The following is a 72089-nucleotide window of genomic DNA, read 5'->3' as shown; positions in this document are numbered from 1 at the left end:
ACAATGACACTTGCTTAAACGCGCCCGGCATTACAGATCCCCTGTGCGTGTTTTTCTGTAATGCCGGGCGCATTTAAGCAAGCCACGAGGATCCGAAAATCAGCACTGGAAGAAGGCTACCAAGCCGAAACGCGTTTGCTGTTACTTCATCATTTGATTGTATTTTATATTTGTTCTTATATTTACTCCTACGGTTTACTTTGTTTGGGTAAGTGAATACCTTCTTTCTATACCACTTGTTATTTGGGTTCCACCCCCTTGTAACCGGGAGTTTGATTTTTTATTCTTATTTATAAAATAAATCCTTTTTTACTACGGAATTCTTCATATTTCTGCCTTGGAGTCTCGTTAGCCTGAATTGGCACCTTTGAGCCTGCTATACAGAGCCTGGTACGGCTCTGGTAAATGTGAGTGGTAGTCCATCTTCATATTATTTACATATTTGTATTATACAGTATACACTATGTTATGTTTCTTATTTATATTTTATAGATAAGACTCTGCCACTCGCCTATGTTCAGGTCGTATCTTATGGTTATTGTTTACCACTACACCTGTTTTGGGGATTTCCCCTCCCTATGTGGTTTTGATACACTTTTTTACTTAAACTCACTCTGATTTAGTGTCTGGGAAACAATGCTGTATCAAACCCTGTTTTACATTTATCTCTGCTGCATTTTAAGAAGCGCCTACTCACTATCTTTTATTTTTGTACCTGACCATGCAGCTCCTACACCTGATCTGTCTTAGATTTGGGGGCTAGATTGCTATCTCTATATATATATATATATATATAATTTATCTGTCCGTCTGTCTGTCCGTCTGTCTCTGCCTTTCTGGCTGTCTGTCTATTTACCTGTCTGTCTCTACCTTTCTGTTTTTCTGTCTATCTTTCTACTTGTCTGTCTGACAGCGATCATGATTGATGATTCATCAATACAATTTATTTGTTGCATAGTTGCTAACATTCCCTTAAATACAGTAAGCATAAATATGTGCATGAATACAAAATTTCACTTAATGTCCACACATTATGAATATCTTTTTTCTTTTGTTCTGTAGGTCATATCAAGTTCACAAGTTGACTGAAAATCAGATTTACAACCTCAGCAGTTTCTTGTAGCACAGGTGTATGGGAGAAATAACTGCTGCAAAATCCTTTAAAATCAGTGTAAAAACTATTATTGGAAGCAAATCTACCAATGTTTCATCATTTTTGCCACGTGAATTACTTGACTTTGGCTGAGCTAAGCTAAACGATGACGTTATATATGTATTACCATTCTTGTAAAAACCTCTTACTCCTTGATTTTTACTGGTTAATTTAGCAATAAGCAATCTGCAATACTCAATTTGCAGTCAAGACAAAATGCTGTGCCATGGTTACAACTGTCAGGAATATGGTATCCAACCTATGCAAAAACATTTCCATTAAGCATTATATAATTTAATACATGCATAACTACTTAGGTCAGCACATCTATCTAGTTGTAATATATGGATGCATGGATATGTGTGGATGTGCTTAGGTGAGAAAGTAATTCACATTCTGTGATTAGTATCATTTCTACTTTATTCAATTCATTTATAAAGTGCTTTACTAAGAAAAATATATTGAGATTTCTTTTGTTTTTAAGTATGTCCTAGGGAGCATAAGTTTAATATTATACAAATACACATTTAAAATGAGGAAAAAGCAGTAATTCCACACTAGACAGTACACTACACATTAACAAAAATTGAAGACACGCGGAGGCAGATAATTATAGGAATGTTCGTTTGGGGGCAGAATTAGGTTCTCTAGACGACGATTTCACATTTAAAGATCCATATACTAAATGGCTGTTTAGCCTGCATCTTTTATTGCAGAGAAGAATAGATAGAAGGTAAAGTGATCTGGATTGAGGGTTTAACAGGAGCTGGTTTGTGCAATGCTCAGAGAGTTTTCCAGAATCGCATAAAGGTACATTACTACTACAGCCAGCCTGCAGTGGTTATGGTGTCTGGTGTGCCCTGACACCATCACAGAGTATGGAATTTTATGAAAAGTTTAAAAACGTCCCTGTAGTTGTCTGGGCGCCTGGAGGACCCCGGTTAATTTGTCAATGTGCTTGCATGATCAAGTAGTAAATTGAACTAGAAATTAAGTAGTTTAGAGTCATCCCTCGATCCCTGTGTATTCAAATGCAGAGAGTAGATAATAGGAGTTACCTACTCAGCCAAAATCAGCACACTACTGAAATGCTAGAATATGTTAATATGCAAAATACAAAAGAACTAAAAACATCAATGCTTCACCATGTGTGGCCAGCAGCAACAGGCAAGTACAAGCTGGGTTGGATTAAGACTGTTTGTGTAGGATTTATAGAGTTTTAGCTGTCATTAACTTTTTTCCATTAGGCCAAACGCTGGTGTTAATGTTCTGGGTTAGTGGTAGCCAGGAATAAGTAGCAACAAGGTTATAAACCAATTGCAAAATAGAGTGTAGAGACTCCCATAGAAAATAATGGTAGCAATTGGCCAATACTTGGCAACTGGCTTTCAGTAGAAGCAGCTGACAATTACCTGTGAAATTTGGCAGTTGCTAAGCAGACGATATTCTCTAAAAGTAGCGACAGGCATGGTAATGAGTAGCAGGTGGATGCTAAAAAGCAGTATCTCTAGCGGTTTGCAGCTGCTGCAGTGAGCGCTATTCAGACCTCTTGCTCTGAAATATAGTTTCTCTAAAGTTCCACCACTAGAGTGGGAAAAATAGGTGGGGTTTATTGAAATATACTTCAATTAGAAAAGCAATATAAGAAAAATGTAACAAACTATGGGCTTGTTAATGTTGTCAGTAACTTTACAGTTATAATCAAAGTGATTCAACCCCCATTGGAAATCAGGTTTATTGTCAATATTTACAGTTTTTCAGCTGTTTTCAATTAACAAATCAAACAAAAGCAATTGAGATAGCTCAATACGAGTGCTTCAAGTAGTTTCCCCAAATTCAAATAAAAATGCAACGTATAATAACTCCTCCAGTCTCAAAATTACTAAACCCCTTGAATAGAATCCCTTAAAACAGCACAAATATACAACACAGGTGTTGTCTCAAGCACACTTGATGCAACTAATCAAGGGTTTCATTAGTTGCCCCAGGTGTGCTTGAGCTGGAACACTTGAAATACCTGAACTGGCTAAGGATTTGTTGAGTGTCACGTTTCACTGCATATTAGAAATATGGCTAAATAAGTCTAAAGAATAGTCCTCTTTCTTAAGAAAGTGGACCTCAAGTTAAGAAAAGTCATCTCCCTTCACAAACAAAGAACAGGATACAAAACGTTAGCGAAGGCACTGAATGTTCCTAGAGATACCAATGGAAGCATAGTTCGCAAGATCAAAGTTGAAGGAACAGTTGTTACACAACCTGGATGTGGCAGAAAAAAAGAAAGCTATTATTGTTATTATTATTATTATTATTATTATTATTATTATATTTATCAATTGTTATTTTTAGTATTATTATTAGTAGTAGTAGTAGTAGTAGTAGTATATCTATCAATAGCTGCAACCAATATTCTGAGAAAGTCTGTTGTGAAAAAACCCTGAGTGACTGCAAAAGACATCCAGCAAGACTTGGTGGCAACTGGAACTGGGATTTCAGTGAGCACAGTAAGGAGTATACTAAATGTAAAAGGTTTCCATGCCAGAACTCCAAGACATACACCACTACTGACCGAAAAGTTGGTTCCAGTATGCTCAAAATCATATAGATAAGCCACATAGGTTTTGGGATTCTGTTCTGTGGAGTGTTGAAACAAAACTAGAACTTTTCCTCCCAATGGATCAGTGGTATGCCTGGAGGAAGAAGATATAGTTACAAGCTGAAAAGAACACTGCATATAGTTAATCATGGTGGTGGCTCAGTGATGCTCTAGGGCTGCTTTGCATCCTCTGGCACTGGAAACCTGCAGCATGTGAAAGGCAAGATAAATTCATTGAAGTATCAGGAAATCCTAGAAGAAAATGTCATGCAGTCTGTGTGGAAACTAAAACCTTGGCGTCATTGGACCTTCCAACAAGACAATGTTCCCAAACATGCCTCAAATTCTACCAAGGTTTGGTGCAAAAGAAGTCCTGAATAATTCTACAGTGGCCATCACAGTCACCTGACTTAAACCCATAGAAAATCTCTGGTGGGGTTTGAAGAAGGTAGTTGCAGCAACTAATGAGCAACGGGCTCAGATTCCTCAGAAACACTGCCAGAAGCTGGTGTCTGGCTAAGCATCTCAGTTGCAACAGGTCATAAAAGAGTGGTCTACTAAGTACTAAATGTGGCGAAACCAACCTCGCCACTGTGAACTGGAGAAGCCTGGTTGCTCGCCAGCTGCCTTTAGATTATGGACCGGCAGCTAAAGGGTTAATTGCACTGTGCAGAAGGATTTATTTCTCCCTTTCTGCACAGCCGTTTACCAACCTCCCCAGAGCCGTGGGAAGCCGGCCGGCGTTGTTAATGGGCCACCCAGCAGCTGGAGTGTGCCTCCTATTGACCTCCCTGAAGCCGCGGTTAACCGCAGCTTAACAAGCGTGTGCCGGCAATTGACCACCCAGTAGCTGCGGTTAACCGCAGCCTAATTGATTGTGACTCGGTGGTCGCGGTTACATTCAGCCGCCACACAATGGCGGTGTTTTGGAGCTCCCTGGCAGCCAGCGCTTGTCTGCCCGGCTTTCATGCACCAAACCCGGACACTTTTGCATGCAGGCACCACTGAACTTCCAACCCCTGGTTCTATTCGTATGGATTGGGCGAATGCATGGAAATTCGGTAGTTTGTTTCATGTGAATGCTTTAACCCAGATAGCACAGTCATGGAGCCTGTTCGTATAATTAAAGACTTTAGCTCCATGGCAATTAAACTGTATTCGTGTGGTCTGAGTGCCATTCACCTAATAATGTGCACTGAGACCTGAGCTATCTGGGGATATGTTAAATGTGTATATTTTCTGTACCATTTGTCCTACTGTATATTTTAAAGTAATATACTGTATTTGTATCACCACGTGCATAATGGAGTCTTGCCTTTGTCCTGGGAGATAATTGAATCACTTCTCTAATTATCTCCAGGACAGAGGGGAGGAAGCCAGGATGCATTGTGGGAAAGTATTGTGGCTGTATGTACTAAAGTGATGCATGTCTGTCTGCTGTTTCAGTCTCCCATTTGGTCCCTTAGGGGAGTGTCCACCAGGTGGGAGACCTGCATAAATACTGGGCAGGTAGCCCTCAGTAAATCAGTTCCTGCTTAACCCTCAAAGCGATGTGTCATCTCGTTCTTTGGGGGGATTGGATTGTATGCTGACTGCCAGGAGTGTAAGCGGATTGTATGCTTTTCCTGTTTGGCTGATTCCAGGGTTCGTGTGTTTCTAGTTTGGGAGTTGGTGAATTCGTACAGTTTGCAGTTCGGGAGATTAGTGCTTGCAGTAGCTGCTGGTCTATGGAAAAGGGGATTATCGCCTAAACGTTTTTTATCCCCTTGTGAGTGAAACGGTCCGCAACACTAAAGATGCTTGCCATGAAGGGGTTAAATAATGTTGAAACTGGAGAAGTCATTACAAGTTGCATTTTCAGATAGTTGGGAAAACCACTTGAAGCATTTGTTGTGTTAAGCTCTTTCAATACACAAACAATTGCTTTTGTTTGATTTGTTCATTGCAAACAGCTGAAAGTCTGTATGTTTTGACAAAAAAATAACTGTTTTTCACTGGGATGGGGGGAATAATTTTGATTACAACCATAGCCGACATGTTGCTAATAACTAAAATGACTTTTGCTAACATTAGTGACTACCAGCACTTTGTATGCTACAAAATTTAACATTTAGCAACAGGTAATTATCAGCTGCCAAGAATTTTAATCTCTCATGTAGAGATTAATAGGAGCTTCTTAGCAGTATTTACTACCTAGTTTCCATGCTGGAAGTTAAAAATGATCACTTGTCAATATCTGAATTGAAATTACGCTTGCATTATCTATGTGCAAAATGACCAGTTTATGACTGCAAACTACGGTATGTTACACACCTCAGTTGTTTGGCAAAATATGTAACACTTTATTTGTGTATTCTAAAATGCATTAGAGGTAGTCCTCACTATACGACTACCTGTATAACAATGGCTTGGACTTACGACTAGCTCTAGCACAGGGATTCGAGGGATATCCCATGTTAGAGAGCTGATCTATGTTCGGGGAATATTCCCCAAACATAGATTAGATGGATTCCTTGCACTAGTGAGCTGGTCTCTGTTAGGTGGAATTTCCCCGAACATAGACCTGCTCTCTAGTGCACGCAAGACTCTGCATACTTAGCGACCAATTAGTTTTACGGCTGAGGAACGGAACTCGGTCGGTAAAGGGGATCACCTGTACTTTTTTGGGTAACACCAAAAAGATTACATAAAGATACTCTGTAGGTTCTATAGCTATTAAATTGGTTTAGTGTGTGGAGTCAACTGGCAATGTCCCATCATTCAGTGTTAAACCCTTTTCATGTAGTTCAACACTGATTGAGGGCCCCTGGCTAAATGGAAGGACAAGGGAGCCAAAGGACTCCAGACACTATAGCCACTTCAATTAGATAAACAAGTTACAGTGCCTATAGTTTATTTTTTTAACAAATGCACAAAATACATATATAAAAGGACACTCTAAGCATCATAACCATTACTGTATTGAAGGGGTTATGGTGCAGGTGAATTGTCCTTACAGCTTTTTCACTAATTTGTAAAACTCTGTTTCAAAACCCTGTCAGCCAAACAGAGCAGAGGTGGGAGTTAGTCCACATAGTGAGCTGGCATGGAATGGCTTGCATATAGTGCTCCTCTGGAGCAAGTAGTCAAAAATCCAAAGAATGCCACGGTCTATCTGATTTATGCCATGTTTAACATCAATCATCAGAGAGACAGGGGAAGTTTTGGGACTTGCAAGTACTCACTTCCATGGAGCTGTGCTCAGTAATTCCTTCCATGTCAGCAGTCGCATTCCTACTCATTGGTACAGTTAATATACACTGTGGGGAGTATAATTCTCAATTAATTTACTTACAAGCTAGAAGCTCTACATTCAAGTCTTATGTTGTCAGTTTGGAAAATTTGTCAAAGTCAAATATTATGGTGCAGGGATGGTACTCTGGCACCATGACCATGGCAATTAACTTAAGTTTTTTTGGATGCCTATACAGCTGGATGTTTTGTCCTGTTTGGTACTGTGGCATTTAGACCAAGTTCCAACAACCATGGAAACAAGCCCAATGTTTATACACATGGTTGGTTGGGGATGGTTAAAATGCTTCCTTGCTGCAGCTGTCAAACACTCTTGCCTAATCCTTGTATTTAACTCCCATACATTTAGTTAATTAACTAAAAATTCTAATAAAAACTTATAAGCAAAGTGTATGTGAACAACATAAAGATAGAGCACTCAAAGTGATTTAATGTTAAACGTTAATGGTTGATGTTTCAGTCTGTACAGAGACCTTCAGTTGTGGCCCCAGTGTCAATAGACATGTCAATCAATGAATTCTATTATCTCAAAAAGACATGAGACAGAAGCCTATTTATTTTTGTTCCAGTTAAAGCAGCAGTAAAGCCATTTTTATTATCATTTATGGGAACAATTAATTAAATAATAATTTACCTTCCTACCCAGTCACCCAGAAACACTGCCAGAAAACTTACCTTGTCCTATCCTCTTATTAGTACAACGTCAGAAAAAATAAAAATTAAATTGTATGAATGCTAATGGGACATGAACATGTTCTCAGCGTATCTGAATGCGGGACATAAGAGAACAAAATTAGGATGGCGGAACAGGACCCCAAAATTAGGACTGTCCAACCAAAATCAGAACTGTTGTGAGACCTGCTCATGTATTGTGACAATCAAACAGAACTGGCAGCTGTCAACTGCAAATTCAAATCAAAGTACCAAAGTAAACACCCATCCCACAATTGAGGGAAGGGGAATAGAATTCTTAACCTCTTACTTGCCGTTAATGTATTAATAATGTGTAAGAACCTCCAGTGTAGCTCTGGACTGATTCTCATGATCATTGAAACTCCACGGGGTGAAATCTTGCATGGAGCACCAGACCGAGGGAGACTGACAGTTATTTTGTGTTTCTTCTACTTGCGAATAATTGCACCAACTGTTGTCACCTTCTCACCAAGCTGACTGGCGATGGTCTTGTAGCCCATTCAAGCCTTGTGTAGGTCTACAATCTTGTCCCTGACCTCCTTGGACAGCTCTTTGGTCTTGGCAATGGTGGAGAGTTTAGAGAGAGTGTTCCTAATCTCAGCATGTTAAGTGTATAAAAGACACCTGGAAGTCAGAAATTTTGCTGATTGATAGGGGATCAAATACTGTTTTCACTCATTGACATGCAAATCTATTTAAAACTTTTTCTACATGTGTTTTTCTGGATTTTTTTTTTTTTTATTCTGTCTTTTACTGTTAAAATACAGCTAACACTAAAATTATAAACTGATAATTTCTTTGTCAGTGGACAAATGTTCAAAATCAGCAGGGGATCAAATACTTTTTCCCCTCACTGTGTGTCTTATCTATGTCTTGTTTTCCATTCTCAGTATATTTAACATAGAAGAGACCGACAGAGGAGGAAGACAGTATGAAACATGTTCAAAGACTAGTATATCAAATAAACGGATACATATCTATACATATAAAAATGGACTCTCACATTTTAGTACAATAATGGAATCATATCACTAGTTGTACTAGTAAAACCCTTACTGCAGCTCCCTCAGATGAGCTACTGGGTTAGATGCTGAGTCTCCAAGCAGGAATGTCTTCCTCTTGTGGGTTCCGTGTAGTATACAATTTCAACATTCTTTATTCATTCAAATAAAGTCCTCAAAGTAGAACCCCATCCTTCCATTCTTACACTAATTTTACAGCATGTTATCATGAACCAATATTGCACTCCGTGGTCTAAACCAGGGGAAATACCCCATCAGATGATCTAGACAGCAGCAGTATCGCCTTATTTGGAATTATTTATTTAACTTTAATAAAAGATCTGCCACTTATCATGTTAACTAGTTATTAATATACAAAATATTAGATAAGTTGACTTTTCATCAAATTTGGCACACTTGCTGTCAAGTACAAATGTTGGGGTGTCCTAATAGATACCCCGTCTTCGATCTATTGTTAAAACCTACAGCTGTTCTCCTGTCACATTTTGTCACATTGATTGTTTTAATTAGGATAATGATTCACACCTGGGCGATCTGGATTGAGCTCACTACAATAACAATTTTAATTAGTTTCCAGTACAAGTTTGAAGAGCCTTCATTAATGTTTAAATCAGCTACAAAGCAGTGGTTTCATGAGTAAACCCACAACAGGCCACATGTCCTTTTCCTTAATAAAGCAAAATACATTATTGACCCCCATTCCACAAATAAAGGGAGATATGAGTACAGTTGGATGATAATCTTAATTGCCAGTACAGTGTATGGAGCATATCTTGCTCTTATGCTCAAAGAGACAAATATGTAGTCTTCATCACTGATGTTACGCACATTCTTACAGGACTAAAAGCTTGTTGATTGACATATTAATGTTATGTCTTTATCAATTGTAGGATTTCTGCCAAAGGTACACAAAAATTGAATATTTGACATTTCTGGCAAAGTTGTATATTCCAAAATAAAGGAAATTACCTAGTATGGCTTTCTCCAAAGTTTAAATTAGACTTGGACTTGTCAATACTGGCCTTAACTTAACATAGGAATGGACCTTGACAGCTTATGGCCATATACATAGTAGGAACAAATTACAATATTTTTTTTATTTTAGGTAGGTGATTTGAAGAAGCCTTGGAATATATGAAATTTAAAACTGTGTGTTACCCTTTTGTGTATATAAAATATGTAATATACCTAAGTATTTATTGTTTGCAATACTTGTTATAATTCGGTTATCCTGTAGTTTTCTTACTTTAAAAATTGCCACAGTATTTTGAACAAGAATATACTTTTTTATATCTGTCCATAACTTATTTGACAACTTATTGCTCCTCCCTTCTCACCTGATAGGATAGGCGATGGAAATATAAAAATGGGAATTCCTATAAGTATCATTTCTCAACCAAATTATTAGCCGGAGGGGGGTGGTCAGTGCTGCTATGGACTTGAGCCATTACAGGAGGTCTGGATTAAGGGCCTATTGGGCCTGGAACTGGCAATCATGATAGTCCTTTTTACAGAATGTTATAGACATAAAACACTTCTCCCGTGTGTCATGTATCTGGTGGAGGTGGTTCTTGAGGTAAACTCACGAGATGCATTTATAAGAATACACTACCCGTGTGTTAATCTCTCCCTTTCATCTCAGAATTAAAGGTAAACTATAGTGAGAGGAAAACAAATGGCAATTTGGCTCCCTATAGTTCCCTCTTCTGCATAGCGTGAGGATGTCCAGCGTCAGATAGGCAACCAAGAGTCGTCTAACGACCCATAGTCCCTGTAGTGGCTGTCTGGTAGACTTTGCTTTGCCTTAACTAATTTATAGGAAGCCAGTTCACACACGTTTTATTTCCCTGCATCTCCCCTAAATTCCTATACTTAATTCTCTCTGCTTAGCATTATATAGTGCTAGTTCAGGTGAAGAGTGTTATACATATATATCTTCCAAATAGAGAGCATTCTGGAGTCTTTTAAGGTAAATTTACTGTTGCTTTATTCAGCGATCAAATACAGTGTAGATGTTTCAGTCTACTCAGACTTTTATCAAGACAATTTACTAGGTGCTATGACAACCGTTAAATATGTGACCACGAAGTTCTGATTGGTGATATCAATGATGCCGAATTGTAGATTATGATAGCTTTACTGTACCTATAATCTTAATTTTCTCAATGACAGGAGGCAAATATAAGTCTCTCTTTACTAGAACTCCACAGCAGCACATTAACAAAGAGACAAAACAAGCAATCAGAAAAAAGGTAATGCACAATAAAAAAACATCTGATCCATCGAGCCAAGGTTGTAGAAGAGACCGGTTTGTTAGGTCGTACGTAGGAGACCAGTAATTTTCCCGAGCGAGAAGGGCGAAGAAGAGTCGTAATCACCACATAACGAGCAGAGCTTAGGTGAGTCCTGGAAATATGGGTTGAAAATAGCCGTCAAGTCCGACTTGGCACGTCTAGATACTGACAAGGTCACTCCCTCTGGTGAAAAGGAGAACACATCGACATCGAACGCCTGAACATCGGAGACCCTGTGAAAGGAGATGAGGCATAGCAGGAGAGCAAACTTAGCCGAAAGCTGTCGGAGGGACAGTTCTTAATTGTCAGGCCAATCTTGTAGAAACTATAAGACCATGCGTACGTCCCAGAGTGAGGAGTACTTAGGTGACGGAGGACATGTAAGTCTGATGCCTCTGAGAAGTCTGCAAACCAATAGGTCTTGGTCAATGGGAGAACCTTTGAGAGGCACATGAGCCACAAAGATCGCCGACCTGCCAACTTTAACCGAATGATATGACCATCCCTGGTCAAAAAGGTGAGAGAGGAAGTTCAAAACACTGGATACAGGGGCTGTAAAGGGATCGGTATTCCATTCCAGACACCAACGACACCAAGAGTTCCATGTGGATAAGTAACATCTCCTAGTCCCAGGAGCCCAGGAGTCCCAGAGGAGGGTCTTAGCCGACTGCGATAGGTTGTCGACATTCCAGGATCCCCTGAAAGAGTCCAGGCCACTAAGGAGAGGTGGCCATCCACCACGAAGGGATGAGGGTTGCCTTGCGGGTCTGAGAGGAGTGTCTGCAGGGATGGTAAGAGTAGTGGGTCCTGATGCGAGAGATCCAGAAGCTCCGGGAACCAGGCTTTCCGGTGGTGACTGGTCTGCCCACCATTCGTCTAGCACGGAAAGGGGTGGGGGAGGTAAAAAAATCTTACTCCCCAATCGGAGAACGTTCTGAGCTGGGTGGGCGAGTCTGAGCCCGTCTGACTCAGGCGTTTCGCAGTAGCCTTGCCTTTCAGGGTGCATGGCTCAGGGCCTTCACCCTACCAATAGCACTTGGGCGCTCTTGCCTGTTCCCTCCTTGGGGAGTCCGAATCAGCGGAGTCTTCTGCCGTGTGGGGGGAACCTCTAGAGCCCCTGCCCTGTGGCACTTGTGGGAGGGCCCTAGCCAGGGCTTTCTCCACAGAGGCAGCCACTGCCACATTAATAATGGCCTGTAAAGCTTGGCCTTGGGCTGAGGAATCCATAGCAGGAGAGATCCTGTTTGCAGCGTGACACCTACGGGCAGAATAAAACAAGTGTCACCAGGTGAATAGCTGTGGCAGCACCCCAAATATCACGGCAGTGGCAAGCTAGGCAGTGTATATAAATATATGTATATTATAGCCAAACTGGAGTTGCTCAGTGGTAATGGAACAGACAAAGCAGGCCAATCTTGGGGCACAGACAAAATAGGCCAGTCATGGGGTACAGACAGAGCAAGCCAATCATGGGGCAGAGGCAAAGCAGGCCAATCCTGGGTGCTGTAGCAGGGATGGAAACTGAGCACCAACATACAGGGCGGAGGGGGGGGGGGGCTATGCTCCTAGATAGGTGACCCCCCCAGTGTATAAACTCGTCACCCCAAAGGGAGATATTCCAGAATTGGGGTGGGTGGGGGAGAGGGTATCCTGATGATCCCCCTAGAATGCAGGTAGTAATGGGCACCAGTCTGTCAAGATAGGGGGACTGTGCCAAAGAAATTTAGTCCCAAACAGTGCCTGCCAGCATCAAGTCCCACCAAGGGACAGTACACACGAGCACCCGGTCTGGAGGCAGATCCTTTGTGGGGAGGGGGGAAGTAGTCACGAGGTGACCGTGCGCCGAAAGAGAAATCCAGGAGCTGCAATTCCCACGTGGCGTCTCCGCTCTTTCCCCCCTCGCACCCTCCTCGGTGACGGGTTGTGGGTGCAGGAAGGAGCAGAGAGGCTCCTTGTTGGATTCCTGCGCTTAGAGAGTGTGAGGTAAACAAGGAGAGAGCCAACACTTGACGTACTCCGCGCCCCCGACGCTCAGGGAATCGAGGGAGGCGGCTAACAGGCAGTCTCCCGCGATTCCCGAGTGGGCATGAACACACAGAGTCAGTAATAACAGTGAGGCAAGGAGAGAGGAGAAAGTAGCTAAAGGGAAGGAAATCCCTAATAATGACAGGCTCAAAAGAACAGAGATATAAATAAAGCTCTGTAAGAGACAAGAAAGAAACAGTAAATATATATATATATATATATATATATATATATACACACATACACACACACACTACACTGAACAAAATTATAAACGCAACACTTGTTTTTGTCCCAATTTTTCATTAACTGAACTCAAAGATCTAAGACTTTTTCGATGTACACGAAAGGCCTGGAGACCATTGGATGTATCCCTACTTTTAAAGATTCTTTCCTGTCCTGTCAGCTGTAGGGGCAGAGCTAACCCATTTGTATATGCTGCCATGATTAGCCAGGAAATATATTTATTTATTTTTATTGCGGGGCCTATACCACGGGCTTGGAGCTTCAGTTCCATTAGCCCTTATGTTTATCCAGCCCTGACTACAAGAGCTCTTACTTGACAAGCAAGATCAAAATAAGATGGAATAAAAAATTGCTGATTAAACTTTTAAATATAGGAGCAGTGAGAAACAGTGAGCCCAGTGTTACAATGAGATGGCAACCAACTATCATAATTTAGTCCAAAATAGTTGAGCTCTAATAGGACTTCAATTTAGAAGTGTCTTTTTTTTTTTTCTCACAAGGCTATATTTGCATATATTTTGCATACTGGCTGTCATATTAACACAACACAATATTCAATAGTACATGATTAGAAACCATTAGTGTTTGTTGAACAATGTATAAGATTGAAGGAAAAATATTCTAAAACTTAGTTTACAGGCTGTTAACTGTTATACAAGATTTACCAAAATAAATAGTTTGCATAACATGTTTGAGGACAAGGACTTTTTGTAACAGTCCTGAAAGTGAAAATGCATTTCTATTAAATATTTGGTTCATGTAGCAAAAATAGTTAATAAGAATCAAGCACAGGTTTAGCTTTAGTTATGCTTTACAAATTGCATTTGCTCACACAAAAGAACGATGTATCTACATGAAGCTAAGAGAGATAATAACAATATATTCAAGGTCAATATGCTGGGCTTTAAATGAAGCACAAAGTCATTTCTTATGATAAGCAGAAAGAATAATTCACCTTCAATGAATGTAAGAATTTCTTACAATAAGGTCAGGAATTGCAAGGATTTTTTTGTAATAAAGTGAGGGGATTTTGATGAATATATAAGATACGTTCAAAAATGAGTGGAAAATCCAAGATTGTTTTTCTTTTTTTAAACAGAAGAAATAAGATAGAATCGCATGACTTTGCCACTTTGGTGTCGAGCATGATTATATATTTATTTTAAGGTATTTCTCATTATAATATTTATTTATGTTTTAATTAGTAGATGACCAAGATAAAAACACAAAACCAGCTAAATATGGTTGCAGTGGACATCCATCTTGCATACCTCCAATTCTGGCATCCTGCGAATCGGGACTCCTGTTGGAGGGAGGTAAAGGGGGTGGACAAGTGATGTGTTTGTGTCACTAGCTTTGCCCCTAAAGGGGCACACCCACCCAGAAAGGGTAAGGGTCTGCACAAGTTAACGGCAGGTCAGCTTGGCGTGAATGCATGCATGACTGCCTGTCCAGGATGAAGGTCGGCCCTCTGAGGTCAGTCCCTGCAGGGAGCACAATTTCAGTGCTCCCTTCAGGATCCTAGTGCCCTGGTCATAGTGCAAGAGCATCTATTGTTGCACTAGTGCTATGAATGTTGGGAACAGTTCCCTGGTGCCCCCAAAAGCGGAACACCTGGGAACTAAGGGAGAAAAGACATGAAAATTAGGACTTTACAGCTGAATTTGGAATGGTTAGGAGGCATGATCTTGCATTCCAGACATATTACCTTATGTAATTTTGTCATATAAAAAAAAATGGCATGGACTTTGAAATATAGCTTAAAAATAAAAACATAAGATATTAAAATAACTGCAATGAGCACCAGAATGCACTCCAAAGTCACACTTTTTGTGACAACACAAACACATTGCATCCACCCATATATCTCACATGTCATTTTATCCAGTAATAACCCCTCACAACAAAGTTTCAACATTTTTCCATTATATACGGATATCTTATGTACTCATCACAGATCGACTTGCTCTAACATTAGCAACACAATTCACAGTTTAGGTGATAAACACCCATCACCTCCCCTACCAGTTTTAGACCATTATCCAACTTTAAACACTCAGCAGGAAATCTATAACCAATCACTATCGAGAGGGATAGTTCAGGTATGACTTATTATATTATCACGTCCTATGAGACTTTACAGAGAAGCTTTTTAAGACTGGAAAGTAATACAGTTGGGAGTGGAGCACAATAAACATAAATAATAAAGATATTATACATCCGATTCTTCCTTGTATAATAGGTAGAAATAAGATATAAAATGCAAACATATAAAAGAAACCAATCGTGTAAGTCTGTATGACAATGAAATTGTAAAACAAGATTATTGGAATCACTCACAAAGGTGGAGCCAAAAGTGCACACTTGGCTCTGGTGGTATGAGCCTGTGGATCCAGCACCCTCTGTGTATAGCTGGGGTTCCAAAGTGATGGTACAGCACTCCGTTGATAAAATAGAGACTATTTATTGTTAAATAATAAAGGTAAAAACCTAATTGGGTAAACAGTAAACAAAAAATATACTTAAAATCTTCCTCGGTTGGATAGGTGTGATCAACTGAGGAAGCCGGATTTGCCGAAACATGTATTGGAAATGTTAAGTATATTTTTTTTCACGGTTTACCCAATTGGGTTTTTACCTGGTAGGGGTGTCTTGAGGACTGGTATGGGAACCACTGGACTAGACCGACTTAATTAAACACTCAAATACTTCACTTTCACATTTTTTTTGGTTTTTATATGTATTAAAAGTTGTTTTATATTCATTCCACTTTGGAAAATCAAATGGTTTTTTTTGTTTTTTGTTTTTTGCGTAATGTGAAGAATCAAAGACAGCTATGCTTCCAGTTTGGCTACTTTGGCCTCAAATTTGAAATTCACTTTCAATTCCCTTTAAATTTATGACAACACACGCTTTAGTGAATTGCCCAAATTATCAATAGATCTTGTCTTTTCTCACTCAATATTTCTGATTACAAAGCATTAGAGCATCATTTTTTTATCTTAAATTAAATTATTACATAATGTTTCTCTATAACATAGTCAACATCCACTCTGCTCAAGACATATTAACTAAATATTGCCTTTTTAGCCCATCTAAACATGGCACATGTAATTTACAGTCAGAGCTACTGAGTCATTTTTTTCACATTCTGTATTCCTATGCACTACGCTACTGTTGTAAAGTTATTAAAGACTAAAAAATCAGCACAAAGGCAGAGCATGGTCATTATTATACTATTGACCTGGAGTAATTTGGCAGGAGTGCATTAGCAATGTGTTAGGCCTGCAATGTACCAAAGACAAATATATTTCAGCAGTGTTGAAATTATATCTTATATAAGTCTTTCTGATTGCTCTGCCAAAAAGGCTGCTAGCGGAGTCCAAAAATGAGTTCTCTTTCTGTACAAATCACCTTTGTCTTGCTTTTAATATCCTGGTCACATACCTTACTGTTCAACTCTCCAGTAGTTCTCTATCATGGGGAAAATTTGAAGGAAAATTATATTTCTAGGGCTCATTAAAGATGGCCTCCATTGTGAGTTTTACCAGCCTGCTTTATGGCTATAATTTATTGCAGCAACACAACAAAACTGCAGAGTTCTCTTTATCTCGGCCTCAAAAGGAACAGTTTAAAATGGATGTACCTTTATCTCTGCTATTGCTCCTTGTGGAAAAAAGAAACTCTTAAACCAAACTCTAAAAAAGCAATCAGTGTAATGTTAAATAATGAATCAAATGCTGGCATGGATTTATTTTCACTTATACTTCCATAATGACTGGAGTTGCTGGTTCAAAACTTCAGAAGGCCCCAAGAGATAGTAATACTTGTCTTTAAATATATTAAAAGTACAGAATTCCTAACCACCATTTCTAATTTATTGCTGGTGTTTTCCTCTAGAAAATGACACAAACACATTAAAATAATAGATCACATTTTTACAAAATAACTCTTAATAAAATAATATTAATTTGATGTGTTAAGTAACCACAGACGAGTTTATTCATTAAATGTGAAATTGTGGTGAACTGAAAACTGAATTAGTAAACTAGCTACAGTTATAAAATTGATTTATAGACCCAACTTGACAACTTCAACCTACATTTTGAGACTAATTGAACTGCTCTGAGACAGTGATAATGGCGGCTGCTTAGAGAAGGAAACAAAATCAGTTCCCGTTGTGATCCTTGTAAACTAGGGTAGCCCTGAGCAGCCACGATAATTGAGGTCTCAAAGCAGACGAGGAAGCAAATAATGATCGGCTGATAACTGCATGATTGGTAACGGCCCCCCCCCCCCTTCTGTTTACTAAATGCCCTTGATGAGACACAAATTGGCTTATATTTGGCTCCTGGTTGGCTTTAATATTATGCTTTATATACTTTGTACACCTTCTAGCTGTCTTCTACAATGACAGGTTTGGATCCAGAATCTTCCCTGCTTAAGATTTTTTTTTTTATTTTACTTAAAAAAATGCACACAGGGTTTAAAAAAAAAAGTCAAAACTTTTATTAGATGACAAAAAAGTTTATGACAGTTTCATTTAATGGAACACTGTATCTACTGTAATTGCTTCACTTGATTAAAGTGGTCAAAGTAGTGTTGTCCCCTGGTGTTGTCCATCTATTCTGGGTTAAGCCATTTTGAATGTTTTATTGCTGGACAAGAGTCACCAGCAGCCCATCCACCCCGTACTGCTCAAGCTAATTAAGAATCAGCTGACACTTTCACCCAATCTGCTGTTCAGGCTAACCACCCAATCGCAACCACTCATTGAACAGCAATGGGTGGTTGCGAGTGGGTGAAAGTGTCAGCTGATTGCTTTCACCCAATCCCAACACCCATTGCTGTCATTAATTGGTATTGTTGTGGGTGGCGAGGCACCCTGAATTAGTGTTAAACTGGATGGAGGGACAACACCAGGTACTATAACCAATTCATTTAGATGAAATGGTTATAGCACCTTACAGCAAACATGTCAAACTTGCGGCCCACAGCCACATGCGGGCCACAATTAATATCTTTGCGGCACAGCGAGCTGCAAGTTTGACATGTTAAGGCAGAGTTGGCACCTGCTCTCCACATTGCAGATGCCTACTCTGCTAAAATGTATCCGACCGTGAGAAGAGGTCGCTGGCAGCAGCGAGGGAGCTCAGTGTATTCTTCCTGCTCCTCACTGCTCCCTTGCGAGCCCACTGTAGTTATGCCAGGTGCCAGAATATGACGTCATTCCAGCCCGGTATCATTAAACTGACCCCAGGCATAGGCCCCATACCAGCTCCAAAAGGTAGAGAGCAATAAATAAAATGATTTGTGAGTGTGTGCAAGATTGTGTAAATGTGTGTATGTGTGTGTGTGTCTGTCTGTCTGTCAGTATGTGTGTCTGTCTGTCAGTGTGTGTGTATGTCAGTGAGTGTGTGTCTGTCTGTCTGTCTGTCAGTGAGTGTGTGTGTGTGTGTCTGTCAGTGAGTGTGTCTGTCAGTGTGTGTGTCTGACAGTGAGTGAGTGTGTGTGTGTGTGTGTGTCAGTGATTGAGTATGTGTGTCTGTCTGTGAGTGAGTGTGTGTGTCTGTCAGTGAGTGTGTGTGTGTGTGTGTCTTTCAGTGTGTCAATGTGTGTCTGTCAGTAACTGTGTTAGTGCCTGTCAGTGTGTGTGTGTGTGTTTGTCAGTGAGTGCATGTTGGTCAGTGTTACGATGGCCGCGGCTGGAAAATGGAGGACCTGGAGGCACACAGAGGTATATGATGTAATTTCGGCCTGGCATCACTAAACTGACCGCAGGGAGAGGCCCCACACCAACTCCCAAAGGCAAGGAGCAATAAATAAAATGATTTGTAAGTGTGTGCAAGATTGTGTAAATGTGTGTGCCTGTCAGTGTGTGTGTCTTTCTGTCAGTGTATGTGTCTGTCTGTCTGTCTGTCAGTCGGTGTGTGTGTGTGTGTGCATGTCTGTCAGTATATGTGTGTGTGCGTGTCAGTAAGTGTGTGTCTGTCAGTGAGTGTGTGTCTGTCAGTGACTGTGTGTGTGTGTGTGTGTCAGTAAGTGTGTGAGTGTCTGTCAGTGTGTGTGTTTGTCTGTCAGTGAGTGTGTTTTGGCCAGTGTTGCGATGGCCGCGGCTGGACAATGGAGGATCTGGAGGTGCACAGAGCAACGCAACGCCACGTCACATTCAGACATGACGTCAACATGCTCCACCTTCACAGGGTTTCAAGGAGTAGTGGGATGATTTGAGTCTGCTTGTTGGCTAATATTGTTTTGTTTTGTTTTTTTAAACAGGGGCCATGGTTTAGTTGATGTAGGTGCTAGGATTTAGAATAGAGAGGGGTGCTGGGATTTAGTATAGAGGTGGGGGGGGGGTGGGATTTAGTGATGTGGGGCTGGGCTTCAGTAGAGGAGTGTGCTGGGGTATACAACAGGGGGATGCTGTTTTTTTTATATACTGTACTTTTCAAAATAAACCTACGTTTCTATGAAAATGTAAGTTTGGGGGTTTTTTTGCGGCCCATATAAACTTAAACCTTGTTTTTTGGCCTGTGCTAGCCTTTGAGTTTGACATGCTTGCCTTACAGAGTATCTTTAAGTAAACTACTTGGTGTTACCAAAAAAGAATGCATTTTAGAATACACAAATTAAGTGTAAATATTTTGCATTACAAAAAAACAAAGACATCAAATGCAGCAACAGAAACATGGGTATGTGAAGATTTTAAACATGGGGAGATGAGCCTTTTTAAGTGTATGTTATAAAATAACTTGTGCAGGTTTCCACCACCTATTGTTCATATTTAATCATATTAGGGCATGTTGGTAATTTAGGAATTTACCCATCTCAGTAGGTCACTCATATGGAATCTCATGCACAGGTTTCCATTGGGATATTTTTTAAATTCTCTAGTTTGTCAGAATCTGCATTATACAGACTGTAAAAAGCTGAGGTTTGCAACAATACTACTACATCTTGGATACATTCAGGGTAATAGCATTAACAAGTTTGTATGAGTTTTAAAATGCATTTGTCACAGATCAGCATTTATATTTTCTTAATAATCCGCCAATGAGAAATCAGGAGCAAAGTGAGTGTAAGTTTACCTAGGGAAGCTGTTGGTGTAAATGTCATATTGGTCAGCTTGATATTAAGTAATAAGGAATATTGTAAGTCTAGCCCTTGAGTTACTCCAAAGGATTTGTAAGAGACATTGAAAAAACATATGTGTCACACACTTCTGTTGTTGTACTTCTTGGTCTGAGCTAGCAGAGGCATTGGCTCCTCTCTTGGTTATACCTCCCTAATCCCATCACTACCAAGCAGTTTGCAGAAAAAACACCCCATGAATCCGAATAGTTTGGGTGTCATCGATGTGTAATGTGTAAATGTATTTTTCATTAGGAAAACAGAATTGTAAATAAATAACGTTTCTCAATATGTAACATAGACTTTTTTTCTCACATAGGCTATAATCCTCTCAACTATACATTGTCAAATATGCACCCACTTCTCACACACAGACACACACATACATACAATGACAGATATAGTCACACAATCAAGTGTGTGTCTGGCAGTACCTGAGTGTGCATGTCTGGCGTTGTGTAGCATGTATGGGCCTCAGAGTGTGTGTCTGGCCGTGAGTATCCTTGCACATCTGTGAGTGTATACCTGTGTGTATGTGTTTCCAAGCCTACAAAGTACATCTGTGTCTGTGTGTCTTTGTGTATCTCTGTGTGTGGGAGCACATGTTGTGAAGGTATGCACGGTGATGTGATGGTGATGTGACAGGGTGACTGAATGTGGAGAATGGGGAGATGTGACAGGGGTACATTGTGTATGTGGGGGAGAGAGTGATGTGACAGGGTGACTGTGTGTGTGTGTGTGTGTGTGTGTGTGTAGGTGTTGATGTTGATGTGACAGACTGAGTATGTGTGTGGGGAAGGGGTCAATGTGAAAGGGTGAGTTTGTGTACGGAAGGGTGTGATGTGATAGGGTGAGTGTGTGTGATGTCACATGGTGGGTGTGTGGGGCGTTGATGTGAGAGAGTGACTGTTTGAGAAGTAGATTGCATGTGGGGAGGCTGTTCCCCACACATTGTTTGTTTTTGTTTTGTTTTTATTTTTAGCTGGGTGCCCCTCCTGCATATATTTAAGTAGTGAGGGGGCTCTCATAATCTTTCCCTGGTGCTCCAGCAGTTTTCCTAGTGTCCTAGTGTATCCAGTTTCCCTGGTGGTCTGGTAGGCTGCCTGTGGAATCTGTCCTCTAGCTGATAGTAGAAGCCTTGGAATGCCCCCTTCTGTTCTCTGTTCTCTGTTCTCTGACTGAGAAGGAGTATTTCCAGATAGCTGCTTTCAGTCCTCCCTCACAGTCAGCAGCACAGTGCCATTCAGGTAAATCTGTAGATCAGCAGAGATGGTGCTTGAAAGGCAGTAATAGTGATTTTCTATTGCAATTTATTTGCAATAATTGAATTTCATTTGCAATGATTATACTCGCGTATACACTATTGCTAGGTATTGGTGAAGACCATGGCAATCATAGTGGCAATCGAAGTGGCTAAGAGTGTCCATGCATAATTACCTTACTGCACCGACCATGTGTCAGTTTAAATGTTGGATGCTCTCCCCTTCTGTTTTGTAGAGTCATCTCAAAAGGCATCACCATATATGGTGACTCATATATGTCATCTCTGCACATATCAAGCTGTGTGTTTCAAAATAGTCCCCATAAGATCAATTAATCCTAAACCAAACTGAACTCTTTACTTTTTTTTTTTTTGGATACTATAACTTTTTAGCATATTTGATTATAGTTACTTTTTCAGTTTTTTTTAGGGGGACTTTACTTGTTTTACCTACTGACTTCTGGAATCTAATCTATGGCTGTCCATCTTTGAATCCAGGGCCGGCCCAAGACATTGTGCTGCCTGGGTCCAAGATGAAATGCTGCCCCCGCTCCACACCATAAGCACGCCAACATCCATTATGTTATGCAGTGTGTGTGTAGTGTATGCATTGTTTGTAGTGGAAGCATTATGTGTATATATGTGTCTGTGTAGTGCATGTAGTGTGCGTAGTGTTCAATAAATGCTAGGGTAGTGAGCAGTTTAAATTAAATTGGGCTTCCCCATTACCCCCCCTTACCTGTGGGTTGGAAGGGGGGGATGGTGTAGGAAGGAGACAGCATTGGGGAACAGTGGGTAGGAAGGTAACAGTGTGGGGGAGCAGTGTGCAGGAAGGTGATAGTGTGGAGGGGCAGCGTGTAGGAAGGTGACCGTGAGGCCGTAGGCGGCCGCCTAAATTGCCCAATTAGATAGCCGCTTTGCTGCATATATATGCAGCAGAGGCAGCCCGGGGCAGCAAAATGATGCCCCTGTTAAAGTGCCGCCTGAGGCCATTGTCCTATATACGGCCGGCAGTGTTTGTATCATTCTGTTTTCCTGATCTGACTTTACGTTTTCCACCACTTCTATTAAACATGACCATTTTAAGGATCATCTGGCTATGCAATAACAACTTCTTCCTATCTCCTTAGCATTGTCCTGCTCTTTTATTTTTATTTTCTGGTGTATGCCTTGCATTTTGAGTGGTACAACATTTTAAAAGTGTGCTTGTGTTATTCTAATATTCAGATGTTACTAGGTTTGTTCTCCTTTAAAAAAAAAATGGGGGGGGGGGGGGGTTGGGGGCATACCTGAAAAATGCATTTCTAGGTAGTGATACTGCCATAAAGGCCAACATATGTACAAAATACAGATTAGGGAACAATACAAACACACTCAAAAATCTACAAAATCTACAATTTATACTAAATACTTAAAATCACCTATCACAGCAAGAAAATATGGAGATTCAGTTACTCCACATGGTCATATTGTGTCAATATTGGTGGGTCCTACACTAATGGAAGATTAGCATGCTAACTGCAATGCTTACTGCTTAAACTGCACACCACCTATCTACTACAGCTGTCACTTTGAAAGTGACTACAGGAAAGTCTAAATTGAAGAGTCAAAGAAGCAGTTTGAGCAGTAAATATTGCAGTTAGCGTGTTAATCTGCCACGTTAAAAATAGTGTAGGACCCACCGATATTGGGGTACTGTGACATAGTGGTGGGCTTAACACGATATGGCCATATGCTGCAAATGAATTCCCATATAAGTTTGCTAAGATAGAGGATTTTAAGTAGCCTTGTAAAATTTAAACTGACCCCAGCTAGTTCTCTTTCTTCTGCCTTTAACCAACCATTTGTATAATATGTTCCTGTTTATGAGATTACCATTTGCCTGGTATTTAGTTACTGCCTCTTAAAAGAACACCTCTATGCATTATAATCAATACAGCCCACTGAAGGGCCCAGGTGCCCTTCAAAAGTAAGTAGTCAAACATCACCTTACCTGGGGTATGCTGGGTGCCTGTCTCCTCTTTCCCTGGACACAGAAGCTCCTGCAAAGAGTTTCCGTTGGCTGCATTGAGTTAAGCCCTGCCATGCAGGGCCAGCTCGTTGACTAGGAATGTCAGCTGATTACACACAACCAAGGAGAGCAGCACTGCACCACTAGGCATTGCTCATTGGCTGAGCTTCCAGCAACAAAGGGGGCGACAGACCACATCAAACCCCAGGTAACCTGTCAAACCAAACACTTTGACTACTAACTGAGGGAGGACACCAGGGCACTCTTGGCACTATAACCACATCCGCCTCTATAGTGGTTAAGGTGCTTGGAGTGTCCCTTAGGTGCCTTTTATAACATGAAGTCTGGAAAAGAGACGAAAACGATGCTAATGGGTAATTGTCAAAGGACTCTGTGTCCTTTTCTCTTTAAAAGATAATGAAATATTCAAAACTGGCCTGGTCAGAAGAATTCACTAAACAGACTGGGACTGAAATGGTCAGCATGTGGCTGTTTCTGCTTATGTAATTAGCTTGTAATTTAGGGTCCTCTTAGAGAGTCGTAGAACATATGCTAGTTATGTTAGGTTTATGGTTTACAATGCATAAAAAAATAACATTTATCAGTATGATGTTGGTTTATTTTATCTTTATCTAAGGGCTAGTTCTAGTTGGCCTTCTCACTCACATCCCTATTGCTGACATGTATAATGGTTTGGTAATGGTATCTCAAGAAGATTTAGAATGGCCACCTTGATCTCTAAATGAGATATGAACCATTTTAATGTTGCCTCCTGATTATCACAGTGAAGTGAGTTGTTTTATCTCAGTGAATTCTTTGATCACTGATTAAAGCCACAGTCTTTCTCAAACCATTAAGGAGATTTTTTTCTTTTAAAATGCCTTGTTTCCATACAGTATTAAATTAAATTTTAATGGGATTTCTTACTTTCTTGTTATTATCAATAAACAATAAAAGTGATGTTTCAAGCTAATACTGGATCTTTTCTAATTGCAGCTCATGTATAAGATTGGACACAATGATAGAAACACCATATGAAAAGAGAGTTTAACAACAGAGTGCAATAAAGTAATAAGGGCAGCTACAGAAATTTCAAATTACAAAAGTAACTGTGGGAGAAACAGGCTTTAGGAACCAGGAGAATCACTGTTTTTATCATGCTGCTTGAAAATAGGTTTGGTGTTTTTTTAGTACCACTCCAATGGTCATTCAAGTGTAAGCTCACCTGCCACGTTAACAGTGGTGGCTCTAAACTTGGCGAGGCCTTAGGCGAAACTCAAACATGAGGCCCCCACTAGCACCATTAGTGAAAACAAAATAGTGGTTGACTTGTGTGTGTATAAGAAGTTATAGGCATATTGAAGGGGGGGTTGCAGCATTGGATATAGAGAGCTTGTCTCTGTATACATCGTACAGAGGCGTGTATTGTTGCGGCTCACTGAGCCGCTGTGTTGTGAGCTCTCTGACTGTAGTTATGGCATAAATTGCAATAAACTAATTTAAATTTGCTATATATATATATACAAAGGTCTGTGTGATAGAGGTGCTTAAAAGACAAAGAATATCACTATTAATAGCGCTACAACACTCTAGTGGGAATCCCTCTTACCCACCAAAAACATGCATAAAAGAGAATGGAAAAGAGCCCAAAAAGCTTTCAATCTCAAGAGTGGAGCGTTAAATGGTGGAAATGTGATCAACTACCCTAAATGATGGCATATCACAGTATTCAGAACTTGGATGGTATTTCAGACCAGTGAGTATCAAGGCATACAAAAAAGAGAAAATGGGGGGAAACACATAGTATAAATCTATGATAAAAAGGAAGCGTGTAGAAACTACAGAGTGCAAACTCTCATGGAGAAGAGCCTCTAATGGGACAGGCTCAAATCTCTTCAACAGTAGATTGGTCTGGTGGCACTCTCTACTTTTGGAGATTGCCACCAGACCAATCTACTGTTGTGTTGCTTTTATCTCATTCTCTGAGGAATACTATTTGGAACAAAATGGAGAGTGCCACCTGACGGCACTACTGTCAGGGCCGGCGCGTCCATAAGGCGGCCCAGGCGGCCGCCTTAGGGCGCCCGAGCAGGGGGGGCGCAAAAATCCGAATCCCCAGCCATCGGCTAGGGATTCGGATTTTTATAATACCGCAGCCTACCTTGCCCTGCTGAGGCTGCCTGCTTCCCTTACTTCCGGACCGGAGGTGAAGTTCCTGCTGCGCCGCCCACTCCTGATGATGTCGGGTGGAGGGCGCGACTTACACCTCCCCCAGAGTCCCCTGCGGTCCACCGTCGGATGAATCAGGGCCGGGCTCCCTCTGCTGGCTCCGGCTCCGATATGGCGGCGCCCATGACAGAGTGGAGCCCACCCGCGTTTGGAGCCAGGCCAGCCAGAGAAAATTGTAAGAGGAAGGTAAGGGAAGGGGAGGGGGGGGGGAGATAGGCAGATAAGCCCAGGCGGACTTTAGTTTAATATGGTGAGCCGAGTAGGTGGCCTGACTTCCGCCCCCTCCCCCTTCCCCCTTCTCCTGACTCCATATTGTCAAAGTCCTGCAGGCAGGCGGCAGCAGACTTACTTTGGAAGAGCTGCCTCTTCTGCAAGACTGCTCCCCATAGTGTTGGAGTGCCTGCAGTCTCCTCAGATCCCCATCACTTTAGAACTGTCTGCCAGCACTTGAAGGGGGTAAGATTGAATTTTTTTTATATTTAATTTTTTTTTTTTTTTTTATATTTAATTTTTTTTTAAATTCTTTATTATTATTTTTTTTTTAATTCTTTATTTTTATTTTGGTTGTGCATAAAATAACATTGGGCTTGCACAGCTCCAACAGCTGTTGCAAGCATTTCTTTGACAGGTAACATGGTATAGTGAGTACTTTCACAGCATTTATATCTATATTTGCTTTGTTATAGTGATAATGCTCTCTGGTAACTCATGTGACGTTAACGGTAAAGCACAGCGATAATGCTCTCTGGTAACTCATGTGACGTTAACGGTAAAGCACAGCGATAATGCTCTCTGGTAACTCATGTGACGTTAACGGTAAAGCACAGCGATAATGCTCTCTGGTAACTCATGTGACGTTAACGGTAAAGCACAGCGATAATGCTCTCTGGTAACTCATGTGACGTTAACGGTAAAGCACAGCGATAATGCTCTCTGGTAACTCATGTGACGTTAACGGTAAAGCACAGCGATAATGCTCTCTGGTAACTCATGTGACGTTAACGGTAAAGCACAGCGATAATGCTCTCTGGTAACTCATGTGACGTTAACGGTAAAGCACAGCACAGCGATAATGCTCTCTGGTAACTCATGTGACGTTAACGGTAAAGCACAGCGATAATGCTCTCTGGTAACTCATGTGACGTTAACGGTAAAGCACAGCACAGCGATAATGCTCTCTGGTAACTCATGTGACGTTAACGGTAAAGCACAGCGATAATGCTCTCTGGTAACTCATGTGACGTTAACGGTAAAGCACAGCGATAATGCTCTCTGGTAACTCATGTGACGTTAACGGTAAAGCACAGCGATAATGCTCTCTGGTAACTCATGTGACGTTAACGGTAAAGCACAGCGATAATGCTCTCTGGTAACTCATGTGACGTTAACGGTAAAGCACAGCACAGCGATAATGCTCTCTGGTAACTCATGTGACGTTAACGGTAAAGCACAGCGATAATGCTCTCTGGTAACTCATGTGACGTTAACGGTAAAGCACAGCACAGCGATAATGCTCTCTGGTAACTCGTGACGTTAACGGTAAAGCACAGCGATAATGCTCTCTGGTAACTCATGTGACGTTAACGGTAAAGCACAGCGATAATGCTCTCTGGTAACTCATGTGACGTTAACGGTAAAGCACAGCACAGCGATAATGCTCTCTGGTAGCTCCTGTGTTGAATTCTTTATTTTTGATGTGCAGGTGGTTACAGGGTATCGACATCCGCCACAACAGCGTGTTTCCAGATTTGCAATAGTTAGGCAGTGGCATGAAAAGTCGCACATTTTTATATTTGTGTATCAGGCTTGGTTGAACGCTATACTATGCATATTTTTATGTCATGGGTGTTAGTCGATTAAACATCTTTGTATAAACTTATTGCTTTCAGGTAGAGTGGGTCAGTGGCTTAAGTCGGTCACCCCAAGCCCTCAGTAGCAGGAGCCCCTGCGCGTGTATAAGATTGAGTGGTCAAGCAGTCTGCCGCGGCGTGTCTGTGCAGAGCCTGGTGTAGGCGTTTGGTGTCTGTGCCCTCTGGACTGTGTGTGTTTGCGCGGACATGTTTGTTGCGTTAGGGTATGATAGTGGTTGTCGGTGGTATGAGGAGCGCTAAAGAAGGTGATAGAGAAAGTAACAACAATAATAATAATAACCATGAAAATGAAAGTAATAACAGCCCCCAAACGTTCAGTATCATCAGCATAATTAGGTACACCCGAACACTGTAGTTAATAAAGGATAGCAAGCGTCTTTGAGTGTCTCTGATCTAGCCCAAGACAGTTGGTGTCAGTATATATGGCCTCTCGGCCGCGGCTGGGCCTGGGATAGTCCTGATTAATGGGCCAGTGTGTTGCCTCATCATGAGTGTGTTCCGTGAGTTTGGGTCGTAGATGATATGCAATTCTCTTAGGTCTACTTGGTGTTGTTGTTCGCCAGTGCAGGTTCTGTGTGTCTGCTCGTCTTCCCCTTGTGCAGTGGCTCGCTCCGTGCCTCCCGCGGGCACTTCACTGACCTGTTGCACGTCCATAGTCTCAGGGTGTTGTTTCTGAGGTACCGTTGGGTGGGTGATGCTGTTTGGTGTGTTGGAGTGGGACGCAGCATTGTGCCTCTGGCTCCGTCCTCTTGACTCTTTCATTAGGTAAGTAGTTTGGTGCATGGCGCCGGAAGCGACGTTTGTGGTGCCGCCATTTGTTTTGCGTCTCCTCTTCTCTTTTCCCTTCGACCTTTGATGGTAGTTGTTTATTTGGGGCCCTGCAGTGCTTACTGGCAGTCTGTTCTCTCGCGTGTCAGGGCAGTACGGGTCAGTGGTCTGTTCTGGGCTCTGTGGGTCAGCTCTTCCATGTGTGGCTTCCGCTATCTTGGATTCTGGCTTCAGGCCTACGCCACGGCCTGGTATGATATGGCCTCCAGGTATGGCTGTGGGGTGAGGACCGGGATCACCCCCCCGGCCCAGAGGGGGGGGACCGGGTCCGCACAGATGCAGTGTGGTTGTCGGGCTATGTTTGGCAGGATAGCGGAGCGGCGACCATCCACTCCACTCACCGCCAGGTTCCCTAATTGTTTAGTCTTGATTTCCTGTATCTCCTTAAACTGATACTGTAGTACCAGGAATACAAAGCTGTGTTCCTTGCACTACTGACCCTCTGCCTACCCCTTCCTTCCCTCCCTCCCCCCCCCACCTTTAAATAAAGGGTTAAAAACCCTTTATTTACTTGCCTTGTCTCAGCGCAGCACCTAGCGGGGTCTAATGCACATGCGCACAGCAAATGCCGAGTGCACATTAGACCTCCCCACAGGAAATTATTGACTCAATGCTTTCCTATGGGGAAAAATCTGACGCGGGAGGTCCTCATGCAGAGCTTGAGGACGTCCAGCATCAGATAACGGACCAAAAGTCTGTTTCAATTCCAGAAGCGTCCCTTTTGGTAGACAGCCACTGAGGGCAGACTTAGTGATGCAATGTAAACATTGCAGTTTTCCTACGTGCAAAAGGGACACAGCACCCAGACCAGTTCAATGAGCTGAAGTGGTCTGGGTGCCTACAGTGTCCCTTTAACCCCTTAAGGACACATGACATGCATTGGAGCATTGGTAAGTCCATTGTAAATGTGCTACAAAACGTTGCACTGCAACAATCTACTCGGAAAGATGCACACTGTGCAGCACTGAACTAGGAATCGCCTCTACTGGCCATCTGAGTGACTGTCACTAGAGGTGTTAATAGGCAGCAATGTAAACACTGCCTTTTCTCTGAAAATGCTTACATTTAAAGGCCTGCATGGGCAGGCTTTAGACAACAGAATATTAAGCTATAGTGGTTCTGGTGACTATAGTTGTTTTTTTGGAAAACCTTGCTCCCAACTTTTTTAGCTGGCTCCTAGATCGCAAACAAATTTGTCAAGCCCTGCAACAAGCAGGTTTGAACTTTGAGGGATTATTGAGTTGGTGGAGAAGCAAAGCAGATACTCTGAGAGGAACACAATGAAAGGAAGGAACGGTTTGGACAAGGCTGGCCTGTTCTGGCTGCTGCAGAGAAGGAAAGAACCTGCATCAAGGAACATGACCAGAGCGAGGAAGGCAGGTTGACCTATGGATGAAATTTCACTTTTCCTTATAATGTTAAAATTCCTAATTGTGTGTGTGTGAAATTAAACTTCATTCTTATTCTTTACATAGCTGGAAAAGTATAATCAAAATGCCGAAACTATTTAAGGAAAAGAAATCATCAGGGGCAGTGTTCAGACAAAGACGAGCAGAAAAAGAGAAAGCTGGGAAGCGGATGTCTGAAGCTTTAAAGGAGTACTTGACTTCTCACAAAAGGAGAAAGCAAGATACTGCTGCATCAGAACCCGTTTCCAATGTTGCAAGCGAACCCGTGCTAATCGATATCGATGAATCTTCATCATCATCATTCAAACAGCCCATCACAGTCCAAGAGGCTGTTAAGGTAGATGATACAAACACTGGAAAAATACCAGAACAACAAGATGATGAGCAACCTTCCACATCATCACACTCTGTCTACCTTGAGAAGACTATTGACCCAGAAGAATCAAATGACGAAGAAGAAGAAAGAGAGGAACTGCAGCAGGAGGAACAATCTACTTCTTTGGCAATACTGGATTTGTCTGATCCAGCTAATTGGCCTGCTGTTCTCACCACCTCACTAAGGGATGCTCTTGTCAGGAAAGGTCCTGCAAAGCAAAAAACTAATTTCATTTTCCCCAAAGATGCAGTGAATAGACGTTTCACTAAAGCCAATTACAAGCGACGGCTGCCAAACGGAGAAGAAACCTTTAGAAACTGGCTGGTTTATTCTGTCAAATTGAACAAAGTATTTTGCTTTTGTTGTAAGCTATTTGCAACTAAAATCACTACAAGTTTGACACGTGGAGGTTATGATGACTGGAAAAACTTATCTCAAAATCTTTCCATTCATGAAAAGTCTAACTCTCATCTTGTCGCTGTAAGAGACTGGAATGAACTCTCGAGAAGATTTGGTTGTGGAAAAACAATAGATGCAGCTTCCCAGAGATTGTTGGCAACTGAAACACAACATTGGCAAGATGTTGTTAAGCGCCTTATAGGCATAGTAAAATATCTTGGTCGCCAGTGTTTGGCTTTCCGAGGTAGCAGAGATACATTATACAGTGACAATAATGGGAATTATCTGCAACTTGTGGAAATGCTAGCCACATTCGACACCGTTATGCAGGAACATTTAAAAAGAATAAAAAATAAGGAAATTTTCCAACATTATTTGGGGAAAGACATTCAAAACGAACTCATCAGCCTTATAGCGAAAGAAATCATAAAACACATTCTGCAGTTGTTGAAAAATGCAAAGTATTATTCTATAATACTTGATTGCACACCAGACATTACATTAATTGAACAAATGACTATAATTGTTCGATTTGTGTCTATCAAGGAAGGCAAGTTTCCAACTGCTGAACCAGAGATCTGTATTGAGGAAAAATTTCTAGGTTTTATCCAAATCCAAAGTTCAACTGGGGAAGGTTTAACTGAGGCAATTTTGTCTGAACTTGAAAAATTTAAGATCCCAGTTGGTGATATGAGAGGACAAGGATACGATAATGGATCCAATATGAAGGGCAAACACCAAGGTGTTCAGAAAAGAATCCTGGATTTAAACTCGCGTGCCTTTTATATTCCCTGCAGCGCTCATACATTAAATCTAGTTGTGAATGATGCAGCCATGTCATGCAGGGATGCTGCAACCTTCTTTTCTATTGTACAGAAAATCTATGTGTTTTTGTCAGGATCCACAGTTCGATGGAGTGTCTTGAAGAAGCACATTGGCAGACTTACACTTAAACCTTTGTCTGACACCAGATGGTCTTCAAGAATAGATGCTATTCGCCCATTTAGGTTCCAGGTTGGATAAATTTTTGATGCGCTCTCTGAAATTTCAAGAGAGAACTCTCACACGGCAATGGCACGGTCTGATGCTGAATCGCTTTCAAAAGAACTGAATAACTTTAAATTTTTGTGTCTTATTGTGTTGTGGTACAACATCTTAAATAGAATAAACTTTGTTAGCAAACTTCTCCAAAGTAGAAGTATGTATCTTCCAGATGTTATACATATTCTGGAATCCACAACCACTTTTTTGAAGAATTATCGTTCTGATAAAGGGTTTGAAGATTTACTGGTAGAGGCAAAAGACCTATCATTGGAAATGGAAATAGATCCTGTGTTTCCTCCTATTGTGCGACAAATTAAGAAAAAGAGGATGTTTTGTTATGAAGCACCGGATGATCCGATTTGTGATCCTGCAAAAAAATTTAAAATTGAGTGCTTTTACAGCATTTTGGATGTATGTAGTAATTCTCTTGATGAGAGATTTGAGCAAATTAAGCACCACAGTAAGCACTTCCAGTTTCTTTATACTATACAAAAACTTAAGGATGTACCAAGGGAAGCAGTTATGGAGTACTGTACAGACTTGCAGAATATTTTGACTGATGATAAATCAGGAGATGCTGACCTGGATGGAGCACAACTTTGTGAGGAACTTACAATATTGGCTCCTATCTTGAGGCCTACAATGACACCCAGTCAGATTCTAGCCTATGCACTTAAAAATGGCTTTGCTCCCAATGTGTCTATTGCACTTCGCATATTGTTGACATTGCCAATATCTGTTGCCTCTGGGGAGCGAAGCTTTTCAAAGCTGAAGTTAATAAAAAATTATCTTCGGTCCTCTATGTCTCAAGAGAGATTGGTGGGACTTGCAATGATTTCCATTGAAAATCAGATTGCAAAAGAGATTGATTTTAAAACTCTGCTTCATGATTTTGTAAATGCGAAAGCAAGAAGGGTTAAGTTTTTGTAGGCTACCATTCTCACTTTGTTTGTGTGCAATATCTGTTAAAGCACTTTGCACTTTAGGTGAATTTGCACTTGCAGAAGCCTAAAGCGTACAGTTTTATTCATTGTATAAAAGTTATTTATAGTAATTATGTTGATATTAAAGCACCTTGATACTAGTTGCACTACGTCATGCAGTTTGAGTAATAGTTATTGCAGTTTACATGCACTTGAATTTATTATTTATTATTGTTCTGTTTTATAATTTTTGTTTTGTTGAATAAATGCTAATAAAATATACTTTACAAAACCACAAATTTGTTCTTATTTTTCTCAAAAAAACAAACAAAAAAACACATGTTAAATATATAACATAACTATAACGTAATGGAGTGGTTTTGGTTAAAAGAGCTTGTCCCTGCAGTCTGACAGATGTAAATATTGCATTTCATAAGAAAAGGCAGAGTTTACATTTGCTTCTAAGGACATCTCTAGTGGCTGTCAAATGGCTTTATCTCTTTAAAAAAAAGTGTTTATCTATCTAAATATCTTTACAATCTAGTGTTTTGTCACAACTCTAAAACATTTTAGAAACTGCAAGAAAAATGTATGGGGGGGGGGGGGTGGGGCGGCAAAATACTCCTTCGCCTGTGTAGACAAAATTCCTTGCACCGGCCCTGACTACTGTTGACGTGATTTAAGCCTGTCCCATTTCAGGCTCTTCTCCATTTGAGTTAGAACTCTGTAGTTTCTACACGCTTCCTTTTTATCATAGATTTATGCTATGTGTTTCCCTCCATTTTCCCTTTTTTATATGCATTGATACATACTGGACTGAAATACTAGCTAAGTACTAAATACTCTGATATACCCCCATTTAGGGTAGGTGGTCACATTTCCACCATTGAATGCTACACTCTTGAGGTTAAAAGCTTTTTGAGCTCTTTTCCACTCTCTTTTATGCAAATTTAAACACGATTGCGGGGCATGGTTGCATAGCCTGGCAGTTGTGTATACATAAGTGCTGGTGTGAAGGGGTTATTGGAAACAGATTTTTTTGTTTTGGTTAGGCTTTTTTAAAAATCAGTCACAATGTGTATTTATCTGGCTGTGTGTATTTCTGAGTGTGTCTTGCATTGTCTACCTGTTTGTGTGCCTGAGAGACGAGTGTGTGTCTGACAGTGAGTATCCTTGTATCTGTATGTATGTTTCTCTGAGCATGTGTATGTTTGTGTACTGCCTGTGGCCTTTGGGCATTGAGTTTTTGACAAAGCTGTGTTTTATGATGGTGTGTATAAAGGGGTAACTTTGGGTGAGTGTAAAAGAGCAAGGGGGTGAATAAGACAGTGTTGGGGCGTGAGTGTGACAGAATGAGGAAGGATGAGTGTGACATGGTTTGAAGAGAGAATATTACAGGATGAGAGAAGGTATATAAAACAGGATTAAGGGGTTAATGTGGTAGGGTGAATGTAGCATGCTTGGGGCGTGAGCAGTGGCGGCTCTAGACTTGGTGAGGCCTCAGGCGAAACTCAAATATGAGGCCCCCATTAACACCATTAGTGAAAAAAAATAGCAGTTGTAGATATTTTGAAGGGGGGGGGGAGGGGATTGCAGCATGGATATAGAGAGCTAGTCTCTGTTTACATTGTTCAGATGCTTGCCTTGTTTCGGCTCACTGTGCCGCTGCGTTGTGAGCTCTACTTTAGTTATGGCATAAATCGCAATAAACAAATTTAAATTTACAATTATGCTAATTATTCATACACGATTGGGGGGTATGGTTGCATAGCCTGGTAGTTGTGTATACATAAGTGCTGGTGTGAAGGGGTTATTGGAAACAGAAATGTTTATTTTGGTTGGGCTTTTAAAAAAATCAGTCACAATGTGTATTTATCTGGCTGTGTGTATTTCTGAGTGTGCCTGAGAATTTCAGAATGTTTCTGACAGTGAGTATCCTTGTATCTGTATGTATGTTTCTCTGAGCACGTGTATGTTTATGTACTGCCTGTGGCCTTTGGGCATTGAGTTTTTGATGAAGCTATGTTTTATGATGGTGTGTATAATCATTGTCTTCAGGGGGTGACAGGGTGAGTAAAGGGGTAACTGTGGCAGGGTGAGTGTAAAAGAGCAACGGGGTGAATAAGACAGGGTTGGGGGGGTGAGTGTGACATGGTTTGAAGAGAGAGTATTACAGGGTGAGAGAAGGTATGACAGGATTAAGGGGTTAATGTGATGGGGAGAATGCAGCCTGCTTGGGACGTGAGTATCACATGGTTGGGGTGAATGTGTGTATGGAAGGGGTGCCAGTGTGTGCGGAGAGTGGTGTTAGTGTGTGCGGAGAGTGGTCACAGTTTTTGCGGAGAGAGGTGACAGTGTGTGCTGAGAGAGGTGACAGTGTGTGAGAGGTGGGGTGACATCAGTGTGAGCAGGTGGGTGACATCAGTGTAAGAGAGTGAGTGATATTAGTGTGAGAGGGAGGGTGACATATTGTGAGAGGGTGGGTGACATAGTGTGAGGGGGTGACAGCGTGAGAGGGGGGTGACAGAGTGAGAAGGGGTGACATAGTGTGAGAGGGGGTGACATTAGTGTGTAAGGGGGTGGCAGAGTGAGAGGGGGTGACAGAATAAGAGGGGGTGAAAGTGTGAAAGGGAGGGTGACATAGTGTAGGGGGGAGATAGAGTAAGAGGGGTGACAGTGTGATGGTGGGTTACATAGTGTGAGAGGGGGATGACAGGGTGAATGGGGTGACATAATGTGTGGGGCATGACAGGATGAGAGGAGGGTGACAGAGTGAGAGGGGTGACAAAGTGAGAGGGAGGTTGACATACTGTGAGTGGGGGTGACAGGATGAGAGGGGGGGGACATAGTGTGAGGGGATGACAGGGTGAGAAGGGGGGATACAGAGTGAGAGGGGGGTGACAGAGTAAGAGGGGCGTGACATAGTGTGGGGGGTGACAGGTTAAAAGGGTTTGACATAGTGTGAGGGATGACAGGGTGAGAGACAGAGTAAGAGGTAGGTGACATAGTGTGAGGGGGTGACAGGGTGAGAGGCAGGTGACATAGTGTGGGGGGTGACAGGGTGAGTAACAGAGTAAGAGGGGGTGACATAGTGTGAGGGGGTGACAGGGTGAGAGGCAGGTGACATAGTGTGGGGGGTGACAGGGTGAGTAACAGAGTAAGAGGGGGTGACATAGTGTGAGGGGGTGACAGGGTGAGAGGCAGGTGACATAGTGTGGGGGGTGACAGGGTGAGTAACAGAGTAAGAGGGGGTGACATAGTGTGAGGGGAAGTGACAGGGTGAGAGGGGGGTGACATAGTGTGGGGGTGACAGAGTAAGAGTAAGTTGACATGTACCTTTTTTTTTTGTTAAACGATTCCCTGTTGGTCAGGTGGGCTCTTCGGTCTGGAGCTCCACCAGGTGCAGAGCTGCAGACCACATGGTAAATCTCACAATCTCCAGTCAGAGCGTCGCCATGGTAACCCACGGCAATGCTTTGATTGGCTGGCAATTGCGAGACACTTCAGTTTGCAGCACACACCAAGTTTGCAGGCTCTCTCCCAGGGCAGACCGAGCAGAGGGCCCTTGCCGCCAGGTCCCCTTTATGCTGCCAGGTGCATAGACTGAAAACCCGTCAGTTCAGTCTGCCCTATGGCAATTTAGGCGGCCGCGAGGCCCCAGACACCGCAAGGCCTTAGGTGGCCGCCTAAATAGCCTAATTAGACAACCGCCTCTGCACGTTAAGGCAAAACCTCTTAGGTGAGTCCTATGTTAATAATGCACCTTGCTGCTTTCAACTAAAAGGTAAAATTTCTAATGAGACAGAGAGGCCTATTTTATTTTTCTAAACCCCTACACACGTATTAACTTCTAAAAGAGAAGACAATAGGTGGGAGTGGGAGGTGAGATTACACTTGAATAATCATTGGACTCAGAAAAAAAACTCTGGTTATTTAAATGTACATAGGTATTTGGGATAGTGAGCAAGTAGCTTATTTCTTGGATTTTTATTGAATATATTGGGCCTGATGTGTACCATAGTCATTACTGACACTCAGGAGGAGTGGGAGTGGGAGTGCAGGGCTTAATTTTGTATTCTTGTATTTCCATTTACATTACACAGTCATGTTACAGCACTGCTGCCCATCCTGCAGGACATTGTGCTGCCTGGGTCCAAAAACTAAATGCTACCCCTCACCCCAAATAAAAAAAAAACATGCCCACCAAAACACACACACAGACACACACTCATTGACAGCCATGTGCTCTATGGATACTGGGCTGCACATCGTACACTCCCTCCTTAGGGGCCTGCCAGTTTCCCATTTCATACACCTACCGCTGAGAATACTGGGTAATGTATTTCTGTGTCATCCTGTTTGGGTCATCCTGGGTAGGCTGGGTGCGAACTGCACGTGTAGCTGTGCACTCCATGCCCTTGTATGCATGGTGGAGGCTGTGGGGCAGTACTCACTGTGTGTTGCCATGCCAGGGGCTCAGATTGGGGTATGGCCCAGGCATTGAGGTATTGCTGACCCCGGGGAGGCCTGTATTACAGCCCTGCGGAGGGCAAGTAAGGTGGTATGGTTACAAGGGATGATAGTGATGGGATTAGGAGGAGTTAATGTGAGTGTGGCAGGGTGAAGAAGAGGGTGACTGCCTGTGCAGGGGGTGACAGTGTAGGGAGAGCATATTGTGGGACAGTGGGGTGTGTGTGTGTTGGTGACAGTGTGGTTGGGGTAGTGTGTATGTGTGTTGGTGATAGTACGGGGGCAGTGCGTGTGAGTTGGTGACAGTGTGGGGGCAGTGTGTTTTTGTGCTGGTGACAATGTGAGGGAGCAGTGTGTCAGAGGGTAATAGTGTAAGGGGAGCAGTTTGTGGGAAGGTGAAAGTGGGGGGAACAGTGTGCGTGTTGGTGACAGAGTGGGGAAGCTGTTTTAGCTTCCTCACATTGAAATACCTTTATTTTTAAAGTAATGCATTCTCTAGTGGTCCAGTGGGGAACTTTCCAGTCCGTAGCTCTGCCAAGTGTATAGCTGCAGACCATATGATAGATGTCTTACTAGCTCTCAGAGCATTGCCATGGGTTACCAGGGACTGAGGATCTGACAGGTTAGTCTGCTCTAAGGGTTATTTAGGCGCCCACAACCCCCAGTCAGTGCGAGGCCCAAAGCAGCTGCCTAAATCGCCTAATTAGAGAGCTGCCTCTGGTAGTTATGTAATGACAGAGTGCCACCTGTAGCTTTGGTCCCACCGGGCTGGCCCTGTATAGGGGTTTAAATAACAGCTACAACAGGCATATTGTGACATTTTGTAGATACTAACATTTAACTGATACTTTGTGATAGCTAAATTAACATCACAAGTATTGCTGATATGTTCGTTTTATACTGAAAATGGTATAGAAATATTATCTTCCACTATGGCAGTTCAGTGAGCTGTGTGTGCACCTGTACATTAGGCTGTGTGTGCACCTGTGCATGTACACAGTGTGTGCTTTTTGATGCTCATGATTGCATTCACAGCAAATTTTACAAACCAGATTTCTTTAGAGGTAAAACATTGTACAGATTTCATTGAACATTGTATGTATCAGAATTGAAGCTTTCATCCATGCAATTGGGAATTAGTCAATATCTATGTATTTCTGTACCAAAAATATGATCCTAATCAAAAGTAAATGATTAGGGCTTCTTATGTAGGAAGAATACTCTTTGCACATTGATCTAACATGCCCTGGAATTATTGCTGTCGTCTAACATGCCCTGGAATTAAGATCTTTTCAAGTTCATTATAGCAACACTTCATAAAAGCTCTTGATTACAAGTGCAGGCCATATGCAAATATAATCTTATCGAAGGAAAGATACTTAACCCTTGAGGCACAGGTAGTAATTCAGATACTTGCTACCTGACATTACACTCGCAAATCATTACCAAAATAGGCTATTATCACGATCTACCACACCCCACTGATATCTCGGCTTGCGTAACTTAACTTAAAATGTGTTTTAGATCCAATTGAAGCCAACAGTGTTGTTTCATTTAAAGGTTAAAGCTTTTACCAGCTGCACACACCAGATCAATAATTATCACAGCAAGATAAACCTTAGAGGGGGTGCACAGGGACCTGCTCAGCTACCCCACAGGTGCAAGGGCTATTTTGGGAGCTAGACGTGTTTGTCACACTCTGTTCATAATTTTAGTCCTCTCCCCGGATGCATTAATGACATTCGGAGGCTGCAAGCAATCAGCTGGCATGTACTCAGATGCTGAGGGAAAAGGGGGGTGATGAGGGGGAAGCAGATCCAAGCAGGAGAGAAGTGATGTAGTGATTGCTAATATGAACTTTCATGATAAGGATGACTATGCTTGCTTTCATTTATTGTGAGATTCATAAAAGGCTAGGTATTGAACCAAGACGACATTTACCTCAGGAAACATTGGATGAATGTATCCAGATCTCCCTCCTCATTCCCACCGGTAAAATTTGCCGTGGTACAAAGTTTGCATTTTTCACTATCATTAATATAGCTGTGTATTGAATTGATACAGCGGTCGTTTAATCTTTACTTTGTTTTACTATTTTCTGTTGTTTTAAAGATGCATTTGCAAAGTTGAATTTTGTATTTTTAGCACCAACTCTGTAAACTTAAAAGGAAGCATCAGGGCTATTTCTGTTAAATGTAAAAAAAAAAAAAAATAAGTACATATGGCTATTTCTAGATGAAATAGTACCTTACAAAACATTTCAAAGTGTTATAACAATCAGCACTCTACACATAGAGTGACCTTCTTAGGGCATCGCTAGCTTCTAAAGGCACCTTGGGCTTAAACGCAAAATGAATCGAGAAAAATCACACACTAACGGCCCTTTGTAATTTTTGTTAGCAGATTCTTCCCCAGTCTATCCCGTTTTATTCTTCTCTGCTACCTTTTTCTTTCATCTATTCCCCATCGTTATCGCCATCACTCTCTCTCTCTACTATGTAATTTTTCCTGCTTCATTCTCCCATTCTAGTTTATACAACTTTCCCGCTTTACAAGTCTCTTCCCTCAATCCCTCCTCCATTCTTTTTAGTATCTACTACAACTGAATGTATATCTGTAGTCTTACAGTTCTGCCCCCTACATTCATCCGTTTGCCATTCCTCCTTCACAAGCTTTTTCCCCATCTATTTATTTCAATATTTTGTTCTCTTTTTCTAAACAAATTTTTGTGGTTGTTGCTTTTATTCCAGTCTATTTTTATTTCTCCTATGTTATATATTCCATATGATACAATTTCTGCCCCTACTCATTTTGCTTACCCAACATGTTTCACTTCTCAGTCTGTTCTCTGATTTCCCTGAACCAACACAATGTTTATGCTTTTTATAGTTTAAATTAGCTTAATTATTGCATGCCCAATTTTGGATAATTTAAGCAAAAAAAAACAAAACTTGTTTGACATGTCTGTACCCTTTCCTTCAATCTTTCTAGTTCCAGCATATAGCTTCCCTATCTGTCCCATCATGCTCACCTGCCGGGTCGATAACACAATTGCATCTTGCTAGAAGACTGAGAAAGTTTTCACTAAGCTACCAAGTCCTGGAAAACCAGCTATGAGTGGAGCTAAAGCTGTACACAGGGAACTTTGTAATTTGGTTACAAACCCCCATTGTCCCTTGCAACAATTTAGCCCTTTCAGTGCTGTGTTAAACATGTTCACCAATTCAGACTCCATAAACCAGAATGAGAGGCTCTTGATTGTCCAAATTACTTTCAGGACTAGGCAAAGCTTGAGTCGAGGAGGATAGAAACATGTAAATACATAAAGGGCATCAACACAGTAAAGGAGGAGACTATATTTAAAAGAAGAAAAACTACCACAACAAGAGGACATAGTCTTAAATCAGAGGGGCAAAGGTTTAAAAATAATATCAGTAAGTATTACTTTAATGAGAGGGTAGTGGATGCATGGAATAGCCTTCCAGCTAAGGTGGTAGAGGTTAACACCGTGAAGGAGTTTAAGCATGCGTGGGATAGGCATAAGGTTATCCTAGACATAACGTGGGGATTTTCAAATAAACAATTCACTTTTTTTTTTAATGTTTTTTTTTTTTTTTTAATTTTTTATTAATAGATTTTATTTTGTATTTTAATTTCATTATCTACACAATTAGTGATGTATTCTGGAGTTTGATGTTCTAGGCCTGTCATGGCTATTCAGGTCTTCCCCATATTCTTTGCGGCCCTCACACATACATATGTAACTTGCCATTCACCTCGGAACACAATCAATCATACAAACAAAAACGCATATATATACTTTTTCATATATATAGATGCACACAAACAGTCACACATAGACACTATTATTAAACCTCTATATTTCTCTTTGCAGCTTACCTTTGTCAGGATGGACGTCAGACCCTATAGCATATATTATACTAATATTTTTGTGGTGGGATAAGGTAAAACAGATAGAGGTAACAATGAAAACAGTAACCAAAATAGACAAAAAAATGAATTGACCTCATAGAAACCAAAGGTATAGATTCTCTGCATTAACAATACAGTGAATAGTTCAGAGCACTTGAGAGCAGAATGGAAATATTAAAAATAGCTGCAGTATAGCTTAAAAACAAGAGAAAAAGAACATGGAATTTAGTGGTTTCAACGAAATGTAAAAAGAACAAAAATGTAATCTTGTTCCAAGATCATAGCAAGGGCTCCACTGGTCGAACAGGGAACAGTAACTGCATAAAACTTACGACTGTACAAATTATACAAACTGATACAAGTTAAGGGCCCTTCTCATGAGATCTTAAAAGAGCTCAGAGGAAATAAGGAAAGGTCAGTGATTATCCTCTATTCACAGAATATTAGCTACCATATTTTAGAAATGATCAGAGAATAAATGACCATTAAAATTCAGTTAGAGTGCACATCCACCAGGGAAACGTAACGTAGAGGTTTGGTAGCGTTGTGACAGAAGGTACCATTTTAATAGAAAACTTTTAATATCAGTAAGACACCAGAGAGGGACTGTAGAATGTGCGCTAACATTTATACTACACAGCTTGATTGCTAGTCTGTGAGTGCCATGAAAAAATTGTAAGTATAGTTATATCATACAGTAAAATAATATTTCTTTTCAATCAAGTTTTACAGGCTGCTTCCAGCTATGGGCAGACTACTATTCCCATTATCCTGAAATGTGTTTGATATAATCCTGGCAGTGGGACACTGATTAATGTTGTCTTCAACTACTCCTGTTGACAAAATATACATTTGCTTTGTACAATATGCTGACAACAACGTTCTGTTCATTTGGCAATGTCCATTTATGTGAATAACAGTTCATATGTGCATTCTATATACTGGAAAGGTTAACAGTGATTTGGAAAAGCAGAACAAACTGCAGAGATTGTGTTTGGTGAATCAGTACCAGTGCTTGTATACTATTAATGAATTTAATAAGGTCTCATGCAATCCAAATATTTCTATCGATAATAATAGTGAATTTCTTCATCATGATGTCAATGGGGCTCTTAATACCTTCAGGAGTTAGCAAAATACAATGATATCATGACATTTATAACATACCATGTTTCATGAAGTTTAAAGACCCCTTCCCTCCACCCCCTCCTTTTTTATTAGATGCGGATGAGCCCCCTTATTTTCATTGAAGGAAGGATCATTTGCTACTCTATTCTACAGGTTATTAGCATGGTAATGTTCACACAAAAAAAAGCTTGCGGCCACCTAAATCACCATAGGGCAGACTGAACTTTTGGGTTCTCGGTCTGTGACCGAGGACCTGACACAGGAGGGGAGCCGGCGGCTTGCGAGGCCCCTCCGTTCGGTCTGCCCTGGGGGAAAGCCAGCCTCCAGTCTGCAGCTCCGACGGGCGTGAGCTGCAGTCTGAAGTGTCTTGCAATCTCCTGTCAATCAGAGCATTGCCAAGGGATACCACGGCAACGCTCTGACTGGAGATCACAAGACATTTACCGGACAGCCCACCGGACCAACAGGGACAGAGGGAGCCCCCTGGACCACCAGGGAATTGTCTAACAAAAAAAAGTAAATTTCAACCCCCCCTCTTTTCTTGCACTGTCAATTCACCTCCCAGCCCTATCACACTCTACTCCCTTCACCCTGTCACAATCACCCTGTCAAATAAACCCCTCCAATCCTGCCTTCACCTCCCCTGGTCCTGACACACTCCCTCCTCCGACCGCTCCATACTCATCCCTAGTTCTGTCACCCCCCCCACCCTTTCCACACTCACCCTGTCACATTAACACCTCTAAATCTGTCACAGTCCCCCAACCCTTCCACACTCAACCTGTCACAATAATGCCTCTAATCCTGTCACACTTGCCCTCTAAATTAACCCCCTTTAGTCATGTCACATTCACCTCCCCTTGCCCTGTCACACTCATTCGTCCAACCAGTGGCGTACACACAATCCATGGGGCACTGGTGCAAAACTGATCCATGCCCCCCCCCCATCCAATATTTTAATCACCCTCCTATTACCTACCTTTTAGGTGCAGGTGTCTTCCCTGGGACCCAGTGGCCCAGGTTAATGGGAGTTAGAGTTCTCCCTCTGACTCCCTCTCCTTCCTCCCGTGCGGCTCCCGATGTTTGCTGGGAGGAGTGACCGGGGCAGTCACTTCCTCCCAGAGTCTGACATCATCAGATGGGGCCCAGTCATGCTGTTACCGGGCCCACTTTGATGATGATATTCATTTATATCCCCTTCACGTGCGGCCCCTACAATTATACCGCGCAGCCGGGGCCGCAACACATGGCGGCGTGCACCTGGCCGCAGGGGTTGAGACTGCGGTATGTACGCCACTGCCTCCAACCATGCCACATTCACCCCAACCCTGTGATTCTCACGTCCCAAGCATGCTACATTCACCCTATCACATTAACCCCTCAATCCTGTCATACATACCTTCTCTCACCCTGTAATACTCTCTCTTCAAACCATGTTACACTAACCCTTCCTCATTCTGTCACACTCACGCCCCAACCCTGTCTTATTCACCCCCTTGCTCTTTTACACTCATACTTCCACAGTTACCCCTTTTCTCACCCTGTCACCCCCTGAAGGCAATCATTATACACACTGTCATAAAACATAGCTTTGTCAAAAACTCAATGCCCAAAGGACACAGGCAGTACACGAACATACAAATGCTCAGAGAAACATACATACAGATACACGGATACTCACTGTCAGAAACTCATTCTCAGGCACACACACAGGTAGACCATGCAAGACACACTCAGAAATACACATAGCCAGATAAATACACATTGTGACTGATATTTTTTTAAAAGCCCAACCAAAATAAAAATGTCTGTTTCCAATAACCCCTTCACACCAGCACTTATGTATACACAACTACCAGGCTATGCAACCATACCCCCCAATTGTGTATGAATAATTAGCATAATTGTAAATTTAAATTTGTTTATTGCAATTTATGCCATAACTATAGTCAGAGAGCTCACAACACAGCAGCAAAGTGAGCAGCAACAATGCAAGCCTCTGAACGATGTATACAGAGACTAGCTCTCTATATCCAAAGCTGCAAGCCCCCCTCCCCCCCTTCAATATATCTACAACTGGTATTTTTCTTCACTAATGGTGTTAGTGGGGGGCCTCATATTTGAGTTTTGTCTAATGCCTCGCCAAGTCTAGAGCCACCACTGATAATGTGATTAAGGTGTATCTAAAGTTATCATATCACACACAACCTTCAAACTAGCAGTGTCATCCCTCTCAAGGTAGCAAGTTATTGCCAACAGAACTGCAATCTCTTGTCTACTAGATTACTTTTAGGATGATCAGTGACCAAAATATATTTTGTTAACCCATTGTAAGCACTAAAATGTGGTAAAGGTCCATCATTTAAAGAAGAGAGCCCATATTTCTAAACAAGGAGTCATATGCCCAGGTGTCTATCAGCCAATTACATTTAGAACAGGACTAATAATAAGTTGACCTTAGGCGCCTGCCTATGGCACAGGAGCTAGAAAGGAATCCCAAAACCATGAATTTGCCTGCCCTGTGGGATTTTAATCCTTCTCTGATCACAATAGCAGTTGTGATGACCTGATAATGCCTTATGCATAGATAAGAAAATTGCTCCTATTTACCCCAGAAATACATAGACAAACATAGGACCAATTATTTAAAATGAGAAATCAACCTCTTTAAAAAAAATGTCTTATGTCTGCCTAGGATGACTATTTTGTGCAGTTATTTTGTGATGATTATATTATTATTATTATTATTATTATTATTATTACTGATGCTATACTATATGAGTTTTAACAGTGCCGGATTAAGGAGTATTTTATTATTAAAAGTGACATCAAAAGTTTATGTACATGTAATAAAAATTGTGTTTAGAGATTTAATTAGGATGCATTTTCTGCATAAATGACAAGATACAAAAATTTAAAAAGAGTATTTTTGTCAAGTTTTAATAAATATTTTTCACTGAAAAAAACATAGGTATACAATTATAGCACAAAATGTTGATATTTTCAAAATGTATTTTTGCATGATCACTGTATCACTTGTGATTTTAAAATACTAGTAATCCAAATGAAATATTATTATGTTATTATTTATATAACAAATTCCGCAGTGCTTTACAATGGGTGGACAAACAAACATGTAGTTGTAACCAGACAAGTTGGACACACAGGAACAGAGGGGTTGAGGGCCCTGCTCAATGAGCTTACATGCTAGAAGGAGTGGGGTAAAGTGACACAAAAGGTAAGGATAGTATTAGACTAATGACAGTTGCAAGAGAGGAATCAGTCGGGAGCTACTAACAGTTTAATTGATACGCTTTTATGAAGAAGTGGGTTTTTAATGATTTTTTGAAGGAGTGGAGACTGGGTGAGCATCTAATGGAGGAGGTAAGTGAGTTCCACAGGAACAGTGCAGCCCTTGAGAAGTCTTGAAGGTGAGCATCAGAGATGGGAGTACGGACAGAAGATAGACGTAAGTCTTCAGCAGAGCGTTAGGGCCTAGACGGGACATACTTGTGAATTAGGGAGGATAGATAGGTGGGAGCAGCATTATGTAGAGATTTGAAAGCAAGAACTAGAATTTTAAATTGAGCCCTATATCTTACAGAAAGCCAATGTAGGGATTGACAGAAGGGTGAGGCGTGGGCGGTGCAGGCGGACAGGAAGATGAGCCTGTTGAGGCTTATAAAGTCTTGGCTAATCACCTCCCTTATCTGACTTCTGGGATTCATTTAATTCTTTAAAGCTATTTGTTACAGTGTGTTGTGGGAGACCTGTGAGTGATCTTTCTGAAGTTACTTACTCCAATTGCGACTTTTGATAGTTTAAGTAACTGGGGCCCTCGGGTATTTTCCTTTTGTTTTATTGAATATGCATTTACAGACAAATATAACTAAATGTATTCAACTGCATTTCAATATTCTAGAACCACATGTATAGGATATTAAAGTCATCTTGGCAATTCTAAATTCCAGTATCAGGCTGTGCATATTTGCCTTTATTAAGACACCATGGATTATGCAGAAGGACAAGTGATGCAGTGCAAGAAACATCTATATCCTGAGAGACATGGAGTTGCCCATCTCTATTTCCTAACCTTCCTTTGCTCACAATAAAGGTGGGGTCCTATATGCTGGTCACTCTACCAGTAAAGGCCGCAGAGGAGCAAATGAAAGAACTTTTTCTCACATGGGCTTTCTGATATACTCCTCTCTCATTTTCCCTTCTTTATATTTTCTTCTATTTTTGGTCCTTTACTCTCTTATGTCAGAACATTGCTACATACCCTAGTGTCTTTTCAGACCTCAAGGATTCAATCTTTTATGATGTGAACTCTATATCTCCCTTGGAATTGCAGTGTAATGGTGATCCAGGTCAATGACTAGCCCTGGATCTAGCCAGGATTAATACTTCCTAATACTTATGATATTTCATGCCACCAACAGAGATGCAATGTCCTGAAATCATCAAGAAGTTCACTGTCATACCCTGATCAAGAAGTTGGAATGTCATGAGCAGGCAATGGAGTCATATTTAGAATTTTTTTACTGCCTTCTCATATATGAATTTGCATATACTTGAAAGTGTCTATCATCTATGGTTTGTGGTTCTTTTTTATTCTTTTAAAGGGTTACTCCACGTACCATGACCAGTGGTGTATTTCCCACGAGGCTAACAAGGCATTTGCCTTGGGCGGCACTTTTAGGGGGCGGACTTACTAGGTACAGGGACACTAAAGCATTAGGAATACAAGTTTGTATTCCAAACACTTTAGCATTACTTTAAAAATAGCATTAAACGATTATTTTGTGTGCAAAGACATATTTTTGTATAATGTATAAACCTTGATCATTTTAGGCTCTTGCAGCACCACAACTAACTAATGCATGTTGTGGGTGTGCCCCAACATAATCTTGTGTATGCCAGCAGAGGAAGTTCAGGCCGAGGCTGAGGCACTGAAAAAAAAATGGCATGTTTAAGCTCTTTTATTTTCTGCATTTGGTGGAGGGGGTGGGGGAAGACCTGTTTTATTCAAATTACTCTAGCCAAAACCAGGGCTTGATGAAGACACTGGTACTTTGTTGGAGTAACCATTTAATAACCTTAATTTTACAAAAGTAACAATCAGTATGAAATGTCCTATTACTATGTGCAAAAATAAGGTAGGTCAATTGTAGCTTTAGGCAGACAACGAGAAGAGAAACTAAAATTGCTCTCATTTTCACAATGAATAACTATTTTAATTTTTATTAAAAATGTTTTGTTTGTTTGTATTTGCATACGTTACGCATATTACCTTGCACCATGTTTGTTACTCATTTGTATGTATATTCCAACAAAAAGTCAATTATACATTGTAACAAGCATGTGTTTCATAACAAACTATAAAATTTAACTTCTGCTTTAACATGTTTCCCTTAACAAATTATTTTTTATTATTCTGGAACGACATTAAAAAAATCTTATTATCCCTGCATTACATAAATGGTATTAATCAATTACCTCTACATTGTGGCAAGTTTATAAAACGCTTAAAAACAACTTCAGAAAAAAAATCTACTCTCTAGATAGTAGCTATTACTTAATGGCTTTTTTTCCCTATAATAGTTGATGAATAAAGAGTTGTTTCAGTATCACCTGGACAACTGTGAAATTTCGGTATGGTTCTTTGTGAGCATGTAATTATGTATCTGTCATCGAATGTTGCAAACTGTTAAAATTGACTTCAGGCCCTCAAAATTTTGTCATGCTCTTCAAGAGTCTCTGCGTGAAGTATTTTGCCACAGGAAGGAAGGTCTTGCTTTGAACACACAATGGACCTCTTATAGTGATATATAAAATCTCTATTATATGTTTTGTTCTTGTCTCTCTTTAAGACAAAGAACTCCCAAACAACATAAATACTGAAAAAAGCCTCTGCAGATAAAAGAGGAACAAACAAATTATTCTGAAGTTAGCAGTCACTCTAAACAAAGAGAAATATCAATGCTATTAAAAATGTATGATATTCAAGAACTCTTCCTAAAATTTCACTTTTGTTTAAAAATGAAAAACAAAGCCAAACTCTATAAATAAAGTAACATTAGTATGGATTCCTTTGTTTTAGGTATGCATCTTCATGTGATTTATTCATATTTAGCATTTTTTGGAAATATATACATATTTATCATTTAAATAAAATAAGCTTTTCACTATGTATCACATGTTTATATTTAGTGAAACAGTATGTGCAACTGAGACTGAATCAGGGAAATCTGCACCGTGACCTATCTTTTTTCCTGGTGTACTTCAAAGCGCTACATCCCCACTGCATCCAGAAGTCCAGGCTAAACCATCAAGCTGCCCTGAATTCCAAACCCTAAAGGTATGTGCACATTATAAATGACCAGCTTGGAGATTCCCAAGAATAGGTGCATGGGCCATACCATTTTGCACCACTTTGCTACCAATAGCACCCATATAACCCAAAGTTACAAGGGCAGGTTGACAAGGTGGGCAAATTCTTCTAAACTGCTTTTTTTCTGATGAATTGCCCAGCAACCAGTAGTCTTGGTTTTTTTTTTTTTGTGGGTTGTTTTTTTTTTTCTGAAAATATGCAATTTGTTCCTCAATCAAGTAGACTATGGTATTTACACAATATATGAAACATGGCTTGACTTTATCCTGTGTGTAGCATTCCTACTGGATTTCTTTCCACTATTGTGTTCCACTATGGCACCCCAGTGTGCAGTTTGAAGCAGGGAAGTAAGTAGTGTCAGTGGTCACTGTTTTCACTGGGATTTGTCCAGACTAAACCACTAAGTCAGTTACCCTCTTTTTCTATCAGTAGGTAGAAAATTATTACTTTTAATTTATTTATAGAAAAGGATAGCAAAGGGTAGTGTAAAGGGTTATGTAATGCTACTTTTTGATTTTATTCAGAATAGGTTAAAATGTAAAAAAAAAGGGCATAGAAAGGAACAGAATGAAAGAGGAAGATGAGGATACTGAAATGGGAAAAGGGGAGTCTAGCAGCAAGACGTGGTTAATCAAGGCTCTTATGAGTAAAAGTGGGGAGAGGAGACTCAGAAAAGAAAAGATGGTAAATAAAACGTGTTTTTAGGGATAAAAAGGATGGGTTCTCTTCTCTTTCTTCTCTTGTGAAAACAGTGACCACTAGCACTACACATATTCATTAAATGCATTTAATAACATATATTTTTTAGGGGGCGGGGGTTTAAGTTATATGTAACATGCAGTTAGTTGTAAAGTAGGATACATTTAAAGGGACACTATAGTCACCCGAACTTTAGTTTAAAGAAGCAGTTTTGGAGTATAGATAATGCCTCTGAAATATCACTGCTCAACTCTCTGCCATTTAGGAGTTTAATCACTCTGTGATTTGCAGCACTAGCCACACCTCCCCAGCTGTTTATGCAGCCCTAGCCACACCTCCCCAGCTGTGACTGACACAGCCTGCATGGAACGAAATGGTTTAATTTTCAATAAGCTTTAACTTGCTTTAAAAGTTTTTATCTCCTGCTCTTTAATTGGAACTTGAATTACATACAGGAGGTTCCTGCAAGGTCTAGAAAGCTATTAACAGAGCATTAGATCAGAAACTCTAAATTAAACAGAATTTACAATAAATGAAGTGTAAACACTAGGTGGCATACAGTGTTTAGGAAGAATGTGTAAGTCACATGCATGGGTGTGTGCACAGGGCTGCATAAATAAAGTGATGTAACTCCTAAATGGCAGAGAATAGAGCAGTGTAGCTGCAGGGGCATGATCGATACACCACAGCTGCTTAATTAAGCTAAAGTTGCTTTGGTGACTATAATGTCCCTTTAAATATAGTATGCATTATTCATTGGACTTTCTTTCTTGTGAGCACTAATCCCCCTGAGCAGTTCAAGGGTTACTCCAATCACCACAACCACTTTAATGTTTTATAGTGCTCATAGTGCCTGGAGTCTGTATGTGCAGCGTTTCACTTTGAAAAACTGCACATACAGAGTTTAACCCCTCTGTTGCTGGAGGTCTAACTCAACTTCTGGAAGCATCATTGAGGCATCATTAGCCAGCCTGGAGCCAGAGTTCCGAGCTTGCGAATGTCACTTCTGTGCGTATTCCTATGCACAGAATTGCATTAAATTGCTGAGAGTGGTGAGCTTATGTTCTCAGCCAATGAATAGCCAGAGGTATTGAATTCCAGCTTCTCCAGCTTGAAGAAGTTGGATGTCATCACTGGACACTGGTGGACCCTCAAAAATGTTTGTCCCATTACCAGGGAACTGGGTCAGTGTACACGTGGCATTATAACCACAGCAGGCTGTTAAGTTATGTTGCTTGGAGTAACTCTTTAAGAAAGGGAAAATTTAGGCACAACACAATAGAGTTGACGTTATCAACAAAAGATATTAGATATTCAAAAGGTTATGATTGTTATAAACATTTCATTCTAAGTATTTCCAAAAATGTGCTCAGAGGAAATGGTTCCAACAGAGTGTTCATTCACATATAGAGTTGTTTTTTTTAGCTAATGTTCCCATTGAACAAAAAAAGAACATAATAGTTGTCTTCCTGAGGATTATGATTTCAAAATTTCATTTTACACTTAGGCTAGGCCAGACTGTTACGGAAATTTCTATTACCATGAATTTCATCAGCAAGCTGTACAGGGAAGAAATCTTTAAATCAGTGAAATTTTAGATGAGTCTATTCTATGAAATTTTAGATGAGTCTATTCTATAAAAAGAGGCAATTAGACCAGGTGTCAAACAAAAGAAGGAATGCAAAATAATACATTTTACAGATGCATAAATTCCAGGAACATCGGCAATTGCACAACTGATGCTTTACAACTAGTACTGTAAAGCTAATTAATATGATCTCCGTGCATGCCTTAAAATATAGTTCTGTTGTGCTATTTTATACATAATAGAAAAATATAATAAATTGAATTCTACAGATATCTTGAGCAGGCTGTTGATCTTAGAAAATTCTTAAAAAACACATATGTATAGCTTGGAAGGACTCCTAGTCAGTTCAGTTTTGGACACTTTGGAGGAACAAAGGAGTTGCAGGAGGTACCTTGCCAACCATGTCCACTGCATAGAGCCCCTGCTTGGTCACAGCAATGCTAAATACAGGAGCTTAATACATGTTATCTGACCATGCAGAGCAATTCCTTATGCCTGCAACATGAATAATCAAGATTATGGCAACTCACAGATATTTGTTTGATTTGTGTCGATACAGATTTAATCTTTAATTTCTGCCCTAAGAGGCAAAGACCACAGCACAGTTTACACTTTACATTATATAAGAATAAGGCACATAGCAGAAAATGTACAGACAATCTGAAGGTGCTTAAGATCCCATTGACCAGATATATCCCTTTATGTATATGAAAAAGGCTGTAAGTAGGTTAGTCCATTATTTAAAAATGAGCACAGCATTCTGCAAAAGGAGCATGTAGGTCTAGCATGGTGCAATTGCATACTTAAAACATCTGTTGTGGCATCTCAAGCCTATCTGTTATTCTATGCACGTCAAAAATAAAGAATACAGATTTCACGGACGGGCCGTCCGACGAGGAAGGGGGAGACCCTACACTGGCCATGCCGACCCCACCGACACCACGGATACCGCTGCTCACGAAGTCCCCTGCTCCTGTGACCATGGAGGCTATCGGGGAGCTTATGGAAGACCACCATAAGAAGATCGCGGCCGATGTGTCCCTGCTTAGGGAGGACCTCAAAGGCATAACCGACAGGCTGGGAGCAGTAGAGGGCACCGCTACCAGCCACACTAACCGGATTGCAGCCCTCCAGGCGGCGATCCGGGACCTGCATCAAAAAACCTGGCACCACGAGCAACAACTTGCCACCCAAGAAGACAAACACCACCAAAACAACCTGAAGCTCAGGGGAGTCGCTGACTCCGTTCCAGAGGCTAAACTTCCACACTTTGTCAGGAGACTCCTCACAGGGCTAATATCCCCAAAAGCAGCGAAAGCAATTGTCCTGGAAGGACTGTTTCGCATACCACGACGAGCGAAGGCCCCACCTGCTGCCCCAGGGGATCTAATAATCCAGTTTCAGTCAGCCAGGGACAAAAAAGCGGTCCTGGAGGCCACTAGAGGCCAGTCAACATAGCCCTTCGAGGGGATGACCCTCTTCTTTTTCGCGGACCTCTCGGGCGGGACACTGGCGTGGAGGAGATCCATGAGCCCGTTCACAGCCCTCCTGCCCCTCCACCAGACCCGATACCGCTGGGGACCAGGCCGCACCCTCCTCATAGAAAAGGATGGCAACAAGCATATTGTCCACGACATGCAGGAGGCTACCGGGACATTGAGCATACTTAACCTCCCCACAGATCCACTGGCCCCAGTGGTGCAACTATCTGGCTCCATGCGCCCACTAGGAAGACACGCCGCAAATGCTCTTTGATTCGTGCCTCGGCGCCCCCCGCAGATCCGTATGCCAAAGTCACCACCTGAACCTAAACTGTTCCCCACAGGACTCACACTAAGACTCTACCATGTCCCATGCATCTCCCACTTATGCCTGATGCTCAAATGTTACTATCAGTGCCCTCTCTTTTTTCACTCACTCTCTCTGATGCAGGACATGCACCTCTGTTGCAGACTCTCCCCGGATAGAGCGATCACCAAAGGCGGCTTTGACTCTGCCTTAGGAGGACTCAGGGAACGTTTGCACCCACCCGACCGACTCACCCTGGGAGAGCTGATGACCCCCCACCCCTCCTACACCAGACACCCGCAGAACCTCCCACCCCACTCTGACTCGGGATCTCCCCATCCAAACCAAGAGGCGACACACTGTAGGGGACACCCCAACAAGCGACCAACTGGACGGAGGAGACCGCTACACTCCCGACTAACCTCACACAAAATGGCGGAACCTGCTCCCCACCTAAATTGTTCAATACCCAGTGCCCACCGACCCAATCCCATAGGACACAAGGTCGCCCGGGGGCATGGACACGCTTTCACACGCGACTACGATGCCACCATACTAGATTTAGTGTTAACAAATAGAGATTTGGTATCCGATATTACTGTGGGTGAAAGTTTAGGATCCAGTGATCATCAATAAGTGTGGTTTAATATAAGAACAGTGACTGAGTCACACCACACAAAAACAAAGGTTTTAGACTTTAGAAAAACAGACTTTTCTAAAATTAGAATATGTGTAAAGGAATCATTATCAGACTGGAGCAATTTAAATGGCGTCCAAGAGAAATGGGATTATTTAAAAGTTGCACTACTGAAGGCAACAGAAAATTGCATAAGGCTTGTCAGTAAAAGCAAAATATTCAAGAAACCACTGTGGTACTCCGCAGATGTGGCCAAAATAGTAAAAAACTAAAAGTTAGCATTTAGTAATTATAAAAAAAAAAACAGAGTGATCTATAAGATTAGGCAGAAAGAGGCTAAGCAATTTATAAGAGCTTCCAAATCACACACAGAAGAGAAAATAGCACAGTCAGTAAAAAAGGGGGACAAAACTTTTTTTAGATACATAAATGAGAAAAGAAAAGTAAAACAAGGATTAGTTAGATTAAAAACAAAAGAAGGAAGGTATGTAGAAGAGGATAAAGGTCTAGCTGACTGCCTCAATGAATATTTTTGTTCTGTATTTACAGATGAAAATGAAGGAGAGGGACCTTAGTTAAGAAAAAGGATAAATGAGTTATTTATTACACGTGAGTTTACAGAGGAAGAGGTTCTATTTCAACTGTCAAAAGTAAAGACAAATAAGTCAATGGGACCTGATGGAATACACCCAAAGCTATTAAAAGAGCTTAGTGGTGTACTAGCAAAACCATTAACAGATTTATTTAACCAATCATTGAAAACAGGAGTAGTCCCAGAAGATTGGAAGTTGGCGAATGTTGTGCCATTCACAAGAAAGGTAATAGGGAGGAGTCGGGCAACTATAGGCCAGTAAGCCTTACTTCAGTAGTGGGGAAAGTGATGGAAACCATGTTAAAAGATAGGATTGTTAAACATCTAAAAACACATGGATTTCAAGATCAGAGACAACATGGGTTTACTTCAGGGAGATCATGCAAACTAATCTTATTGATTTTTTTGATTGGGTAACTAAAATTATATATCAGGGTGGTGCAGTAGACATTGCTTACCTAGATTTCAGTAAGGCTTTTGACACTGTTGCACATAGAAGGCTTATCAATAAACTGCAATCTTTAAGTTTGGATTCCAATATTGTTGAATGGGTGAGGCAGTGGCTGAGTGACAGGCAACAGAGGGTTGTAGTCAATGGAGTATATTCGAAGCTTGGGCTTGTCACCAGTGGGGTACCTCAGGGATCTGTACTTGGACCCATTCTCTTTAATATTTTTATTAGTGATATTGCAGAAGGTCTTGATGGTAAGGTATGTATTTTTGCTGACGATACTAAGCTATGTAACAGGATTGATGTTCTAGGAGGGATAAGCCAAATGGCTAATGATTTAGGTAAACTAGAAAAATGGTCAGAGTTGTGGCAACTGACATTTAATGTGGATAAGTGCAAGATAATGCATCTTGGATGTAAAACCCAAGGGCAGAGTACAGAATATTTGATGAGTCCTGACCTCAACATCTGAGGAAAGGGATTTAGGGGTGATTATTTCTAAGGACTTAAAGGTAGGCATACAATGTAATAGAGCAGCAGGAAATGCTAGCAGAATGATTGGTTGTATAGGGAGAGGTATTAGCAGTAGAAAGAGGGAAGTGCTCATGCCATTGTACAGAACACTGGTGAGACCTCACGTGGAGTATTGTACGCAGTACTGGAGACCATATCTTCAGAAGGATATTGATACCTTAGAGAGAGTTCAGAGAAGGGCTACTAAACTGGTTCATGGATTGCAGGATAAAACTTACCAGGAAAGGTTAAAGGATCTTAACATGTATAGCTTGGAGGAAAGACGAGACAGGGGGGATATGATAGAAACATTTAAATACATAAAGGGAATCAACACAGTAAAGGAAGAAACTATATTTAAAAGAAGAAAAACTACCACAACAAGAGGACATAGTCTTAAATTAGAGGGACAAAGGTTTACAAATAATATCAGGAAGTATTACTTTACTGAGAGGGTAGTGGATGCATGGAATAGCCTTCCAGCTGAAGTGGTAGAGGTTAACACATTAAAGGAGTTTAAGCATGCGTGGGATAGGCATAAGGCTATCCTAACTATAAGATAAGGCCAGAGACTAATGAAAGTATTTAGAAAATTGGGCAGACTAGATGGGCCGAATGGTTCTTATATGCCGTCACATTCTATGTTTCTATGTTTCTATGTATACACATCAACATGCCAGTCCCCCAGACGACCACACACACTCATATTCCAACTCGATACAAAATGCTAATGTTAAAACATTTACTATTTACTCCTCGAGGCTCTACTTTCGATCCTCACCTATAATTTCTAAATGTGCAGTCACTCTCAATGCCACTGTTGCTGTATGTATATTTCCTCGCTTGCACCTTGCTGTTGTGGCAACGTAAGCATGATGTTACCTTTGCACTAATAAAATATAGAATTAAAAAAAAAGAAATATAAAGAATTACACACAAAAAAAAATCCTATATTTCTGTATTAAATGTAGAATCTGCCAGAGAGTTTCAGTTTACATAGGGTAATATTGAGGCACAAGTTACAAAAAGTGGTATTAGGAGAGCTTGTCTACAACGTTTTTTTTTTGAGACACAAGCTATTTTTAGCTAATATAAGAAGCATTCAATACCCTATACGTATGCTAGTGGATTCGCCAATTTATTAATTAATTAATATTTTTTTAAGGGTGTGGGGGATGTTGGTGAGATAATGACTTTCCTGAGGAATTTCTCAGCTTCTCCTTTTGCTCTCTGGAGCTGTGATATTTTGTCTATTAGCAGTTTATGGTCTTTTACAAGCAAGTCCACCTTCATGCATTCTCACGCTCTGCCCAGTCTAATTTGTCCTCCACCTCCATAACATGATCTCTTTATAACAAATGTTTGTGTACTATATTTTATCAAGGGATAAGTTATATTGAACCCAATGAACCTGTCACAAGCACATTTCATATCTGCCCCTACTCAGAACTCTGTCTGGATCAGTTGGTCATTACGTTTACTGGTTGTTGTAAAACCTTAGTGGCATTACAAACAATTCATAACTGGTGAGGACAAGTAAAAAAAAAAATTTTTAAAACCAGGGGTTGTGAACAACTGGGTTGACACCCACATGTTGGTCCCAATATTATCTTACTAGAGTCTAGAAATTAGGAGCTATGCAAAACATTCAATTTTGGACTTTTGTTCTTGTATATAAGACTTTCAGACTATAACAAAATATAAATAAGTATGTTAAAATGAATGATATATACTCAAAATATAAATAATGTAGCAGAAAAACAAGAGCAAACCAGGAAATACTCAACCACAAATATTTTATTATCTCTGAAATAAAAATCAGTAAATATGTTTTGCCCTAACCAAAAAAATTTTAATTAAAAAAAAATGGATTGTTTAATACTTACCCAAGTAAAAAAGATTAAAGAAATATATATAATCTAACAAAACCAGAATAACATTGATCAATATAATTAATGTTTTTCAGTATAAAAAGTCCAACTTTGTCAGAAAATTCACATTTCAGAAATTCATCGCAATCCCTTTTTGTTCTTCCACGAGCACCTGAAATAAATCAAAGCATTTTATGGGCAACTCCTGTCCATTCTCACATAGTTACTTCCCAGAGCTGTGATAGTTTGACCATAAGCTGGTCCTCTTCAAGCGCCTCTACAAGTCCTCTTCAAGCCACCATAACATACTTATTTTTCCTTGATGAACATCTCAGCTTCTCATTTTCAAGGATCTACATCTTTGTTAATCTAACTTGGTCTCGCTCTCCCAGTTCCTTTTTTGACACCATGACATGGTCTTCCCTATATTTCCACCACAGACATCTTAACTTCTCAATTCATTTATGAAAGTGTGATAATTTGTCCATTAGCTGTTTATGGTCTATTTCAAGCAGGCCTCCACCTTCATAACTTGCCCTTTCTTAATATCAAATGGTTTTGGGCATATGTTATCAAACATTTGGTTACATTGGATCCAATGAATCTGGTACAGGCCAACTCCTGCTTCCTAATGATTAAATGATACTTCCTGTCTGTACAATATTCAGATACTAAAACATTTTAAAAATACACTTTCCTCTTGCATTTCCGCATTTATAATATCCTTATTTTCTGCTTTAAATGCAGAATCTGTTAGAGAGTGTATTTTAGGTAGGGCTATGTTGAGGAACAAGCTATGTTAGCTTCTATGAATGGTGGTATTAGGAGCATTAGACTACTTTGAAAAGGTTTCTTGGGACAGAATTTTTTTTATCGATCTTTGAAGGATTGCTAATTGTATTAATGTATCAATTTTTGCCTTGGTTTCTTTTTTTAAGTAAAGATTTGAGAGTTTTCTAACTGTATTTTATTTATGACTGTCTGTGTACTGGTGGCAATATTAACAAACTTATCAATAGAATGATACCACTTTAAGTATTGGTTCGGTTACATGGGAACACATATTTATTTACTTACCTTTACGTTTACCTTTACGTTACCTTTACGTTCCTTTACGTTTTAGTGTCCATTCTATAACTAATTTCTAGCCATCTATAACACTGTTTTTATTATTTATTTACTTATGTTATTAACATTGATTCCTGGGGGGCGGGGCCGGACCGCCATGCGGAACGGTCGCAAAATGGAGAGGCTCCTACAAACTCTACCAGTTTTATAGCACAAAAACGACTTGATAAGTACCTGGCACAGCGATCCAGTGCAGGAAGCCACCCTGGTTCCGAGGAGAGGCTTGCTGTAACGTTCTAGTCCCTCGGAGGGGCGCTCTCCGTCACCCACGATGGGGACTGCTCGGGCGGTGAGTGGAGCAGACGGCCGCTGCCCCGCTATCCTGCCCACCAGCGAGGTGAGCGAAGCACAGAGCTAGGTGGAACCGGTCCTGTCCTCCCCCCTCTGGACCGGGGGGGTGATCCCGGTCCCCACCTGAACCCTGCCAGCGCGCAGCAACAACAGCACCCCAGGCTGTGACAGTGAGGCCCAATCCTCAAGGGCCGTAATCAAAATGGCGGAGACCGCATGTCGAGCCACCCGCGACATACAGCAGACGGACGCATTCGCCTCACAGTGGTAGCGGGCCGGCATGAGCCATAGGGGAACTGGCGGGCACCTGCAAAGAACCACCCAGAACCCGGCCAAACTGACGGAAAAGCCGGAGCCTCCTAACGCCAACACAAACAGCACCACAAGCAACCAATCGCCTAAACACCACCACTGGCCCAACTCACAGAGGAAACAGTGACCCAACGACCTAGATCCACATTCTGAATCTCTAGCGGTACCGTGCAAGACACACATGGACACGATGAGGAAGGAACCGCAAGTACACCACTAGGGGACTTTCACTATGTCTAACACAGTGGTTCCCGGGCCCTTACCCTTCTGCCACGTTTAAGCTACCCAATAGGGTCTCCTGACACAAAACCAATGCCTATCCCCTTGCTGGACTGTGGGTTACCCGGGGTGGAAAGAATCAAAATGCAATCACTCCTGCTTCAGCGAAGAGGCCTTTTCATAAAAACCTTAGACATGCTAGATAACACAATGCCTAGGCTATAGTCTTTAATTGCATTAACTACTCTAAGAAATATGCATTGTACTATTGTAATACTACTAGATCTGATCAGATTAAAGCTACTGTTACTATTCACTTAAGAGTTTACTATGACAGATGTAGATATGGCATGTACCTAGCTTGTTACTAGAGAGATTTAAAAAAGCATGTTTATAATCCTGATATACCTACTTTTAAAAAAAAATGGTGCATCTTAAACTAAATGCCTTACTGCTTGTACATTATGTATCCTGACTCTCTTGTCAATTGCTATTGGGGCATGACAAGACGTATGTTCTTATCTGCACTACAAAAATAAAGAATTTAAAAAAAAAAAAAAACATTGATTCCTTAGGACTAACTGGAATGGTGGAATAGGATTAATTGCTCAAGTTTGAGGATTGCTTATGTTTTAGGATTCACTGCTGTTGGCTTGATGAAGGCATATGTTGATGCACTTGGATGGTCCCTATGGAGCTGAGCTGGCAGCTAGCAATATGCAGGTTTTCGAGTGTTATTGAGAGCTGCCAATCTGTAAGCTGTAAGGATGATGTCAGCAAATGGAAAGAGAGTGAAGCAAAGAGGTCGTCAGCGCACTGAAACTCGATGTAGCCAGGTATTTAAAGTGCTACAGATCCAAGATGAACAACAGAGATGATCATTTTTATCTATTGATAGTAATAATTGCACATACCATGCTCAACAAAGTTTTCAGCGCGGTCCTCTCATGGATGGATGATGGAATATGGCATGATGTGGCAAAAGAAATTCCAACAGTCAAGAAGAGCTTTTCTAGTGTAATAGCATTGTATGATATCATTAGACTAACAATGGATTGGGACAGTATTATTCAATAGGGAATGTAGCCCCATGTAACGTGTGCAGCTTAGTGAATAAAGGCCTTGGCAGGTCTAGGAGGCAGGCTTAGGTGGAGGGTGGTTTTGTGATTGGGTGATGGATAGTTGGACTGGTATAAATAAGTCAGACATTTTAGATTTTAATAATTATTAATGAACTTACCTGACTGGTATTGTCCCTTCCTCCCTTTAGTTCTTAGTTAGTTGGGGTTCTTGGTTCCCATTTGGTCACAGCGGTGGGACTAGTGAGGTGAAGGTTAGGGGGAAAATGGGTCTTTGTTAGTTAGTTAATCAACAGGGTAGCTAATTCAGCTGGTTAGAATGTTTTGTATTAGAATTGTTGGTTATAAGTTTGTTAAGTTTTGAGCTCATCAATGGCTCAGAACCTGGTGGGTGGGAGTATCTGAGTATACTCCTACCATAGTTACTTAAGCACAAGTTGTTGCACTTTAATTATTTATGGCTATGATGTTAAATATAGTTTTATATTGTTATGTGATTGTTTAAATAATTATTGCATTTTTTCTATGACTATGTGGGGTATGTTATATTGTATGGCGGGGTTGGGGGACAAATTACTTTATTATGTTTATTCTATAATTTATTAAAGCTCTGGACCAATACTCCAAATAGTGTTTATGTATGTTTTATAGGGATGGGTTTGTTGGGTTTAACTCCTCCTGCCCATATGGCAACCATGCACCTGTCATGATAAATCAGAACTTGTCTACTTGTCGTTGCATCATAAATATTTTAAAAGTAATTAAGAAAATGCCTCATTAGCAAACACAATGCTATTGTGTTGCTATTGAGAGCAATCTGGTCAATATTAAGTTTGTTGGTGTAGGGAGAAAAGAGTGGGAATCATACTCAGAATATTGAAAGACTTACAATATGCAGACTGGCCTTTAAAATATGACAATATTACAGGATGCTACTCAATCTCCAACCCGTTACAATTTATTTTTCTTTCTTTCTTTGATACTATATGTTTGCACAAGAAATGACCATTCACTTTTCCATATTTTTATACAACTTATTTTTCTATCTACTCTATTTTAAGTACACTTTTCTGTACAGCATTGAAAATCCAACAAAACCTTTTATCTTACAAAATATGTAATCATTCTTTAATGGATTGTCCCTGAAACAGTCATGCTCGATTTTATTAGGAATAGTTTATGCTCTCCTGCTTTATGAGTGGTTAGAAAGGAGTTAAAATATACCTGCACAGAGCATACATGTAGCAAAATGGACAGAATAGCACTTACTTTTGGCCAAACTTTTAGAATAATGACTTTTCTGACAACTATGATTTGAAGCTCCTTCCACTGACAGCGCCAGGATAAGAAGTATCTTTGATGTTATATTTCCATGTGTCTTGTTTCCTACTTTCAATTTTTTTCATCCACCGTTTGTTCTCATCATACTAGCAGTACCACCAGTGAAATATCCCCCGCAGAACAGTGAAATGTGCTTTTATGTATATATATTTTTTTCGTTATATTTTCTTTTAAGTTATACTGCTACATTTTCTTCAAAGAACATCTTTTTGTATTCAGAGGATTGATGTAATTTGAAATCTAATACAACCTTTAGTTTATTATTCTTGCTTTATAGTTATTGTTGTTATGTAACAGATATATTAAAACCAATGCATCAAATATGTTTACATTAGTCTAGCTCTAAATGTATATCTAAAGTGACACAGAATCAATGATAATGGATCTGTCAATAAACTTTACATTAAGCACTAGCGCATAGACACATTTACACCCCTTGTCAATCAATCTACATAGGGACCCACTGAATTGCTTTTTTATGAGCTGGGCAGTAAGAACACATGGTGATCATGAGGCAAAAAATAGTAATAGAGGAGATTAAAACCTAAACGTATAACTGGCTACTGGAAGGACATTGGGGTAATTTGCCCTTTTGATCATATCTTTCCCCTTTTGATCATATATTTTAATTTGTGTTGTCCTGGCCTCATATGATATTTCCAAATTCTCCAAATTCAGTTCTTCATAACCCCGTGCACTCCTGTTCCAAGTAGGTGATTTCAATACATGTTGTTACAATTTGATTCTTGTTTCAAATATGCAATTCCTTGTTTATTTAGTATGTTCATGTGTGTGTATGTGAGTGTATGATTAGAAGCAAGAACATTACTGATATAAATATTTAACAAAGGATATATTTCTCAACTGACCACAAGGATATAACATCCAGTGGGGATTTTCCTGAAAGACATCTTTACAACTTGCATGGGCCAAAAGTGGGAGCTATTGTTAGAGATACATGCTCTATTACAACATATTATGATCTGTATGTTTCTGTAAATCTCAAGAAATGCCAGAACATACAGGATACCTTCTCCTTAAACTAATTAAAATAGTTTTACTAATAAAAATATAACAAAGACCAAACAACCCAAAAACAAACAGACAAATAATTAAAATTGTGATGCAATAAAAAAAATCAATGTAAGCCTCTCGTGGGCTTTGGGCAGGGACAATAGTCCCCTCCTCTCCCCAGGTTTTTTCAATTATAGCCACCACACACCCCCTATAGGTCAGGGCTGGAGGGACACTAGGTTCCCTTTAATAAGTAGCACACACCCACTGTCCATGGATGGGAGAAGGGAGTGACATTGATTTGGTCACCCCTCACCCTATGCCCATGGGTGGAGGGGCAGGGGGCTTGCAAGAGCCCATTGCTATTTCACAGGCCCCATTCCCATGAGGTCTTTCTAGTGACTGGGGAGTGAGTTCTGGCTGTTTAGTAGATATGCCTCCACCATAAAACCTCCCCTATCCTGATGTGGGTGTCATCAGGGTTGATGCAAGGATTTTTGTTGCCCTAGACATCACATAAACCACACTCTGTACGCTCCGCCCATGGTGTCATATCACAATGTCCCTCCCACATGATCCGCCCATGTCATGACATTGCATAGAATTGTCAGGAATTCAATCTAAATTTCATATTTAAGTTTAAATAGTCAAACTGCAAACATAGCTAGTAATTGGAGAATGTGTTTTCCAATTTGGCTATTTTGGGTTTAAATTTGAAATTCACTCTGATTCAGTTTTAGATTCTCATCAATTCCCACTTTGATGAATAACCCGGTTACAGCATAGTTCAAATGCACATTTCATTAAAATAATACTCAAAGCACCATAAGGAATACTCCAAGCACCATAAGGTGCAGCCAGGCAGTCAGTGATAGATTGGGAGCATAAGCTGTGACTCTCAGCCTATTACTAGTCGCCTGTGGTGAAGGATTGGATATGCATAGTGTTCGCTACACATGTGCATCAAGTCCCCGATGATCCTGTATGGGAAGCATTGGATTGGATCTGCATTACAGGAAGCAGAGCAGCAAGCAGTGCAGAGGGAGTCTATGCGCTTTAAAAAAGTAAGTAGAACCTTTACACCCTTTTTTAATGGGATGGAGTTATTGAATCTTTCTAGAGACATGGACACTGTAGCATTTGGAATACAGGTTTGTATTCCTAACACTAAAGTGTTTCTTTAAAAGTATTGACTATTTTTTTGGCGCCCACACACACACTTACTCACTATCAGTGACCCATACACACAAAATTTTACTGACTCAGGCAGACACAAACACTGACTCAAGCAGACTGACACACACACACTGATGCATGCCGACTGACATACACGCACACTGACTTCAAGCAGACACACACATACCCTGACTCAAATAGACTGATACACACATACTGACTCAAGCATTGACACACACAGAGTCACTGGCCCATGCAGACTGACACACACACTGATTCAAGCACACTGACATACACTGACCCGTGCAAAGTGGCACATACACCTTGACTCAAGCAGACTGACACACACGTTGATTCAAGCAGATACTCACACACTGGCTCAAGCAGATTGACACACATGTTTGTACTACTGAACTATCAATATGCCACAAAGATGCACTGGTTATTATCTAGGATAAGTACCATTCCATTTTGTTTATGTTAATTATTTTATTGTTACACATGATCTTACGTTTTCCTGCTTGATGTATCATTTAGTGCAGATTTCTCCAATTGATTCAATTCAAGAATACTACCTTTAGGAGAAATACATTGCTCAATTGGTGTCTGTTCAGCTCGTATAAATTCAATGTATGAAATATGCACTGTTATATTTTCTAAGAAATGTATGTGCCTTGTATGCTCATTTATGCCTGTCACCATATGTTGATGGTACTATACCCTGAATCATCTGTTATTTTTGACATCTTGCTATGTCTATGCAGAAAATGCAATAAAAATAAAATAAATAAAAAAATTAAATAAAAAAAACAGCACCACAAAATATGCATATAGTGAAAAATGCTATAAAAATAACAATAATAGGCAGGAGAGAACGGTTGCACGAGCAGGTCGCTCCGAGCAACAAACGGAGAAAAACTCAAATAACCCTACCCCACCACCCCTCCAAAACGACCACAAGTCATAACAACGATACATGGGGCGTAAGGGGAAAAAAACAATACCAAACAAGCCTGCCCCGGGGCTCACGATCGGGGAGATGTGGAGCCACGCACGAGGCGCCAGTGAAGCCAACATGGCGGCGCTGCATGGCGGCTGCTCCGACTTCTCAGAAGACATGTCTGAAGACTTGGAGGAGGAAGACCGACCGCTTCCCACCCCGGTACAACGGGCAAAACGAAGCGGCACGGGAGCGAGCTCGGAACCGGTAACTACAGAAGCCCTAAAGGCGATGTTGGCGGACCTCCGAAAGCACATCCACGAGGATGTCATGGCGATACGTGCGGACCTGAAAGGCCTGACAGGCCACATCACAAAGCTGGAGGGAACTTCGCACTCCCAAGCCCAGGACATCGCTGCGCTACAACAAACAGTGCAGAACCTACAATTGCAGTCCCTACAACATGAACGCCGCATGGCGGCTCAAGAGGACTCCAGGCGCAGGCTCAATCTTAAGGTTAGGGGGGTACCTGAGGGGATACCGGACGCTGAGCTGCCGAAAGTTATGGGGCGCGTGCTGACAGCAATACTGCCGCACAAACAGGGCAAGCCGATCACCCCAGAGGAATCCTTCAGAGTCCCCAAACCACTGAGGGCCCCGGCCACCGGCACAAGAGACGTAATAGTCACCTTCCGCAGCAACAGGGATAAAGTGGCGGTCCTCTCAGCCCTTCGGGGCAAAACCCCCTTCAGCTTCGAAGCCATGGACCTGGCCTTCTTTACAGATCTATCCAGCGGCACCCTCGCATGGCGGAGGTCGCTGCGCCCTCTCACTTCCATCCTACAACAGCACAAGATCACATACCGCTGGCGGTCCTCCCGAACCCTGATAGTGCTGGAGGGGACCAACACACACACCGTCCAAGATATCCAGGACGCCCCAGCCATACTGCGATCTCTGGGCCTGCCGCAAGATCCTCTCCCTCAAGAGGGACCACCCAACAACATTTCCCCAACCCACACCTGGGATCCGACGAGGGTCACTCCATTCATACCGCACGGCTCTACGCCAAACTCCTACGCGGCAGTCACCACTTAAGGCTTCCCGACAGATGGGATAGAAGAGCAGGTTGCCCAATAGCCTTTTTGACATGCCGTACAAATGAGACCCCGACGAAGAAGGTACCCTCGAATTTATTGCCCAGCCACTTCCAAGTGAAAACCACCGCCCTGGTTGATTAGCCTGCAACTGCAATAGATAGAGGCAAATAAAAGCCACGGAGAAACTACTAGTGACTTTGTTGCTTTCGACCAACAGTGGCCACACAGACCCGAAGCAGAACTCTCGGCCGACCCCACACCTCCTTAAAGCAAATAGACTGACTTTGGAAAAGAACCCGACGGTGACAGTCTACCTCCTGAGTCGGGAGACTAGCAGGGACATTGTCCGCTCTTCCCTCTAGGACATGCACAGCCAGTTTGGACGGCTGAACCAGAGATCCCCCGACCGAACTAGGATGGTGACCTACAGCAGAGACTTTCCGCTGAAGTGGACAGTGATGGCTGGACCCGACACCACACCAAAACGTGGGGATGCAGGGATTGGGGGTATAAAAAAGTTGGTTAGAAATGTACCATACAATTTGCATAAGTTTCACTTTAATGTTGGCGCTAGATAAGCATGTTACTAAGTTTATACTACAGACAGCTTGATGTCCAGTTTACTATAGGCTTGTTGTGTCGGTCACGCTGCTATTAACGCAGGGCTGAAGTTAGGCCCTCGATTAACTCTTACACGCTGACAGACACGCACATAGGCCCTGCCGTACCCTTCAAAACATTACTGCACCCACTAGCCTATCTGCCTTCAACGCTGGGCCTGACATCACTCTAGCTTAAACAAGTCATTACTGCACATACCTAAAGCGCGCATCTCACAAATTGGGAACAGGGTGTTACATGCACGCAATCTTAACCAAGAACCTCCCTGGCCAGAAAACAAACAGTCTGACAAACACTGTTCCTGCTCATCATATACGGTCTAAAATTTTTATTATTTATTACCTGCATTTTATTTGTACTCGCTGGATTACATGGCCAAAGAGGCTCTATGCCGCAGCACCGCTGCTACCATCACATAATGGAGACACTTAACCACCCCATTAGAGCCTACGGCCGCTTGTAAAAGCCCTAACAACGACACATACACCCTCAGACGACATAGTCATAAGGGACACTACGCCACGAAGCTAGACACCACAAGACTCTTCCAATGTATTATGCTCGAATGGAAAGCCTTCGCTACATGTACCATAAATAGACGCATCAACTCTTTTACAACCTGTAGCAACTTACCGCATATGCATCAAAAACATTACCAGATAGCCGCATAGCCACAGGCACCACTCTTTATATACCACACCATACTCTACTTTGTTCTACGCGTTGCACCTCACAGAAAAGTACCGTTCCTTGTTTGTCTTGTTAACTCCATGTTTTGAAACTAAAATAGTGTGCTGTATAAAATGCCACTTGTTGAAACGTTGACAAAATGCTGGCAGACGCTGTCGTGGCGCAACCAGCTTTATTGTTGCTATATGCACAAAAAGTATAGCCTAGCTGCCTCAATGCGTAGTAGTTATAACTAACTAAACTATCCAAGCGAATTAACATATGAGGTTACTTGTCAACCGGCTTAAAAAGACGGGTACCCCCACACACACACATCCAGCCTGTTTAACTTGAGACGTTATCCTGTAACACTCTACTAAGCTGGAATAATTGCCTGGAACTCATTAGTTGTACTAAGCATGTTTTCATAACAACAAAATCGATATAAAAAGCTGTGTACCTACCAATACCTCTGTTTACCCTGTTTAACTCTATATATACTGTTGAAGCGTTGGACCCTAACATGTTATCATCCAAAACTAAAAATGTGCTGTATTACATTACTGCTTGGAACTGCTATTGTGGCTGACCGAGCCCATTGTTATATCACGCACAACAAAAATAAAGAATTTAAAAAAAATAAATAAAAAAAATAACAATAATAGCAAAATTCATATCATATTAAAATCCGGGTACTACCGTTACAGTTCCATATTGAAAACCTGTTTAATTTCCGTTTTGTTTAATGATTTTATATGGTAATCCCCTCTCCAAGATTTTTCCACTTTCTGTATACCAAAAAATGCAACATTCAAATCACCATTCTGAACTTCATTAGCAAGAGCAGAGACAGAATGATTCAAAATGTTATTTTGAATGTTCCTCAAATGTTCGTTACTCCTAATTTTTAGAGGTCTAGTGGTCCTCCCAGTATTCTGAAGGCCATAAAACGTGGCTGGTATAACATGTAATACGATTATTTATGTGATACTCTCTTTTTGTACCAGTAAAAGAGAATGTTTCTGTTTTTTAAGACTTATATTAGTAACTGTACATGCCTTGCAGCGACCACAATTATAAAAACCTTTTAACCGTGTACCTAAAATATCTTTGCCCTTCTTTGAAACTTCATTTTCACAAGTTGTGAATGTGGGAGTGGTTATCATTTTCAGGATATTTGCCAATATAAAAAAATTTAAATGAGCTCCTGGCAGAAAAAATAATTCCTCTTCAAGTTGGTGATCATTACCAGAGTATAAATGTGAGGTAAGGTAAGTGATGTTTTATGGGCTAAATGTGTGTTTTGGTAGTGAAAGAGTTAAACCTGAAAAAATTGTATTTAGCACCAATCAATATTGTGACCAAGCGGGGAAAAAGACTACAAAAGGGAGGGAGGGACCAACTCTGCAAGGTAAGAAATTAGAGTAAGGGATCACAAAATGGCCGACCCTTTATATCAGGCAACCCCCAAACGCTGATCCACCAATCCCCACTACTGCTCCCAACCCCTAGCCTGCCTCCTAGCCCTGTCAGGGTCCTATTCCCTAAGCTGCACTTTCTCCATGGGCTTCATGACCGGTGCATAGTTGCCATATGGGCAGGGATATATGACCTGAATCCAACCCAATAAGACACACCGACACTCAGGGTTATGGGTCTAAATTGTCAACAGCTTTAATGATAATAAAGATAATAATGATAATAATAACTTATGATTTACAATTATATATAAAGGTCATTGCCTGCCACACACCCCAACATTGTATCATCTCTCCCATATTTACATCAAGACAATTACAAAAAGAAAAGTCCTGCGCTCACTCCCATCACTCCTGGGCGGCAGCAACGACCACAGTACACATCAGCTCCAATACATATAGTAAAATCCAAAGAAAAAAGTTACCTGCGCTCTCTCCTTAATCCCTATGTATATTTAAACAAATGGAGGTAATTTAGTTACTCCAATGGCCACTGGAGGGAATGCCCACCTGCCAACGTCAAGGCAGACCCCCCTAGACGGGTCCTACTCTGACCCTTCACCTTGCTTCCTTGAGATTCTGGCAAAGATATCTCCAATGAGACAGAAAGGGGTATTTTTTATACTTATTATACTTATTAACCCTTAATAGGGAACACATGGGATGGGCGGCAGCAACAACCACAGTACACATCATCTCCAATACATATAGTAAAAACCAAACCAGTATTCCCTTTTTGTATCACACAGCTAGGTTACAATGCTGCCACCCATCCCATGTGTTCCCTATTATCACTGAAAATCTGCCCCATGGGAACAACCTCCTTTGACCTTCCGTGAATGCCGGAACTGCCGCCACTGCCTCCCGCAGCCCCACAAGTTTCGCCAAGGGGAGGCGGCACTCACCTCTGCTGGGAGTCAATTTCCAGCCCGAAGAAACTTAAACATGTGACAGGCCCTCTGTTTTATCCACCTCCAGCGGCACTCCAAATGTGGCCTCCCAGGGACCTGGAAGCGGCCACCCAGGGACCTGGAAGCCCCGCTAGCCCACCCACTCGATCGTCCTCAGCAAGTAGCGGCAAGTTGGGGAATCCACCGGACCCACGCATAAGAAGTCGTCCAGGTAGTGTACCACCGCCCGGCTCCCAAATTCCTGCTTCACCATCCATTCCAGAAATGAGCTGAACTTCTCAAAGTACGAGCAAGAAATGGAACAACCCATGGGAAGGCAAAGGTCAACAAAGAACCGCCCTTCAAAGAAGCAACCCAGATGGTGATGGCTCGCTGGGTGCACAGGCAACAACCAGAATGCAGCCTCAATATCCACCTTGGCCATCAGTGCCCCCCGCCCAGCGCCCTTTACCAACTCAACCGCTTGGTCGAATGATGCATAAGAGACCGAGCAAAGCATTGACGGATGCCCTTTTAAGGTAAGATAGATGATGGACAGCCGCAAGTTGGACAACAGGGCGACCTCAAATAGTCCCACCATCCGACTCAGCTGGCCCTCATTGAACAGTTTGTCATGAACCACGTCCGGGAAATCCCCCACCGACTTCAAATTACAATAACTCAGCGTAGTGTCCCTGTACCGGAAAGGGATAAGGAAACCTTCCCGGAAACCCGCGGTCAACAACTCCACGTCTCCCCTATTACCATAAAGGCTTAGCAACGGCAGCATCTCGACGAGTCTCACTGGGGATCTGCCCCGCGGTAGCGGGCACTGCCACCAGGAGGGCCGCGCCACTGCCCGACCCCCTTCTTCCTTTTCTAAAACACCGGTGGAGTCCATGCCCACCCCCGCAGCCGGAGCACTCGTGCTTGTATTTGCAACTTGCCCCCATTTGGGCTGGCCCTCATTGAAGAGCCTGCAAAAACCCTTCCTGTGGGAAGCCAATGCAGGGGGCCGGCCTCCTTTTGAAAGGGCGGCGCTTTTTAAAGCCATCATGACCTTCATCCATAACAGCAGGTCCATTTGGTCCCTCCGCATACCAGGATTGCCCGCGAGTCGCTGGCGGAATTGCTCATCATACTTCCACCAGGCCATGCCCCTGTATGTCCTATACGCCTCCCAGACACCGTCCAGGTAGCAAAACAAAGACTAGCAAATTCCCTGGGACTTTTCGCCAATAACACTGGCGAGGCACGAGGCGCGACCCCCGTGGCAGGGTGTAACTTTCAAGGTGTGAAACCGGCGGTCCACCTGCTCCCTTGTCTCTCGCTCTATGCCACCTGAAGCCCTGGCCACCTGTGCCTGCGGAAGCCATTGCACCCGGTGCCATGCCCGCCCCACGACACTGCTGCCAACATCCCGTGGACGGTGAGCCTGAGACGTTGGCTGGGTGGGAACATCCTTCTGAACCAGGGCAACCCCTCACGCACCTGACTGCGCTCCCTCCTGGCTGCGCCCCCTTGTCTTGAGAGGCCTGCCGTGCTTCCCCCGGTGGACATTCCCACGGACCCCCTGCTGCTGGCTGCCAGGTGCCCTTGCCCGGGGTTAGTGACCCCCCCATGAATTAGAGGAGCTAAGGTGCTGTGGGGGCCTCTGCAGCCACACCGGGTGCCCTCCTCCACGGCCACCTTGCTCCGCTGCTGCCATCACTTCCGCCAGCTGCTCCTGCAGCAATGCTGTCCCCCTCCTCCTAGCAGCTTCCTGAATGCTGGAAAGCAGCTCCTCCACCGACCATTCAGCCATCTGAAATACAAAGAAAAGCTTACCAGGCCCAATCATTGCACAACAAGCATGCACCAACTCTGCAAGGTAAGAAATTAGAGTGAGGGGTCACAAAATGGCTGACCTTTTATACCAACCAACCCCCAAATGCTGATCCACCAATCCCCACTACTGCTCCCAACCCCTAGCCCGCCTCCTAGCCCTGTCAGGGCCCTATTCCCTAGGCTGCGCTTTCTGCATGGGCTTCAATTCTGTTGTTTAACTCAGTTTTGTTGTTTTAAGGTATAAATATAAGGTAGGCTATATAAACTAAATGTGTGTTTTACAAAGTAGAAAGAAAGCAAAGAACATGTATACACAATTTTGGTAGTGAAAGAATTGTTTTATTAATAGGTTATAACTTGTTTGGGAAGAGCCCTCTTTACCTAGTATTTCAGTATGTCAATTGTGTTTTTCAAGAAAATAGTGTTTGTCTTGTTTACCTATTGTACAGTGCTGTGGAATATTTTGGCACTATATAAATAACTCTAATCTCCCATAATTCAAACATATGTTTGTGGATTACATAACTGATTTTATAAAGTCAAATGTTGACCCACTGTGGACAACATGTATATTTAATTAGCCTCTCTTGACTAACCAAATTGTTCCAAATGAGAACATCCGATCTTACCAGATAAAAGACAAAAATGATCTTTGATAGTATAAAAAAGAAAACGGATTTTAACCACAATTTTCATAATAGCGGTATGTAATCGCTTAATTATGCAAGAAGTAAATGTACTACAGCCCCAACTACATTTTTTGTTGTTGTAAGTGTAGTTAATCTTAAGACCCTAACTAATTAACAGATAAAAGAGTAAAATATAAGTGTAAATGAATTGAGAAGTGAAGAAAGTAGTAATGAGGAAAGTAACAATTATTTTAAAAGGAAACTAAAATAATTTAATGGATTTTTAATGTCTTGCTTTACCAGAGAAAGTCAAAACATTTTCCCCAGTAAAATCTCCCAGAAAACAATGTGTCAAATGACATGTCCGTTAAACAGGAGTTACATCTAAATTTAAGTTAAAGCACTCTAGGCATCCACACATAGGTACCATGTGTTAGATCACAGTTAATTATATTGTGTATTTTTTATTAATCTTCTTTAGGTTTTTTATAATAATAACTTTTACCACATAT

Source organism: Pelobates fuscus, chromosome 3 (genome assembly GCF_036172605.1).
Source record: "Pelobates fuscus isolate aPelFus1 chromosome 3, aPelFus1.pri, whole genome shotgun sequence".
NCBI classification, from domain to species: Eukaryota; Metazoa; Chordata; class Amphibia; order Anura; family Pelobatidae; genus Pelobates; species Pelobates fuscus.
This window is presented reverse-complemented; position numbering follows the sequence as displayed.